The sequence below is a fragment of the Pinus tabuliformis genome, chromosome 5_1, assembly GCF_031772625.1.
Source record: "Pinus tabuliformis cultivar Carrire ecotype Pingquan chromosome 5_1, CPIR1, whole genome shotgun sequence".
Lineage (NCBI taxonomy): Eukaryota > Viridiplantae > Streptophyta > Pinopsida > Pinales > Pinaceae > Pinus > Pinus tabuliformis.
Genome location: NC_142305.1, coordinates 354,846,095 through 354,918,183, shown reverse-complemented (window position 1 = coordinate 354,918,183; position 72,089 = coordinate 354,846,095). Strand labels below are relative to the sequence as shown.

The following is a 72,089-nucleotide window of genomic DNA, read 5'->3' as shown; positions in this document are numbered from 1 at the left end:
TTAGCTTTTTCTCGACTCTTAAAACATGAAAAAGCAAGTTTGTGTCTAAAAGCGTCGTTAATAAAATTTATTTTAAAGCGGAACATAATCACCTGTTATTCCCACGTTGATCTTTCAGTTGAAAAGTATGGAGCCCACCAACCAAGGAAGTAACCTTGGCGGAAGTCCAAATCCCTTCTCCTCTTGGGGAGATGTTGGTGCGCCTCATATGGCTACATTGTCTCTTCCAGGATTGACAATTGGTCTCCCTGTATGGCTCTTTTCAACTAATGTAGTCCAGATCGCCACTAATCCTGAGCAGTCGAATCAACAGTCAGAACAATCTAGAACTACCCACCAGCCTTCCACTTCTTATGATACTTCCTCTGATCCTTCATCTTCGCAAGGTAGAGCCGGCAAAAGTCAGCCTCCCAAGGAGAAGAAGGAAAAGAAGAAGAAAGAAAAGAAGCAGAAGGAGCCTCTGGCGAAGGCGACTGGGGGCAAGAAGAAGAAAGCTGACAAAAACCCACACACAGCACCGACCGGGCCTAAATCGCCATGTGTCATTTGCAAAGGGATCCATTTCCATCGTGATTGTCCTTGTATTCCCCGGATACTAAGGGACTGGTCCCCAAGGTTGCACAATCCGGTAGCATCAACCTCTGGTTGTCAAGTTGATTGCATTCCGTCAACTAGCGGGAGTGAAGGACGAAGAAGGGGACCAAGATCACCCTGTCTATTGTGTGAAGGTCATCATGCCATTCACAAATGTCCATTCTTAGATGAGGCCAAGAGAGTTTTGGAAGATCGCCCGGTGTCACCGGTGCGACTTCCACCTGGATATCAAAAACTCGCGCCTAATCCCTCGATAGTTGAAAATCCGGTTGAACCACTCAAGTGGTCAGCTGAAGTGTCGGTCATTGAGAATGAACCTACTGAATCTAGACTAGACGAAAGTCTAAAGGTCGATACGGCAGTTGGCCCGGTTCTTCCTTCAGAGGTTCCATCGTACAATGACCCCGTCATTGAAGACCCGTCTTCAAATGACACCGTCGCCGAAGAGTCGTCTTCATGCGACACCCTCACTGATGAGAACAAGGATGACACCATCCAGGTTCTTTTCATCAGCACCGACTCCGATGAGCATCAGGGCAATGCGTCCATTCCTTTATCGCAGGAAGGAACGTCATCAGAGTCGTATCCGGCCGTATATTCGGTCCCACCGCCAAGCAACCTGGTTGTATCCTTTGATTGGAATCAACTAGGCAGACCCCGGTTACCAGCCAGTGTACCATTCAGAATCATTGTCCAGATCTATAGAATGATTATGGCAGGTACTATCATTGATGAAGGGGCGTCTGTGAGTATCCTTTCCTCTGTTGCTTGGAAAGCACTGGGTTCCCCGGCGCTTTTACCTGAGTTGAGAAATCTCTCAGGTTTTGATAAAGGAACCAGTCGACCATTAGGGATCCTCCCCGATGTACCTGTTACATTGAAAGGGAAGACCGTCAGGATGAACGTGTTGGTAGTTCAAGGACCCTTGGATTATAACCTACTCCTTGGACGCGACTATATTTATTGCATGGGAGCGATAGTCTCCTCACTCTTTAGAGTAATGTGTTTTCCACATGAAGGAAAGGTGGTCAAGCTCGTAGACCAACTTTCATTTCCGGGATCTCGCATCGCAAATAGTCAAATACCAATCCTAAATGGTCTGTTCACTCAAGATTCACCTCTGCCCCCGGTCCTCCTTCCCGATGAGTGCGAGTGATTCAGAAAGAAAGACTAGGACCCAGGGGGCATGCACCCTGGTCTGCTTCGGGCAGAAGAAACTCCGGGTATAAGACAAAATTTCCGCAGAAGAACATGACTAGTCCGTACCCCGTCCGTAGGAAGTGGGGTTGTTCTAGAATAATGATCTTTTGTTAAAGTTATGTGTTTGGGAATCATTCACCTTTGTCTAAAAAAGTGGGCAATGCCCAAGTAGGAATTCCCTTATTACAACAAGTAGTCACCATCTTTAAATTCAAGCCTCGCCCATCGAAACATATGTTTTGAAGGATAAGCAGGGGCAGTCTACTAAGAAGGAGACCGTATTGTTGTGACAGAGGGTAACCATCTTAGGACAACCCAATGATAGACACCGCCGAAGAAAGAGATTGATTTGCGGCAGCGAATAGAACCACTCTTCGGATAATAAGAAAGAGGCAAGCCTCCCTCAATAATACCAATGTTTTATCTTTGAATAGTGTTCTTCTATTGTCATAAATAGCTGTTTATTAAAAGTGGGCCGACGGGAAGCCTGAGTACTGCGTAAGACCCCTTAAAATAACGAGAAGACAAGTATCGTTAGCATTAGATTAGCAAGATGACAAATAAATGTGAACACCCAAAGAAAAGCAGAAGTAGGGGAGAGGAGGGGCAGCCTCGAAATTCTATCCTATACCTGGGGGCATGCAAACTTTCTGGAGTGCAAGCTAGGGGCGGTTATTTATCTGGTTTTAAGATTAGCCGTGTCCAAACTTGCATGAAAGAAAGCCTGTGGGGCAAAAGTAAAATTTGCTAAAAGTGAGCACAGCTGTGGTAAGGCATAAGCTCTATAAAAATTGGTCCTTACAAGAGGCGTTCTTCATATGACTGGTATATCGAGCAGTTTTAGCATATAGTTCATGCTCGTTAAAAAATAAACGCAAATCCGAGCAGTTTTAGGACTGAATTTATGCTCGTTAAAAAATAGAAAAGTGTGAGCAAAAGTTTCCCTCAGAGTTCAAGCTCACGGAAAAAATGAACCGGTAAATAACCTTTTGAGATCGTAAATTCATCAGCCATAAGAACCTTGATCGTGTTTTCATCCATCACCTCCACTGTTCATTTGGCCGATCATTCACTTCCATTTGTGTGTTTACCTCTTTTGAGAAACAGCTGCGAAGAGTGATTTCACCTAGCCATTCTTGCGACACTGCCGTGATTGGAAAATTCCAACCTGTACCTGGAATCTGTAGCTATCCCTGTTTATCACTCGTTCCTCAAAAGACGAGTCTTCTTTCAGCTCTTTTCACTGACTCGTAAAATATGAAAAGTTTGCCGAGTTTTGGCCTTCCAGCTCGTTAAATGACCGGAACGCTATCCCTCCTCTAAATTTTAATCTTTTTGGACCTGAGGGATTATTGCACAAAAGGATCGAGCGCTTGTCTTGTTCGGCTCGTTAAAAGTACCGAACAGCCATCCCTTCTGTATTGTTTTATACTTTTTCGGACTTAAGGGATTTGCTGATGAAAAAGGAATCATGGAGTTGACTTTCTGTACCTTTTCAGACTCTCTAAAAATGAAAAGGACCGAGTTTTCCTTGTCGTTAGACTCGTTAAAATGATTAAATAGCGACAAACTTGTCTTTAGACGAGAACGAGTTTCCCTATCGCTAGGCTCGTTAAATCATAGCGATGGGCTTGCCCGAAGGGCAGGTTATAGAACAAGCATATGTTATCCTCCTCAAGCTTGACAAAAATAAAGAGGTACTGGTCAGAAATGACTGGGGAAAAATTGGGAGAACATTCAAAGTTTAATGGTAGCAAGTCACTCTTGAACATGACACTTTTCCTCCGTATCACATCGGGTTGGGTTGTTTCATTCACCGGTCTCATCACCATGGTCCTCGCCACACCATCCATGTTTGGGGTAATGCTACCGATCCATCGCATCAGTGTCGTTATATGTTCAAGAGGGGTCATTCTGAAAGTGTCAACCGTGTCCCATCCACTGCCATACATTATCCTTCATCCATTCATGATCGCCACCCTGAATCATATGTCACAGTTTGTTTTCACCTCCACTAAAGTCATTAGCTCCGTTCCGTGTCATTGATGTGAGATTCATTAAGGCCCTCCTTTGACGGATCGCTTCTTGTCGACTTCAACTCATTATCCAAGAAGTTGATCTAGGAACAACCCCCATCAGTACTTTGAAGCTTGCATGCCTCAATGGAAAGTTTCTCACTTCCGGCGACAGGTATACATCAATGACCTTCGACCAGAAGATTTTGCGTGGCGTTCGACGCCAAGTCCTTTATTCACGCCACGTGAATTGTACTGCAGTACCTTGAGGGTCATCGTCATTATTGGTGATTCCTCTCGCGCTTGTTAACGGTTTACATTATTGACCGGTAATCAAGCGATGTCTTTCCATGTTCGACTTCAGCGCAATTCTCACATGGATCGACTTGTACTTAGAGTGAAGATCGAACGAGTTTGAAGACCCCGGATCTAGTTTCATCCATCCGGGCTGCGATATATATTCAGGAAATATAAAAGCATTTGCCATGTACATCATTGCACAGATGATCATCCTACTCAAAGGATGATAATTTCAGCAGAAAATTATCAGTCTATCTTCAGACGATCGTCTGTCATATGTACCAAAATGTATTTATAAAAAGCTGAGCATGGGAATGCCCGCCTCAGCTAGATCATGAGAATAATGATGAATGAAAAATAATGTATTGTATTGTATTGTATTACAGGGCACTCTCCTCAGCACTGGAACGAACTTCGGATCCTCTAGATAAAGCATTTCACCCGATAAACGGCCTCATACTTTAGGGGGCAACTGTTATAGACATTTTTGTGCCTCGCATCATGGAGCATGGAATGTCAATAATTACAGGGATCCTCAGTCCCTAAACATGTTGTTCTTACCCCTAAAAGAACAAGGTCATCAAACAACAGCACTTCCAAACAGTTCTCCACCTGAAAACACTTCAAAACAGGCTTATTTTGGATCATGTCAGCTGCCTAACTGAGCAACTGCGCTGAATGTCAACTGCTCCTCTTTGTACCTGCGCTGGAAGTCAAATCTAATGAAGGCTACCTGCGCTGGGCGAGATTGGCCAAGTGGCACAGTCATTCTGCAAGGTGTCAACTGCCCAGGAAGCTTCCAAACTGACACTTGGTTCATGAGATTCGCCCTGTGATGAGTAAGAGGTACTTGATCACCATGTGTAAGCAAGGATCTCCAAGTGGACTCAAGAACTGAAGATTAACTGAAGAGGGAGAGGACACAAGGCAGCTTCATGTCAGTCTCAAGCTGACTCATCCTTTCTTCTTCTCTCCTATATATAGAGCTCTTCTATGAGGTCTAAGAAGGCTGGAATTTTGTGTAAAGCAAGGAGGTGCTGTTGGATTACAGTTAGAGCTATTGGGTGATTGTTTTACTAGAGGTGAAGAGGAGAGTTCTTGCTGCTGGGGAGGTGCTGCTGGATTGGAGCCATCATTGGTTGTAACCTTCTTAGAACCCTGTTACTTCTATCAATAAAGTTTTGCATGTTCTCCTATATACTTGTATTGCATTGATGTATTGTATTTACATGTATATTTGATTCACTCTAATCCATGCATCAGTTATGAGTACATGTATCTTGTAGTTTCCTCTCTTGTTTTGTGCAGGATCTTGTCTGTAGCTGGACCGGCAAAGAGAGCAAGGAGCTGGGAACAAGAAACAAAGAGAGAGGACAAGGATCAACTAAGCGAAGGACACCAGGTTGGTTAATCTTTTCATCCTTCTCTCTGTACTTTCATAAAGGAAAACATCAAAGCTTTACTTTCAGTTGTTGCTAAAGACTGTCACCTTTAGAGTAGGGATAGGGTCATCCGCATCGGATACTTTTCCCCACAACACCTCTGGAATATCTTTTACCCTTATGTTCAATTTTTGGAACTCCTCAATGTGCTCCATTACTGAACCCTTTTGTTTGAGACTTATCAATTGGCTAAAAAAAGTGTTGCTTTTTGTATCTTCATAATGTGCTATCAATTCTTCCGTAAAAATTTCCCAAGTGATAAATTTTTTACGAGAGCAAAGCCATTGATACCATACAAACTAATTTGGTTCCAAATATATAGTTTCCATACGTACCTTTTGTGTGTTTTGCACATTATTGAGATCGAAGAACTGCTCCATCTGTAATATCCATGTGGCGGGATCCTTGCCATCAAACTTCCTCATATCGATTTTTGGAATATGGTGGGTCTTCGATCCAACATTAGAGTCTATGGAATCATGATTAACATTACCTTTGTTCACATCATGAGTTTCCTTTACAACCTTTTCACTATTAGTAAGTATTTCTTGTAGAAAATTTGTCAAATCTGTCTTCAAATCTGCCATGTCTATCTTCAAATCTATCTTCAAATCTGCCATGTCTCTCTTCAAATCTGTCTTCGAATCATCCATCTTAGCTTCCATGCCTTTTATCTTAGATTCCACGCCATTTATCTCAGATTCCACACCATTTATCTTAGATTCCACGCCATTTATATTAGATTCCACGCCATTTATCTTAGCTTCTGTTAGCTTTTGTGAGCGTGACATTTGTTGCACTTGTTCTTGTAATTTTGATATATCATGTAGCATTTCTTCCTCTTCTTCATGAGTCATGCTAGAGCTTTCTGGTTCCTTACTAGGTGTTTTCATTTTCTTTCCTCGGGGCATTAGTTACCGATAATAATTCTTTACTATGCCCTTTGAATTCCTTCAAACCCAGCTTACACAAAAATTAAAAAAAAACTACACACCTTTTTTCACTTTGTAGAAGCCTGATATTGAATCTGATGTATCTTTGTAATTCCAGATCCTCCAATTCTGAAATTGCGACCTGTAGTAGCCTTCTGTGTCCTCTTTCCAATGCCACAAGTTTGACCCAATTTGGATTCTCCAAGGAAGAGTTATGTGAAATCTCCCACAGTGACTTGACTATAGACTAGTTCAGTAGAGCGAACTTGTACAACGTGCCACGAGTCACTGTTTCGACCTATGGATCTGAAAATTTCATACAAGAAACTATAGTCCGTCCTCTTTCTGTACCTTCTTATGAAATTTAAATCCGATCCCCAGAGAGAAAGTTATGATGATTTTCCCCAGGTCACCTGTTTTGAATGTAATTCAGGAGTCTGCAAAAAGACCAACTTCCTCAGATCATATCTCCACAAATATCGCGCAAAAAGCTCTAAAATTCGGACCCAAGGTTCAGTGCAATTTCTTCTCAAATGCGTATTTTTTGCGACTTCTGAAATGTCACAGAAAAAAGTTATAGCGAAAATGCCACGATGACCTGTTTGGAACAGCAAAACCCTAGAATCCAAAGCTCTGATACCAAATGTTATGAAACCAGCTCAAGAAAAGATAGAAAAGATAGATCAACGCCTTAGAATTCAGCCTCTTCGAGGGGGCAACCTCCTTTGCATTACATAAATGAACAATTCTTGGATGATACAAATGACAAAACCTCCTTTCTATATATAGGAGTCTAAGGAGTCACAATATAATCCAGCCGACCTAACAATAATAATATAAAGCCACAAAAATAACAATAGAGGGATTCTATGGGGCACAGAAATAACAACATGGGGGTAATAGGGGCACAACAATATAAATAAGGGGTATAACTACAATAGTAATGGGGTAATCACTAGTATTATAGGGACCCAACAGATTCTTAGAGCAAGAAGGCAAAGGAAGAATATGAAAGAGCAAGAAGGCATTGACATCAACAACAACATCAGATTTTCTTATAGGTATCGAGTTGAATGTATGATTTATTCACTAGTTTTGGCATGCATGGCACATGCATGTGGTTTCTTGGTTGTGATCTATCATTGGCATGGAGGATTGCCTGGATCGATAGTGGATTGCATAGCCTTGCCATTTCCTGGATAGCCATGGTGATTGTGGGTTTACTTTCATTGCTTTGTTTTTGTTGGTTCTCATGTTTCCTTAGCTTGGGTTGAGTTATTAGTCCTGGAAGCCCTGGTTGAATAAACACTCTGGAAGCCCTGTAATAGTTTGGGTTGACTTACTAGTCCTGGAAACCTTAGTTGAACAAATGCTCTGGAAGCCCTGTAATAGTCTGGGTTGATTTACTAGTCCTGGAAGCCCTGGTTGGAGAAATGCTCTAGAAGCCCTTGGTGGGTTGACTTACTAGTCCTGGAAGCCTTGGTTGGACAAACACTCTGGAATCCCTATATAAGTTGTGGGTTGAGTTACTAGTTTTGGAAGCCTTGGTTGGACAAACGCTTTAGAATCCATGTATAAGTTGTGGGTTGAGTTACTAGTTCTAGAAGCCTTGGTTGGAAAAACACTCTGGAAGCCCTGGATGGCTTGGATGGAGATCAATCTGATGATGGTTTTTGGTGATGTCTGACCGTGAGGTGGAATCACTGTTTGATGGGTTGAGGTGGGTGGCCTCTGGAAGCCTTGGATGAGTTTTGATTGATGTGTTCTATGAGATCCCACATCCATTCTTGGAATATGGAACGGGAGTGATTGGCTGAAGAGAGACTTGGCTCAGCCAATCTATTGTTGGGTGGAACGTGGTAGTCCCATCACTTGTTGATTCATTGCATTTATTAATGAAAAATTTATTCCCTTGATTTTCATGTGCAAATGTACTAATATATATATGGATTTTGATGGCTGATATGTTTATTGTATTTATATACCTATTATGTTTTTTATGAAAATTTACCCCAAACTGTGTTACATCAGGTCCAGAATCTCACATCGCCAATTGCAGTCAACGACAAACTTGCCTGGTAGAATATACGACTGCTTCCCCTTTGTGAACTCCAATTGCAATTGAGATATATTGCATCACAATCTGGATTTCTCCATGTGCAAATTCTTCAACCTTTCCCTTTTGCGATGTGCAATTTCGATTTATTGCATTGCAACCATGACTTGCTTGGGGTTGATTTTCTTTAAGCCACGACCTCTACCTATGGCAATATACGATATGCAGGACCAATGGGGGCCTGCCACTTGGCGCTTCCCCATTCACTAAGAGTGTCTACCACGTCATCTCCTCCTACCACCTATCCAAGTCAAACATAAAATTTTACTTGTTGTAACTTCTTCATATGAACTTGGACTTGACTACCATTCACACCGCTGGAATCGGGATGATGAACACTTCTATCCAATGCTAAGTTTATAGAGGTTTTGCCACTTTGAGTTTTGAGGATTTTTACCATGCTACTGTTACTTTTTAAAGATCCACCTGGATTATCTAGGGATCCATTAGCTTTAACCTCAATAGGTGAATATATTGCACTATGTCATCATAGTCTTAGGAACACAAGTGAAAACAAGATTCAGATTCTTCACTTAAGGAATATGTTGCTAGGTTTGAAAGATGTTGATTTGGATTTCTATCACTTGGGTTTATGAAAAACATAATAGAGTTAGACTTCTTAGAGTTGGGAAAGAAAATAAGAGTGAAAATTTATATCTTGTGTATACAAATGTGTGCTAATAGGCTTAGGTATCATCTCTTAGTGTCTCTCCTTATTATGTTACTTTTATCGATGATGAAACTATAAAGTGTAGGGTTTATTGTATTCAAAATAAATCTAAAGCCTTTGATACTTTTGAGAAATGGAAATTTATGGCTGAGAATGAGACATGAAAGAAGCTAAAGTGTCTTAGATCATATAATGGATTTTTGTAGTACAACTAGGAGTTTGATAGATACTATTCATACCATGGAATTCATAAAGAGAAAAGAGTTATGGGAACACCACAAGAAAATGGCGTGTCAGAAATGATGACCATGACAATCCTGGAGCATACAAGGTGTATGAGATTGCATGGACGATTACCTTTACAATTTATGGCATATGTTATAGGTATTGTAGTTTATATAATAAATAGATGGCCTTCAAGTTCCTTAGATGGTTGTATTCCATAGGAGACATGGACAGGTAAGAAGGTAAACTACTCATTTCTAAAGACTTGTGATTGTGGATCATTTGTCCACATTAATAAAGAAAAAAACCAAAGCTTGAGGAAAAATCAAAGAGAGGAGAAGGTAACGGTTGCTTTCTACGTTTGGAAATAGATCGAGTGTGTGTACGAGAGGAGAGAAGGCCACTAGATGCTTGTTGGGTTGGTTAACCTACCCAATGTGTATAGAGAAAGAAGTGAAGAAAAATTCAAATATTAGTATCTGTGTTTCATTTGATTTCTTGAATTTTTAAATTAGGAACATAATTTGATACGATGATTTATGATGGTTTGGTTTATGGGATAAATTAGGTTGTTGTGACAGAATGAAAAATAAAATCACAAGTTTCACTTCATGGATAAGATGCTAATGAGGTATGATTCCAAGTTTATTGGAATTCATTTAGGACAAGTCTCATGAATATTTGTCTTCCATGAAATAGGAAAGCAAGGAAAACTACCCGAGTTGGGTGAATAGACTTAGATGCAAGGAAAATATTAGCATCTTGAAGATAGAAGAGTTTGTTGTGGAACACCGGTTAAATGTTCTAGGATCAGGGTCGTTGTGGGACACTAGAACCCAAGAGTGTCCACTAATTTCCATGAAGCATGCCATGACTAGTATGAAGGTATTGAGGTAGGAACATGCCTCAGTTATGAGAGTCTTTTGATGCAAGGAAACCTTTTGAGGAATGGATCACCTGATGATCCAAATGGATCCTAGAACACTCTCTAATTCTTCATGAACTCCTTGAAAATTATGCCAAAGATTCAAAGTCTTATAAAGATCAAGCTATCAGAGGGAATCCTTAGACGGTTGCAATGGTTATCAACGTGGATCAACGAGGGCTATCGATCTAGCACGTAGAGTGGCGCACCATGGTAACGCGCACTAACACTAACCAACAAATGCAAGGTCAAATTTAAGCAATGGAGGTAGTTTCCGATATGCGATTAGCGACAAGTCACTAATCTCATATCGCAGGGAAAACCTCGCAGTGAAGAGAAGCCCTAAGCACCCAAACCCAAAATAATTATAAAATGTGGAAAATATTATTTCGGTTCCGTCGAAGCGGGATTCCACAAAATCGGCAGGATATAGGACGAGCTTCGAGTAGTAAGCGATTTCAACCGAGTTCCACCCGATGCCATACAGCGATTGCCACGCGTCCCGACAAAAGAGAGAGAAAACCACTCACATCAGACGGGTAGAAATCATGTTATTCAGCCACTTGATATGGACGACAACCATAGGATCTGGGGCCCCCAGATCAACGGCAGAGATGGGTTCCAATGGATGACCGGATTTGACAAGATTATAAAGCAGGATCACATAGGATTTGAAGTCCCATATGGACAATGCGTTGGCAGAAGGTCATGTTTCGCGAGCATTCTCGGAGTTAACGGAAAAAATGACCATTTCAAATATGTCAAAGAGAACTGAAACTCATCCCTTATGACATAGGTGGTCACCTCCCTGTGAGGCGTTATACAGTAACTGATTATGAAAGATAGAGGGATTCGAATGGATAGAGGGGGGGAACCAGAAAGCCAGGAAGCGGAAACGAACAATCAGGGAGCACACTGGCTTTAAAGCCACAAAATGAGAGAGAGTAAGAGGGGAAGAAGGAGAGGCAGTAAGCCAGAGATAGAGAGAGTCAGAGAGTTTGTGTACTCTAGAGAAGGCTTGAGAGGTTCAAGTGAACTCCTCTGCACACCTATCATGTATTGAGTCTCAGATTGGCCTCATACTATCATAATCAACAAAGGCGGAGAGCCAGTAAGGAGAGCCTGTGTACTCAAAAGAGACTTGGGGGATCCAAGTACAGTCTTACTGATTTGTATCTGTTGTGTGAGACTCAAATTGAGCTCACTATTGTAAAAACTCTGCTATGAAGACATAATAGAGAGGCCACCACTGAAGGCTGGACTAGGAGACGTAGCCTAGGAGTATTGGGTGAACTCCTTATTAAACTTGTTGTGTTTATATGTGTTGCCTATTATGTTTTCTTTTACTACTTCATTGCCTGTGTATTTCACAATCTTATCGATCTGTTGCACAAAATAACACGGGCACATCCATGCACATGAGTCTGTAATACCTTATTAATAGTCTTAGATCAAATATCAGATCAAGTAGTATTAGAGCTTTAGGTTGCTAAGGTTAGACAAACTTGTGCTGGACTATTAGTGAATGATAACTAGATCAAAGCTTAAACTAGGAGGAGGAGAATTGGCTGAATTTAACCCAGAAATTGGTGGTCTATACTGGCAAGAAAATGTCAGAAGAGATTCCCTTGGAATCAGACCCTCAGTTCATGGATAGTTTCTTGACTATGAGAGCCATGGTAGAGGAAATGTATAGAGAAATTAAAAAAGGTCAAAGTGAGGATTCTTCAACTTCCCAGCATAACAAAGGAGCAGAAGAATCTCTCCTCAATGACCATTCTAAAGGCAAAGGGAAAGAAGAAAAGCTTCCCACACGTCCTAATAGCCCTGAAAATAAAAAGAAAACATCTTTGATTAAATTAGATGTTAAATTTGATTTTCCAATATATGATGGAGAGTTGAATGCAGAGAAGCTCGATAATTGGATTAGACAGATTGATGTGTATTGCAGGGTGTAGAGCATTGACTCAGACAGAAGTAAGATTCAGGTGGCCAGCCTATGCCTTGGAGGAACTGCCTTGGTATGGTGGGAAGGCAGGACACAAGCTGACATGAAGGAGCGTGGTAAAATCATTTCTGTCCGAAGTGAGTTTGTTTCTGCAATTAAAAACCAATTTTATCCACTAGCTTATATGCAGCAAGCTATGATGAGTTCGCAAACTCTTCACCAATTGAAAGGGAAAAGCGTACAAAGTCACACCCAAGAATTTAGAAAAAGAGCTTTGATTCTAGGCATTTCTTTAGAATCACCTGAAACTTTGCTGAAGTATATAGGTGGTCTACATAGTTATTTGAGACATACCATTCTCATGTTTAATCCTACTAGCATAGATGAGGTATCTGTTCAAGCTACACATCTAGAGGCTAGGGGCAAGAATGTGAACCTAGAGGTTGGGGGATCATCAAAACGCAATGCAAGAAAGAACAAGGAAAAGAGAAAGCAAAAATGGAAAGAGAGGAAGGAAAATGCTATAGAAAAGACCAAACCTTCATGCACTCACTGTAAGAAAGATGGGCATGATGATGAACACTGCTGGATTTTTCATCCAAAGCTGAAACCCAATAAGTTCGGTGGAAAAAATAAGAAGAATGTTGTAGCTATTCAGAAGGATTAGGGGTTAGACTCAGGGGATGAAACAACAATCACAACCACAGGTATAAAAGGTAAAAATTTTGAAGCATCTACTAGTAATTCTGCACAAACTATTGATAGTGAAGAAAATGAGAGAAGAAGACATGAGATTTTTCATATTAGAGTTATTTCCAAGCATCAAAAGATTGATACTTTATTTGATAGTGGTTCACAAGTAAACTTAATTTCTGAAGCAATTGTAAAGAAACTGGGATTACTAACCACACCTCACAAGAAGCCATATCCATTGGGTTGGTTATGTGATAAAACAAAGCTACATGTGACTAGACAATGTAAACTTAGGTTTTCCATTGGTTCATCATTTGTAGATGAGGTTGAGTTACATGTAATTCCCTTGGACATATGTGGAATTGTTTTGGGAAGTCCTTAATTGTATGATAGAAAAGCAATTTTCTATAGAGCTGAAAATAAGTATCAACTCGTTAAAGATGGAATTGAATATATTGTAAGAGCTCATAAACTCAAGAATAATTATACTCTTATAAACTAAAGGCAGATGAAAAGAATTGTCAATTCATGCAAACAATTTTTACTGATGGTTGTAAAGGAAAAGAAACATGATAAAACCAATGTATTTAAAGGCTGTGATGCTAAACATCAAGCTGATTTAGAAAACGTTGTTTTAGAATGTGATATGCTATTTCAAGAACCTAAAGGTTTGCCACCCAAAAAGGAAATAGTACATGATATTAATTTGCAGCAAGATGTTCCATTGCCTAACATCGGAATGTACAGGTTATCTGCTTTAGGGAATGCAAAAATCAAGAAGCAGGTACAGGAGCTGTTCGAGAAAGGGTTCATAAGACCTAGCACATCACCATGTGGGTCTCCAATTGTCTTGGTGAGAAAGAAAGATGGCTCATGGAGAATGTGCATTGATTACCGAGCACTGAATAAGATAACAATAAAAAACCGTTATTCGCTTCCTCGCATAGATGATCTATTAGATCAGTAGAAAGAAGTTGTTTACTTTTCCAAGTTGGACTTGCTTAGTGGCTACCATCAGGTCAGAGTCGCAGAGCAAGATGCATGGAAGACTACTTTCAAAACAAACCAGGGACTGTATGAGTGGTTAGTTATGCCTTTTGGCTTAACTAATGCTCCTACCACTTTCATGAGAGTAATGAATGATGTACTCAGGACTTTTATTGATGATTTTGTCATTGTATATCTAGATGACATTCTTGTATTTAGTAAAACATGGGAAGAACATTTGAAGCATGTAAAGTAGACTCTAGATGTTTTGAAAAGAGAAAATATTTATGTTAAGCTATCAAAATGTGTTGAATTATTTGGGTCATATTGTAGGGGGTGGTGAATTGAAGATAGATCCCTCTAAGGTTGTAGTCATTGTAAACTGGCCTCAACCCAAATCTACTACAGAAGTTAGAAGCTTCCTAGGAGTAGCACAGTATTGCAGAAAGTTTATTGCTAACTTTTCCTTGATTGCAGCTCCCTTACATGCTTTAACGGGATTGAACAAGGTGTTTCAATGGGGAGGCAAATAGCAGAAAGCCTTCGACACCTTAAAAGAAAAGATTAGTACAGCACCAGTACTAGCATTTCCCGATCTTCAAAGACCATTTGAGATTGAAACTGATGCCAGTGACTATGCCATGGGAGCAGTGTTGATGCAGCATGGTAAACCCATATGTTATCATTATGAGACATTTAATTCTGTAGTAGTTAATTATCCCACATATGATAAAGAATTATATGCATTAGTACAGAGTGTGAAAAAGTGGAAACATTATCTAATGGAGAAGAGACAGTTATACCTACTGATCATCAACCACTTCAATATTTACACTCACAAACTAAGTTGCAACACTCAAGACACTATAAGTTGATGGATTTTCTACAACAATTTCATCTTTTCATCAAATATAAAAAGGGCATACAAAATAAAGTTGCAGATATGTTGTCTAGACCAATCATAAATGCATCTACTATACTTAAGCATAACTCAATAATGCATGAAACCTACATTGAACAATATGCTCAAGATATAGACATTAAAGATGTATATGCAACTTTAAGTCATGGAAAACAAGTAGAGGAATTGGATTATCATGTTAAGGACCAACTCTTGTATCATTTTGGAAAATTATGCATTCCTCAAACCGAAGGAGTAAAGATAATTCGAGAAGCACACACTTCTCTAATATCAGGTCACTTTGGTGTAAGTAAAATAGTGGCACAGCTGCAAAGATTTTGTTATTGGCCAAAAATGCATGAAACAATTTCTAGATATGTAAGAAAAGCAAGCCCAACAATAGAAAACTAGGCTTGTACACTCCACTAACAGTTCCTTCTCATCCTTGGGAAAGTGTTTCCATGGACTTTGTTGGGGGATTGCCTAAATCTAGAAAAGGTCATGACTATTTATATGTTGTTGTGGATAGGTTCAGCAAAATGTGTATTTTAATACCTTGTAACAAACAGATTACAGTCGAAAAAACAACAAAGTTGTTCTTTCAGCATGTATGGGTTCATTTTGGATTACCCACTTCCATTGTATGTAATCGAGATTCTCGATTCGTTGGGAAATTTTGGTCGAGTCTGTGGGAATTGATGGACACCAGACTGAATAAGAGCACAGCCTTTCATCCACAAACAGATGGCCAAATAGAGGTGGTCAACCAAACAGTGATCCAATTGCTCAAAGTCTATTGTAGCAAGCATCCCAAGCTTTGGGATGAACATTTTTTTATGTGCAACATGCTTACAACCGGGCTAAACATTCTTCTACACAGAGATCTCCTTTTGAGACCTGTTTTGGTTTCACACCAAGGTCTCCCTTGGATTTTGTCTTTGGTAAAGACATAGCAGTTGATAGACACAGTGATGTGGACAAAGCAACCAAGTTCATTGAACAAATCCAAGAGATTCACTAGGAAGTACAGGAACAGCTAGAAAAGAGCCAAGCCAAGTACAAGGCAAGGCACGATAAGCATCGGACTGAGCATAGTTTCCAGGTTGGTGATCAAGTTTGGTTGTATATCAGAAAAGATAGAATGCAAGGAGAAGGTAAGAAGCTGAAGCCAATAAGGTATGGACCTTTCAGGATACTTGTGAAAATTGGTGAGAATGCTTTTCACCTTGATTTGCCAGCTTACATGCACATCTATTCAGTAGTTAATGCAGAAAGCTTGAGACTGTTTGAACCTTCATTGATTGAAGATCCCAAAGAGCAGAGCCAGTTGCCTTCTATTGATGATCTGTTGCCTGAATATCTCAATGAATTGCAGGAAGATACAGTTCTAGACAAGAAGGTGAGAACTACGCACAAAGGGGATGTTGAGTACCTTAGAATTGGACTCAAAGGTTCAAAACCAAGCAGTGCAAGATGGATAGAAATTGGGCAAATGAGGAATCTATATCCTCACTTGATTGATGCTTAAAAACCAACCTTTGGTGGTCCAAAAGCTTTTTCAATGGGAAGGCGTGATCCAAATGGATCCTAGAACACTCTCTAAGTCTTCATGAACTCCTTGAAAATTATGACAAAGATTTAAAGTCTTATAAAGATCAAGCTATCAGAGGTAATCCTCAGACAGCTGCAATGGAGATCAACGTGGATCAACAAGGACCATCGATCTAGCGTACAGAGCGGCAGACCATGGTAACGTGCGCTGACACCAACCAATAAATGCAGGGTCAAATTTAAGCAACGGAGGTAGTTTCCGATATGCGATTAGTGACAAGTCATTAATCGCATATCGCAGGGAAAACCTCTCGGTGAAGAGAAGCCCCGAGCACCTAGACCCCAAATAATTACAAAACGCGGAAAATATTGTTTCGGTTCCATCGGAGCGGGATTCCACAAAACCGACAGGATATCGGATGGGCTTCGAGTAGTAAGCAGTTTCATCTGAGTTCCACCTGATGCCATACAACGATTGCCACGTGTCCCGGCGGAAGAGAGAGAAAACTGCTCACATCATACGGGTAGACATCATGCTACTCAGCCACTCGATATGAATGACAACAATAGGATCTGTGGCCCCTAGATCAACGACAGAGACACGTTCCGATGGATGACCAGATTTGACAAGATTATAAAGCAAGATCACATAGGATTTGAAGTCCGATATGGACGATGCATTGGCAGAAGATCGTGTTTCACAGGCATTCTTGGAGTTAATGGGAAAAACGGTTGTTTCAAATATGTCCAAGAGAATTGACACTCATCCCTTATGAAATAGGTGGCCACCTCCCTGTGAGGCATTATACAATAACTGATTACACAGGATAGAGGGATTTGAACGGATAGAGGCAGGGGAACAGGGAAGCAGGGAAGCGGAAATGAATAGTCAGGGAGTAGACTGGCTTCAAAGCCACAAACTAACAGAGAGTAAGAGAAATATTTGTCTCTTCCCATGGAATGAAGAGGAAATAATTTCTATGCACCCAAAAAGAGCCACAACTTCACACACCCAAAAAGGGGAAGCGTTGAAAATAAGAAGGCACGAAAAGACAACTATTTAAGATATGGGTGATGGGAAAGGCAAGGAAATTTATTTTCTTTTATGAATTATAGGAGAAATTCATTTGGATAGAAAGAGTTCATGTTATAGAATTAAATCTAATCAAACCAATATGTATGGCTTGATCATTGTTAAATAATTTATAAAGAAATGCCTTGACTTGTGGCTGATGAAACTGTTGTGAGTGGCTTACCCAAGGTCTGAAGAATATTCCCATATTTTAAAGGGGTTCTACTTTTGATATTGAGAAAGAAACCTCTATGCCAAAAGGAATCTCAGAATCGAGGCTGACTAACATAATAATCTCTATTATGTATAAGCTGGGAGCTATTGAGAAAGACTACAAAAAGTAAACCTTTCTTGCTTGTATTAATTTTTTATTACCTGATGTGTGAAGGTGGTTTAGCTTTTGGAGATATTCATCTATGGTATTTTTTTAACCCTAAGTACTCATTCTCGTGCTTTGGAATCCACCTCAAAAGTGAGAGTTTCAATTAAGATTAGCTGCAACTTATCTAAGGTTATATTGAGAGTTAGACTCCCAATCTCAGTGTCCACATTCATCATTATAAGATAAGTATTTCTTATGTCTGGTATTCCAATTGAATGCATAGAATGGTTATCTCTTATAAGAGTGATAATGTTGCTTACTATGAAATTTTTTGATGTTAAATTCTATACAACTAATGGAGAATGGCTAAATCTTGTATGTATGATATGTTAAAGCTTGGTCATTTTTTCGTGTATTGAATCTTACATATTGGGTATGGGGATATTAAATTGCTTATATTACCATTAACAAATGAGTTTTGTTAATAAAAGGTAGATGCTTCATTTCTTGAATATTTTCTAACGAATGGTTTATTAATGTGTTAAATCTAAGTCTCCAATTTGTCTAAATGATATAAGTATGAAGGAGATAGGAAAATGTCTATTAAGTAGTTTAAATGTATGCATTAAAAATGACTTAAATGCTAGGCCAAGGTTTATTTATAAGCTCAGGAATATATTCCATATGATCAAAAGGTAAGGGCATCCAACCCACGCATATGAACATACATTCATATAAAATATATATGTATTGCAGATCAGGGGTCCTCCATTTTAACCTACATTATCGATGAGTTGAAGGTTAAGCGTAAGAGACTGGTATTATCTATGGTTAAATCAGGTCGGATTGGTCTAGTTGAAATTATATCACTATACATGAGCTTGTAGAGGACAAGGTAAAGTCATATACATGCAAGTTGGAATGTAACCAAGTTACCAACTTAACGAAATCCATACCAAGTTATCTTTTTTTAGAGGTTGCAAAAGATCACGATTTTCAAGCTGATTTTGAAAAGTGTTGATATAACATCAACCTTTTCTTTTACTGTATTTTTGACACTTCAATTTTCTTGTTAATTATGTATATACATTTTTCCTAAGTGTTAGTGATTTTCATGTCGATTTCAAAAAGTGTTGATTCAACATCAACCCCCTGTTTGTGTGGGGGGGGGGGGGTGTGGGTCCGGGGGCAGGGGGCCGGGGGGGGGGGTTGGCGGCGAGGTCTTAATTTTTACACTTTCTATTTTCTTTTGTATGTAATACAGATATTTATTTTTTTAAATGTTAGCGATTTTCCTGTGGATTTGGAAAAGAATTGATGTAGCATCAACCCTTCTTTTTTTTCAGGGGCATATTTTTTATACTTTATATTTTCATGTCCTATGTGTGCATTTTTTTTTTTTAAATGTTGGTTATTTAGCCATTTTTCATGTCGTCTTATTCATGTTCTTCTTTTTTAAATGTTTTTCAAGATTTTGTTTTTGTTTTTTTTTTGCAATATTTTTTTATAATGAAAATTTTAATATTTTTGAAAACTAAAAAAAACAATAAAATTAATGTTTTAAAGTTTATATTTTTTGTATATTGATATATGGATAGTTAATACTTCAATACACAAAAAATAAATATCACTAAGAAAATAATAATTTTAAACACTTGACAAAGAACACACACTTTGCATATAGATATAACAAAAAATTATGCACTTTGAGACCTTTTTGCTAAAAATGACATATTTAGTAAGGGATTATTTTTGGAAAATATTAACAAAAAAATGTTTAAAAATAAGAAATGTTGTGTTTTTTTATTAATTTTATGTTGAAAGATAAAACGATTTGAATTTTTTTTTTCCAAAAATAATAATTCACATAAAACGTTCACTTATATATGAATGCATTTAACATAAAAAAAAATAATGTTTCAAAAACAATATATATATATATATATATATATATATATATATAACACAAATTGGAATAAAAATAAAATAAAAGTATTTAAAAGAATAATCGAAAAATAAATAAATAAAGCAATATACACTAATTAAAATCAAAATTTATTAAAAAAGAAAAAAAAAAACTAAGATTGAAAAAATAAAATTATAAAACAAACCATTTAAAAGAAACTAGAAACATTAAAACATTACTAAAAAATTAGAAATAAATTTAAAATGAATAAAAAAAATTATAATTACAAATTAAAATAGCTAAAAATATACAATTTTAAAAAAAGAAAGTTAACAAACAAATTAATTATATAAATATTTTAAAAAATAATTTAAAAATATATATTAAAAAAATAATTTAAAAATACAATGAGAAAAAAAACCTAAAAATAAATATAAATAACTTAAAAGAAAATCTTAGAAAAAATAAATAAATAAATAAATAATTGGTGAAGGGGCCACCTCGCTCGACACCAATGAGCAAGCGAAAGAGAAAATGTGATCTTGCAGAGTTTATATATATATATATATATATATATATATATATCTTCTAACTCTAGAAAAAACCACCACCTCCGACTCAAGTAGGGTTAGCACAAGGATGCCTAGCCTTGGACTGAATATTGAGGGTTAAAGGAGCATATCATCTTGGAGAATAAAAATAATATTAAAAAAATTAGGTTACATCCAAATTTAAGGAAAAGTTGTGCGATGATAAGGAGCTAGAGGGGAAAAGGAGGCTAAGGTATTATAAGGAGGTGATCAACCCCACTATCACTAACCAAAATTATCTTTTTGTCTTGACCAATTTTAAGAGGAGAATGAATATTTAAAATATAAGAACTAACTCCATTGAGCTTCCAAGTGAAAATGGGCATTGGTCTATTCCCAAAACACCTTGGGAATTTATTTTTTTATCAGTTGTGTGATACTAAGAGGATAAAAATGAGAAACGTTTTCTCTTGGATTTCCCATCTCCTACTCACATCTACTCTCATATCCAAACCATCTGTCATACTACCAACCATCTTGGCTTGTTCGGTGAGGAAAACTATAGTGATCTAGGAACATTTCGTTCCCTTCTATTTGAACATAGAAATAAAATATAAAAATGTCTCAATTAATCTATTTTCTTCATGTCCAATAGACCTTATTGGTATTAATGGACATTAATCATCATCATCGTGAGCATCATCATCAATATAATTTTATTTTTTTAAGCTTCTTAAATTTATTTATTTATTTTTAATGTTATTTTTTAAATATATTTTATTTATTTTCTCTTAATTTATTTTGTAACATATTTATATTTTAATTTGTAATTAAAAAAAAAAAAACAAATTTTTAAGATTATGTTTAATATCTTTTTAATCTATTTTGTATTTTTATTTGAAATTTTTAATTTTTTAATTTTTTTTTTCATTTAATTTTTGTATTTTTGGGCTTAGATTTCTAATTTTTTTGTTTAATTATACTTTTTGGCTACTTTTTTCTTTTTTTTTTCTTCCTCTCTTATGGGGGATATATATATATATATATATATATATATATATATTTAAGTTTGAACCAATTTTTTTTGAATTTTTTTTTACTGTTTTAATCTATTATGGTTAATTTTTAAGTTTTCATTGCAATGGATCAAGGTCACCACCACCGCTTTTCAATTGGATAGATTATTTTTATATTTTAATTGCAATGTATCAAAATGTCTTAGGCTAATATTTTAAAAGAGGTATACTTTCAGCATTAAAAAAAGAAATTACTCTAAGTATAATGACTCTTTGATTTAGGTCTTCAATTTTAAGGATTTTTTAGTCACAAAATTTGGTTTTAATTTTATAGCTGAAGTTTTTTGAATTTTTATGGTTTTTTTGGATCATGATAATTTTATCCCATGGTTGAAAAATGTTAAATTTTCAAATCAAAACCATGACATTACACCATGGTTGAAAATTATTGTAATTTTTAAGTATTTTACCATTGTAATAATTCATATCCAATGTTATCATTGGAAACTACTAGGAGCCGTCATAATTGTTAATGTCGTTTCTAAAAAAATATTGGAATATTATTTTTTCATGTTGTTTTTAGCAAAAATAGGGGTTTTATGAACTAGAGTTTTTATTTTGAGGATACCATTTTTGTTAATATGGTAACTTTGTTAATATGGTAACTTTGTTAGGTTAATAATTCCAATTTCTCGAGCATGAGCGAAATTCCAAGTCTGAGGACGTTAGAATAAAGTCAAATTCAAGGCAAGTCCATTAGACGTCAGTCATGTCTCGACTTTCATTGCAAGGTCATGATTGTCGAGGATGGAAGACTCGGGGTATGGATCCGAGAATGTTCGTAGGGAAGACTCCCGTACTGACTATTCGTTACAACGGAATCACGCCAAATTCGACAATGGGATCTATCAGTTTAGGGTGACGTGAGTTAACTAGAACCAGAATTCGAATCAAGTTCGCGCTTGAATAAGAAGTGTAGCGAACTTAGTCGAGTCAGACTGCTAGTCAATGGTCCAGCAAGACATGGCCCCTCTAGTCGACGCGCAAGTGAGTCAAGGTCGGGTGAGTAAGCCAATTGGACTCACTAGTCGACAATTGGATAAGTTGTGGTCAAGTGAATGAGTCGAAAGGACCCGCTAATCAACAGTGGTTGTGTGAGCCAGTCATTCCAACCCGCTAGTCAGGGTTGAATATGATCAATACTATTGAGTGAGATGGAGATGTTAGGTGGTCAGGTGAGTCGACCATTCAGATTAAATGTTATGTTTTCTGTTTTCCGATGAGAATGCAAACTTTCGACTATATACGGTGGAACGCACCCAATTCATGACTATGTATCCATAGTGGCAGAATGGCCATGCAAGTGTCATGCGAGATGTTGCATAGCGTTCACCGTTAATCTGGAAAGATTTTATCGGCCAAACTTTATATGGCCATATCTCTTGATCGTAAGTTGGATCGGGGTGAATTTTAGATCGCTGGAAAGGTCTCTGCGAAATGACCACGGTGGCAATGTATACCTTGACTTTTGAGAACGGTCGGAAAATTTAAAACCCCATTTCCATAACTGCACTTTGTAAGTTAGGTTATGATAGTAATACCTTCCTTCTATCTTGATATGAGCTAGAGATGGTAGGGGTATGTTATGGTAGTATACTTACCCTTCACATGCTTGGTATAAATTACCTATTATATCTTTGTTTCCCATCTTTCTAGTGCATGTCCATTGTTTTTCTAAGTGGCCTTTTCCTCCTCCTTTCCATTTCAACCCTTTCATTTTCAACACTATCTCCCTTTATGGAATCTCACAATGTTTTTGTCCTTAACATCGTTGAACTTGCTCATTTATCCCTCTATTTTGGTTCTTCTATGCTCCTACACTTTTTGGAGTGCTTCTCTTCAACCTATTGGCCTTTACTAACCTTTCCCTTCTCTCCGCTCTAATCCACTTGCCCTCCTCCCTCCCTATGATCAACCATTATGCCTCATCATCGATGTTTCTATCTGATAATGGTGGAAATAACATAGTATAACCTCCCCACACCATAGCCCAAGCCAATTTAGAGGCCTCTTCCCATCTATACTCTGAATGCAACTTGTAGTCTACTCGGGATGAAACATATTTGGCATAGAAAGAAACATTTAATCTATAGGTGTGTAGAAACATTTAATCAAAAGAGACTCAATACATGCAAATGGTTGATTTATATTAATAGGTGAAAACATCAATGAACAAAGTCATGGTTAGGTACAATGGAACTCATTGATATTAAAGTGTGGTTTTTGTCTAAAAAATTCTACAATTTAGACTTCTATAGTAATAAGTAAATAAAAAACACCACCTCCCATTCAAATAGAATGTCATATACAATAATCATGATACACTCTATAACATTTTTGTATTTTAAGAAGGATTGCTCAATTCTCTAACTTACTAAATAATTGAGGATAATATTCTCTAGATTACCACTAGTTAAGAACTCTATTATCTAAATCAATATCACCAAACACTTGGAAATAATTTTCCTAATCTCAAACTGATTATTATGTTATTGTTATAATTTTCTTAATAATTAACCAATAATTATAAATATACATTACTTATATTCAATAATATCAATTCTACCTAAAGTTAGCAACCCCCTCACGCCAAAAATAGAGAAACTTCAAACCTCACAAATTCTAAAACGTCCATTTATATATCGAAAAGATCGTGCCTAATTTTCATCCCGTCCTCTGTGTTGGCTATCTTCAAGGGAGAAAATATAACCAGACAAATACACGACCTTGCTGGTGTGGGCCATATACTGTCATCAAATTTAAAAGTAATTAGTAATTCAAACCCGTCGACAGTATACCGCCCACCTATGCGTAGCCCACAGGTCCAGCCCAAACCAGACATCCACAAACACGCGTCAGCACTTTATGGACATCAAACTACGTACAGTAGTATGGTCTGAGGTATTCAACGTACGTAGAGTACTACGGTCTGTGGGCACTTAATTTCATTTTTATATGCAATTGGGTTCCTAATCCTTCACTCCAATCGTTATCACATGTTTAGTGGATCTATCCTACTTTATCACACATATGTGAACGCAGCGTCGTCGTCATATGGCTTTCTATTCAGAGGTAAATTGTATTAGTAGACAGCGTGTTTTTGACTCTAATGTGTTCGTGTCTTGACTCTAATTTATTTAAAATGACAAAAAAAAATATGATTATTTTGGAGATAAATTTCAATTTTGATTCGTTAATATTAAAATTTTTCTAAAATATTTCATATAAGTTAAATCTCTATTATTCACTAAATAGTTAAATTAAAATTCTCAAATACTTTTTAAAAAATAGACATCCCTATTAATATAGTTAATATATAATTTAATAAAATTTATATGTGAACAAAACATTAAAGAAATGAAATATTCAACATATATAAAGGGGAATGAATGAAAAAAAAATGATAAATGTAGTGTTTAGTCTATATAATATTGAGGCAATCTTAATGTCATGTACCTTAACTAATTTTTTTTTTCTCTCGAATTATTCCATAATCACAATCTTATTAATTCTTAAGGGGTTTTCCTAACATAGATATTTATAGTAAATTTATGTAAGGAATAGTTTCGTACATTTGTATTTTACTGCTCATACAACTTTGATCACCATAACTCTTATGCACTCTACTTGTAATTTCCTTTTCCCAACCTATTTCTATGTACACTCTTCCATGACTATACTTAACAAGCTTTATATGGTGAATGTGTTTTCCCAAACCCTCATAACTGAATATACTAAGAATATGCTAACAATAGGTTCAAGGGTATACGTTTTCCCCTTTATATTGGAACATTTGATTTGTTACATTTTATTGTTGTACTCCCTTAATTATAATTTAAAACTATATGATTTATAAAAGGTTTCCCCTCTCTACCCTTACCATATGTGCATTGAATGGATGTTCAGTCTGCCAGATACTTTTGGTAAATAAAACGTACATGGCCCATGTGAACTAACCCTCCACGCGTACCTAACTTCTTTGACTGATGGCGCGTTGGTTGAATTGACATCAAGGGTGGTGATCGTCTGGTGTAGATCAACGGTTCACAATACACTTTCCAACCGTAAGTGTAAGAAACCCTTGATCCTTACCTCATTTCCATCGTTGTCTGTTGCAGTTGTGTGGGTTGCAAAGGGACTATTTGAGATTTCATTCTTTGCATTCAGGGTCGGGCTTCCCAAAGCCAAAGGTTTAAGGGAACTATACCAAGTTTCATAGCGATTCTTTGTTCGAGAGACGTGGTGGCGCAAGGTTTATATGCTCGCCCTTCATAACTTAGTTCTCTATGCCTACGAGGTTTGAAGGTATTATGGTTCCTCCCTAACTACGGTAATGGTTACCACTATGGTTTTCTTTTTGTGAATACAGTGATTTCTATATATTCATTCCTGTAAGATTCTTAGACATCTTTTGTTTCTCCTCTCTACAATATTTCTTCTGGGGTCGAACTTGGAAAATGCAAGTGCCTCACTTGCCAGGGCCTTTGCCCTTGTACGTTGTGAGATAGTTTAACTTGTTGTTGACCCCTCTACGTTTTTTCTTCATATCATTTTCATTTATGAATTGACACTCATCAAGCCAAGGATGCTTACAGGTACCCTTTCCAGTGAATGGTGGTCTTCAATCCCTTCAAAGGTATTCTCTAACTTGCTGAGTTCCTCTATAGTTCAATTTCTTTTTTTTCTATCATAAGTTATTGTTGACTTAATAGTGGGGAATGTCATATGGTGTAATGACACGTAACTTCCGACCTCTAGGGATCCCTATAGCATTTTCTAAAGGCATTCTCCTCTTATCATAGAGCTAATATTATGTTGTGCTCCTCTACCAGGTCAGTCCCGGATTCTGTAGCTCCTCTAATGGCTTCTGTCCTGGTTGAAATTCCTACCCATTTTGTTATGGCTGCCCTCTCACAGTGCCATTTGTTACAGTCTAAATAGTTTTATTTGTTATGGTCCTGGGGTTTTCTCTTAACGGGATATTCTACTTCCTGTAGAAGTATTTATATTTGTAATTTGTTTCGACATTTATCTATTCCCTCTATTTGGTAAGGATAACCCTCACCCGGTTGGGTTTATGAGGTGGGTACAACCCTACTGTACCTCGACGATGATATTACCTGAGTTATATGATTATTGTTATACATATTCTACTGTTGATTTATTCAAGTGTATTGTAGCTTGAAGACGATACTGCTACCTACACTATATGAACATATTTTTATATATGATTAGCTTTAAAAGCAGTTATATTGGTTAATAGAACTTGTTTTTCTTTACTTCATATTCCGATGCATGAATTTTGTTCTAACATATGAACATTTGCTATAAATTGCTACTCTGTTTCCTTTCCCTTGCTACAGTAAATATTTCTAGAGCTATTAGGGGTTATGGTTATGAATGTCCTGTATCGTTATAAATGTTAGGTATTTTTCTCTTTTCTCTTGGGTTTCTTGTGATTGAAATAGGGGAATGCATCAAAGTGCTCAACTCCAGAATGCCCTATTTTAATATTTTAATTGCTATGCTCGTGTCCTAATTTTAACTTGCAACATCTACCTTTATGATTTTTGTCTCCCTTACCTTCATGTTATGTACTTAGAATACTTTCTTTGGATGTGCGTGTATTGTGACCTCTTTATAAAAGCATTTCCCTATGGATTTACTTGATTTTTCTAGCTTTCTTAATTTATTTTATACCGGTGAATCTTTGTAGTCAATTTCAATTATACTTTTACTCAGCTTATTTATGCTCAATATCTTGTTACATACAGATTCATAAATTCTTCTTCCGAGTTGAGTCCTCATTGATATAAATGTATCTAGAGTCCCTCTAGTTTATACTGTTATATTAGTATGTATACAAGTCATAGTATGGTCACTAATTTCATAGGGTGATCTAGGTGGATATTGGTGGCTAGTTGCCAATTCCACGTAGAGCCCCACCATTGTTTCTTTCTGTTTTTTAGTTTCCTTAATTGTAGCACAGTGTACTATTTTTAGTATTTTTTCGGGTCCTAAACCTCCGAAGCCATTTTGAGGCCCTAAACGATGTTTTTTGGCAATCTTGTACTAGCGATTTTGTAACTAAAACCATTTTTTCCGTCATAGTCCTTAGAGGAATCTTTCCAAAGGGGTATCATGTGCCTCAAACAAAGATAATATGACCAAGTCGTGACCCCGAGAAGTTGGCTATCCAACTAACCCCAACGGGGCCAATAAACTCTTGGTGTTACATCTCCTCAGGTTAGGGTTTTGGTTGTTTAGGGTTTGCTCTTATCGTTCAATAATAAAAAGGCCCTTGAGCCTCATTGTAACGGAGTTCAGAGGCAGGTAGCCGCCAAATCTCTTCTCAAAGATAAGCTACCATCGCTAGAGCTAGTCTTATTTCCATTCTATTTGTAAGAATATTTCAGTATTTGATATTAATGAAATGAAGTGTTATTTCTACTGCATCTTTGTATTTATGGTTATATCTGTAATTTTTTGTGTTCTTATTTAAATCCGGATCATAGGGCATCCCTATTCTCCATACTTAGTTCTGGAAGGACACTTACAGTCTCCTATCGTCATAGTTATTTCTGCTCCACTTTCGCAAGGAGTAACGAGGATCGATGTAGGATACGGTGGCCTACAACCCTCTGTTGACTTGAGCAGAACTCAAGTTCATAAAATATTCCTTGTTTCAGTCTCATTGCTATATATTAATCTTTTATTGTTTTCCTACCCTTTCATGGTTTTCATACTAAACATGTCTTAAATAAATTGTGTCTTCCATTGAGTAGTCTTAGTAAGCATAAGTTAATAACAATGATTTTCATTGCATGAATTGTTCAATAAGCATGCTGATTTTAACTGCATATTCATTAGAAATAAAATGCATGTTTTAACCCAGTGAGTATACTATGTGTCAGTTCATAATATCGAAGTCCAAATGCAATATTTGTTTATGTACAGTAATATGTTCCATAATACCTACAAGGAATTTACTTAATCATGATTTCTTAGAATTTCATATTCCTTCTGCTCAGTAAATCTACAGATTTAACCATAATAACAAACACACCATCATTATTTCTACTTAGTAAACATCCAACTTTCGATATGCATGACTATTAAACTCCACTGTAGAACAGACACAGAATATAATCTTGTAACATAATTTATAACATAATCAAAGCAGGTGAATGGGTACGATGTTACGAGAACTTTACTTTCTGTAACCGTTCTGTGACTGAATCACACTGGTAATAACAATTTTCCTCCCAATCATGAATAGTTTCTGTCGGTTCCCCCCGAGCTTAGATCGAACCTTTCCCCCAAAATCAACAACCACTATTGGTGTGGTATAGGTTTTATTTATATTTTTCTTTCCTAGCAGAATTTCTAAAACGACGTCCCATTTTTTGGGAATCTGCTTATCCTCATAGCGTAGGATTGTTTTTATGAGAAAATGATTATTTTTTTCCTATTTTTTCATCCTTTGAAGACCGCTCTTATCTACTACGATGCTTTTCCACCCCTTCCAATGTTGTTTCCCCACCGCACTGGGTGATTTTCCTAGATTCCTTTCTCTACTTATCCAAAAAATCACCTAGTTCTACTCCAAGAGGATTTTTCTTCGAAGTGACTTCGGAAAGTTCAGTGTTTTTTTCTGCTTTTCCTAATCTTGTCCCTTCTCCAAGACAAAGGATCAGGGTAATTATCTTAATATTCTTTTTATCTTCCCAACTAATTCATTTCAACAATCTTTATTATTATTTCCACATAAATAATTACATTATCATAAACATGACTTGGCCAACCTGCAATTATTACTAGTATTTTCACTACTAATTATACTTTCTTAGCCATTATGACTTTACAAAACACAAGAAAAAGGGGGATATTACAGTTAATTAAAAATTCTTTAGTAAAAATATAAAGTAAAAGTTGAAAATTTGTATAAGATATTTTTTTTGTTTGCTAGGTTGTATGAGTTGGTTTGAGAAACCACCGAAGGGCATCTAAGCTCGATCGCACTCATCCTAGGTCACATCAATCCTTAAAATGATTAAATTTTTGCCCACAAAAGCAAATGAGTTTCACATCACAAAATATCTTATTATTATGCCTCATCACCATCTATTCCACCTAGGAAAAATTATAAAAAATAATTATATTTATGTATGTAAAGGATAAAAAAAATTAACCAAATTACTAAGTAAAAAATCCATAAAACAAAGCAAAAGATAAATATATAAATAAAAAAAAACTAATGCAATACTAAAATAATAAAATAATTTATAAAACTAAATAAATAAATTAGATATTTTGCTTCTAAATATATAATGTATTATAAAAAATATGCGTTATAATGTGATTTTATGAAATGTTATTACATTATTAACGGATTTTGAACCAGTTTTTCTCTTATCAAAAGATACGTGGGGCATTTCAAATAGCTTTACTCAGAGCAATACATAATCGACCTTTTAACATACGAACTTCCTTTATTAAAACTTCTTTAAGTAGATTGTTATTTTTTATAATAATTGAAAAAATAATATATATATATAAATATTCGAACATATAAAATCATTGTTACCAAATGTTTACAATACACTTCGTAACGAAGAAATTCATTATGCATAGAGAATAGATACATTTAGTGCAAAGCATTATATATATATATATATATATATATATATTTTTTTTTTGAAAGATTATAAATATCATTAATTTCTTTTATTAAGGTTGGCAGACCTTCTTTTCTTATTTATAAAGCACAAGTTTACACCACATATGTGAGATAAGTGGTCTCAATTTGCGTAGTGGGAAACCAAGCCTGTTGGCCACTTATCATCATTATAAGCCATCCATAAATAATATAGTATCAGTCGTTCTACCCAAGCTATATACGTATCAGTATGATGATAACAATCTATAAGTCTATCTTTCATAAGCATGCAATTGTAAAATAAATGCTACCCGCAAGAAACAAAAAAACATCCAAGGAACTAACTAATCTTGTTGTCCATCTGAGGCAAACTCAACCGGAGTCGGGTCTTTGGCTGAGTTGCTAGGCATATTAGCTTGCTCAATGATGCAAGGGATGTGCCTTTGGATATGGTCAAGGAGGATGTCCTGCTTGCACAACTGAAATTGGATTGTCTGCAAGTATTTTTTGTAATTGGGCATATCCTGTAGGGTCATAGCCATCCCCACTGAAATTTGATCCATTGCCTTCCCCAAAAGGCTCTTCATGAGCCAGTACAGATAGAGCGTCTGTTTAAACTGGGTGAGTCTATCCTTGGTATTCCCATGATCCGGTAACACTGCCCGCCAATTCTCCATCTCCTCTTCAGATTCATCCTCCTGTTTTATATCTTCCTCCCATTCATCCAAAAGCTTATGGATGCCTGCATTCGTTCCATCCCTGTAGGCTTCCGCTGCTTCACTAATGAGGCATTCTACGGGCTTCCTCCCAACGTGTAGGTTCTGAACTGCTTGGGTCTGTGGTTCGAGTCGATTCCCTCCCCCTTCTGTTGCATCCTCTTCCATGTGCAGGTCGGGCTATCTCTTCTCTATTCCCGACCTGTTCTCAAGAAAAATGAGTTAGCTCTCTGGACATGGTCTCATGCCTCTCCATCTTGTTACGAATGCCCCTCCCCTCGTGCTGCCCATCACAATTGTCTCTGCCCAAGTACCCCTCTACCCCAAGATGCAGTGCCACTCCTCTGCCTAGTGTAGTTGCGCCACTCTTCTGCCACTCACTTAGCTTTCTCTCCTACCTTGCATTTTCCTCACCACCCCCATGTTTGTGCCAATGATCACACCTATGCATAGGAGTGGTTTCAAGATGCCAAACCGAGTTTATGCTCACGGCTCTCATAGCCAACTCATCGAGTCGGATTACCATCACTCCCAATTGCAATGCCTTCCCTTGCCCCTCTTCCCATTGATGTTGCATCACTCCTCTACCCAGAAGTGTTGCCTCACTTCTCTCCCCTCCCGCGGCTATCGCTCATGCTTAGCCTTAGTCTCACCACCCGCATTAGGATACCAACTATCTCACTCACTCACATGAGGGGTCTCTAGTTCCCAGCCCCGGGTTTCTATCATGGCTTTCACCTCCGGCCCAAGCACGATCACCATCACCCCCAACATACGCTGGTCTCCCTAGCCATCCCCCCAATTTCCCTCCCCTATCATCTCCCGCACCCCCCAGCCATAAATCAACATAGTTTCCATAGTAAGGGGCTTGAAAGGCCAAGATACATACCCGAAAGTACGCTGCTCAAGCCGTTGTTGATAGCTTCGTAGACTTGTGCCCTCACTCCTCCATTGATCCGCAGTCTCAACAATATTCCTCTCTCTATCCCGAATTCTTTCATATTCCCATTCAACCTTGCTCTATCACATCACCCATCTTGCCTTAGTCACCTCACCTTTTCTCCATCCTGGCCATGCCTGCCACTTCTCTCATCTCCTCTGTTAGGTAGCATGCGGGAGGCCACCACACCCATCTCCATGAGCGTGCGGGGGGCAGTTGGTGGTACCCTGTCTTTAAACATCGTAACTACCATATATGTCCCTTGTCCTCTTCTACCTTGAGCACGCACCCGATCAGGGGTATTGTTGTTTGGATTCTCAATCTCCTGGCTGTGTTGGGAATCTTGCCGAAGGATGTCCTCCAGGGCTTTAAGTCTATCATCACTAGGCTGTATTGGCCATAATTTTTCCATTAGACCATGTTACTGATCGCAGCCCCAGTTGGCCAAGAAATATGCTGCTTTATTCCCTTCCCTTCTTACATGTCTAATCATTAGGTAATTGAACTTGTGTATGAGCTCCCCTATCTCCTGGATAAGTTGATTTGTCCTACAACTTTGGCTCAGTTTGTCCCATGACGTGCCATTGTTTAGTTTCCTCATGGTGTTTATGACCAAGCTGGAGGCTCCTTCCACCACCACATTTTTGTATCTCATTCTTACAGCTATTCAATGTGCCTGTCTAGTTGTTGTGAATTCTGCCTCATTGTTACTTGTGATTCCACACGAGTCTGCATATATGAGCCACATGTTTTCTTGGTTATCTCTGAATATGCCACCTAGTCCTACTACACCCGGGTTCCCTTTTGATGCCCCATTAAAGTTCATCTTGATGAATCCTTCTCCTGGTAAAGTGAAGTGCATCGGGGAATCGATATTCATCCTTCCCTCTTTCCAAACATTAGGGGCTACCATTTCCTTGGTTAAGTTTAGACGACGAAGTACTCTTGCTTCATGAGGAGGAACTTGCCAGTCTTTTGGACTCCATTGTTCTGCTAGAATCATTTCCTTGATGTTTCTTACTAATCCTTCCCACACCTGATCTTGTGTTGAGGTTTTGTTTTTGAAAATTCTGCGATTATGTTCTTTCTAGAAGGCCCAAATGTTGAATCCCAAGGCCAGTCCCCACAATCGATTCAGGACAGGGCTTGAGAATATGTTTTTGTGCATTATCAGGATCATTGCCATAATGCTTTCACAATTCTTATTCATCCTTCCGAAGACTCCTTGTATTTGGCCCCACTTCTGGTTCACAAATGGGCACAAGTTCATCATGTGATCTATGTCCTCTCTGTCATGCCGACAAATCTAGCAAAAGGATGGACCTTACATTCCTTTCTTTTGTAGCTGGTCCCAAGTAAGGATTCTCCCTTTATAAACTACCTAGAGGAAATGTGCTACCTTAGGCCACCATCCTCCCTTCCAGATTTCTTTCCAGAGCAGTGCTTGGCCATCTTGTTCTTGTTATGATCTTAACTCGTAGGCATCTTTGATGGTGAAGGTTCCTTTTGTTGAGTGTCCCCATCTTAGGATATTAGGGCCCGTCCTCATCATTATTTTGCTTGTTCTCATTTCCTTGTCGAACTCTGTCCATTTCTTTATCTCTATACCCTGAGCCCATTCTTCTATCTTTTTCCATTTTCTCCAATTTCCTGTCCCTTGCCCTTCGGTCCAAAATTCTCCTACATATTGAATATTTCTATCATTAATGAATCGATAAATATCTCTAAGGTCTTGCTTGTCTATTAGTCTTTCTTTTTGTTACCATGAATCCTGCAAGAATTTAGCTATTCTGCCATTTCCAATTTCCCAGAAAGCATGTTGGGTAATGAGATCCCAGTTTTGTCTTGCTAAGTTCCATATGGCTGAGCCTTTGGGTGGATCCTTGTATCATAGGATTTCTTCCATTCTCTCTGGCATATTATACTTTCTTGTCCAAATTTGTTTCCATAGATCCCCTCCTCCCCCTAGCCATCTCCACCAAATTTTTGCTCCCATTACTTGATTTAAGGTATAGGGGTCTCTTAGGCCGAGCCCTCCTTCCATCTTTTTCTTTGTCAATCCTTGACAAGACATAAGAGCCCATTTTTTCTTCTGTTGTGCCCCTCCCCATAGAATTTTTTTGAAGATATCCACCATTTTGGTGCAGGCCCCCTTAGGGGCAGCCATACCTGACAGCTGGTAGATAGGAATTGACTGTAGTACTGCTTTTAGGAGGACTGTTATGCGTGCTAGATTTAGGGATCGAAATCCTAGTTTCCCAACCTTCCTTGAATATTTTGGATGGTTTGTTGCCATATTTCCAATTTTAGGGGGTTTTCCTATAGGGGCATTCCCAGGTACTTCGTGGGGAGGTTACCTGTATTGAATCCCATAATCCTGGCCAAGTAGGATTTTACGTTCCCTTGGGTATTGAAGAAGAAGGTACACGATTTTTAGTTGTTGATTTGGCTTATGTATGCCTGCATAAAGGTGTTCAAGATTTCTTTCATTCTTCTGGCTTCTCTAAGAGAAGCTTGGCAGAAGAGCATGATATCATCCATGAATTGCTAGTGTATTATTGCAAGGTCATTCCCCCAGCTCCTTAAGCCTTTGGTTCTGGACTCCTGAGCTTCCTTCTTGATGTATCTGCCCAATCCCTCTGCATCAACAATAAACAGGAAGGAGACAAGGGATCAACTTGTCTCAGACCCCGAGTGGGGTTGAATGTTCAGGTAGGAGTCCCGTTTAGAATAATAGAAAATACAGGGGTAGATATCATGGTTCTTATCATGTTAATCCATCTAGGGTTAAAACCATAAGCCCTCAGGATACTCCTTAGGTACTCCCATCTCAAACGATCATAAGCCTTTGAGAGATCCAACTTCACCAACATGCCTGCGACCTTCTTGACCTTGAGGGAATGGACCACTTCTTGGGAGGTGACCAGTCCATCTAGGATTTGCCTCCCTTCAACAAAGCCTGTTTGTTCTGGGGAGATAATATTAGGGAGAAGAGGCTTTAGCCTTTTGATGATAAGAGTGGCTATAATTTTGTAGATGACATTGCATAAGGCAATGGTTCTGAAACCTTGCGGGTCTTCTGAATTTGAATTTTTAGGAATTAGAGTAATAAAAGTGGAGTTAAGTCCACGACATACCTTTTGATTTTGTCTTGATTCCTCTACAACCTCCAGGATTTCTTTTCCCATGAACGGCCAAGTTCCTTGGAAAAATTCAACTGTGAACCCATCTGGGCCTCGAGCCTTATTCTTTTTCATTCCTTTAACAATTTCTTCCACTTCCTCTAGTGTTGTTGCTCTCATCAAGGCTAGATTCTGCTCTTGAGTGACCTTCTGGGGAATGTGTTGGGAGATTCTCTACGTTTCTTTTGTTCTATCTTCTTGAGGTTCTGTTAGGAAGTCTCTGAAGTGGTTTATGGGGATTCCCTCCAACTCCTCATGTTGCGTACTACGATTCCCTCATCATCTTTGAGTGAGAATATTCTGTTGCTCTGGCGATCTTGTATCATGGCCATGTGGAAGAACCAGGTGTTCCACTCCCCTTCTCTTAACCAATTCACCCTTGACTTCTATTTCCACAGAATATCTTCTTGCTTACTCCTTTCCTCCAGCTGGCTGATGATTTGTCCCTCTTTTGCTGTTGTCTCATTTGATCTCATTCATGTATTATTTTTTGTTGCGCTTCCATCATCTTTTGATTTAATTGTTATTGATCCTTCATAATGTGTTCGAAGTCTTCTTTGTTCCATTTCATTATTTCTTTTTTGATTACTTTGAGTTTTAGTTAGAATGTATGCATACAATTCCTCCCCTGTTGCTCACTCTGAGTCCACCATAGCTTTATTTTTTTTATGAAGCTCGGATCTCTGAGCCAAAAAGCTTCAAACTTGACGATTTTTCGGGCTGGCTTTCAGATCCACTTCCAGCCGGATCGGCGAATGGTCTGAGCCCATTCCAGGAAGAATCGTTGCTTCAAGGAATATATCTCTCCTCATCACCTGTTCTGAGATTACGAATCTATCTAATCTGGATGTAATTTGGTTATTCCCTCCTCTTCCATTTTTCCATGTGTGCACCCCGTTTATAATTTGGATATCGACTAGTCTTTGCTCGGCTATAGTATCCCAAAAAGTTCCAGATCCGTGTCTGTTCTCCTCATCCCACCCCTCTTTTCATTATAAATATCATTATTGTTTAAACATAATGCAATTAATTAAATAGTTTTTTCCATGCGCCCTAAAGAGTCGAGTATGGAAGCATACATGCAATAAAATTCATTTTAGATAAATTGCACATGATAGGGTATTCATCAAATCTTCTGTGATATATTAATCTGATAGATATATAAGAGATTAAATAAATTTATTTTCTTAATTAGTTTATTAAAAAATTGTTCTCAACGTTTATAATTTTCATACATTATTTTCAAATATTTATATAGTTATATATTCACAAACTATCATAGTGAAATTTAAAAAATTATTTATTTTCCTTTTAAACAAAATAATATATGATTAAAAAAATCATTTGAAAAAATAAATGAAGTACAAAAAAACTCGTTTTAATATTTTTACTATTTCTTATTCCAACCGTAAAATTACAATTTTGGTTTAAAAAACAATGAAAGCATAATAAACCAATAATTATTTTTTATATTAAAATTAAAATAATTAATAGAAGGATTTTTATTTTAATAATAAAAAAATCAATTCTTAAAATAATTAAAAATTATAAATCATTAACCTAATTTAAAATATTTTTAAATTATATTTATTTTGAAAATAATAATAAATTAAAATATTTTTTTAATCCAAGTGGATATCGAGGGAGTACAGGAGGTTGAGGGCGAGCCCGCCAACTCACATCTATGCAAAACATTTATGAGAGGGAAGCGTAGCTGGTCCCCTGCATGGATAAGTATGTGAGATTTCAATGATCATTTAACGTGATAACCCGACATTTTACTTTAGTGGTAATTTGTTAGGCACCTATACTACTAGTGTAATCCCTTATTGTTATTAGTATAACCCACTTATTATATTGATGTACCCATGTAGTGCCCATATTGTTACTATTGTGCCCCATAGAAGCCCACTATTGTTATTATTGTGCCTTTATATTATTATTGTTAGGTCGGCTGAATTATATTGTGACTCCGTAGACTCCTATATATAGAAATGAGGTTTTGTCATTTGAATCATCAAAGAATTGTTCATTTATGTAATGTAAAGGAGGTTGCCCCCTTGAAGAGGCTGAATTCTAAGGCGTTTATCTATCTTTTTTATCTTTTCTTGAGCTGGTTTCATAACATTTGGTATCAGAGCTTTGGATTCTAGGGTTTCGTTGCTCCAAACAGGTCATCGTGGCATTTTCGCTATAACTTTTTTTCTGTGACGTTTCAGAAGTCGAAAAAAAAACCCATTTGAGAAGAAATCGCGCTGAACCTTGGGTCTGAATTTCAGAGCTTTTCGCGCGATATTTGCGGAGATATTAGTTTAGGAAGTTGGTCTTTTTGCAGACTCCTGAATTACATTTAAAACAGGTGACCTGGGGAAAATCATCATAACTTTCTCTCTGGGGATCGGATTGAAATTTCGTAAGAAGGTACAGAAAGAGGACGGACTGTAGTTTTTTTGTATATCTTTTTAGATCCAAAGGTCGAAATAGTGACACGTGGCACTTCATACAAGTTCGCTCTTCTGGAAAGGTCTATAATCAGGTCATCTTGGGAGATTGTACATAACTTTTTCTTAGAGAATCCAATTTGGATCAAACTAGTGGCATTGAAAAGAGGACATAGAGGGCTACTATAGCTCACAATTTCAGAACTTAAAGATCCAAAAGTACAGAATTACAGTCGTTTCAAGGTCGAGCTCCTAAAATCAAGAAAAAACAAGATGAGGAAGTTTGATGGCAAGGATCCGGTAAATTGGATACTTCAGATGGAGCAATATTTTGATATATATGTTGTACAACTGTTACAAAAGGTATGTATTGCATCTTCATATTTAGAACCAGATCAATTTTTATGGTACGAAGGGCTTTGTTCTCGTAAACAACTTGTTACGTGGTCAATTTTCACGGAGGAAATGATAGCACATTATGAGGATACAAAGAGCAACACCTTCTTTAGAGAAACACCACAACAATTGGAAAGAGTAAAAGGGCTTTGTGACATAGTGGAAAGCAAAATTATGGAAACCAGGAAGCGTACCCCTCACAACTATAAAGATGGAAGTGTTGTTTCTCCTAGCCTTCCACAACCTACAAGGGTTACACCACAACAATTGGAAGAAAAAAGAGAAAAAGGGCTTTGTTACAATTGTGATAGCAAATGCACTAAAGGTCATAAGTGTGCTGAGAAAAAATTATTTTACATAGAATATGAAGAGGAGGAAGGAAAGGATCAAGACACATCAAAAGAAGAAGATATACGCCAAGACCCCACCCCAGAGAAAGAAGAAATGAATCAGACCATATCTTGTAAAGCATTGGCAAGAATTACCACTCCTCAAACTCTCAAGATAGAAGGACATATCAAGAAGAAAAAGGTGCAAGAAGTGAAAGATCATATCGAGAAAGAAGAAATGAATCCAACCATATCTTTTAATTCGTTGTTCCAAATTACCACTCCTCAAACTATCAAGATAGAAGGACATATCAAGAAGAAAAATGTTCAAGAAGTGAAAGATCACATCGAGCATCAAGAAATGAATCCTACCATATCTTGTAAAGGATTGGAAGAAATTACCACTCCTCAAACTCTAGAGATAGAAGGACATATGAAGAAGAAAAAGGTTCAAGTAGTGAAAGATCACATCGAGCATCAACAACACGTTCTCCAACTTTTAAAGGATAACGTCACTTCGGTGCAAAATCAAACGAAACAACAGGTAGATCAACATCGTAGTGAAAAATGTTTTGATGTAGGTGATTAGGTATTTTTACTGCTACATCTCAAGCAAGCTATTTATGAGAAGGAAATGTTGGCAATACTACATGCACTTAAAAAATGGCAACCTTACCGAATGGGAAGACTCTTCAAGGATGAGGATGTGGAAGCATTGTTTTGTGCTATTTATATTATCCAACCATATTGGATAAACGAAGCAAGGGAAGAATGGAAGAAGGACGAAGAAGTATGGCCACTTATTCAAAAGTTGCAAAAGATCCCAATTCAAACAATATTGCCAGAAATTGAAGAGGAAGGAAAAATCATATTAGAACCTAGAGCAGTCATAGAAACAAGAACCCGACAGCTATGAAATCGATCAATTTTAGAGTATCTCATCAAGTGGAAGAAATTACCCACTGAAGATTCCACATGGGAGGACAAGAATTTTATACAGAAGCATCAAGAACTACTCAAGCATTGAGGACAACGCTTTTTGAAGGAGAGGGGCATGTTAGGCCCCTATACTACTAGTGTAACCCCTTATTGTTATTAGTATAACCCACTTATTATATTGATGTACCCATGTAGTGCCTATATTGTTACTATTGTGCCCCATAGAAGCCCACTATTGTTATTATTGTGTCTTTATATTATTATTGTTAGGTCGGCTGAATTATATTGTGACTCCTTAGACTCCTATATATAGAAATGAGGTTTTGTCATTTGAATCATCAAAGAATTGTTCATTTATGTAATGTAAAGGAGGTTGCTCCCTCGAAGAGGCTGAATTCTAAGGCATTTATCTATCTGTTCTATCTTTTCTTGAGCTGGTTTCATAACATTTGGTATCAGAGCTTTGGATTCTAGGGTTTCGCTGCTCCAAACAGGTCATCGTGGCATTTTCGCTATAACTTTTTTTTGTGATGTTTTAGAAGTCGCAAAAAAAAACCCATTTGAGAAGAAATCGTGCTGAACCTTGGGTCTGAATTTCAGAGCTTTTCGCACGATATTTGCGGAGATATGATCTTAGGAAGTTGGTTTTTTTGTAGACTCCTGAATTACATTTAAAACAGGTGACCTGGGGAAAATCATCATAACTTTCTCTCTGAGGATCGGATTGAAATTTCGTAAGAAGGTACAGAAAGAGGATGGACTGTAGTTTTTTTTTATATCTTTTTAGATCCAAAGGTTGAAATAGTGACACGTGGCACTTCATACAAGTTCGCTCTTCTGGAAAGGTCTATAATCAGGTCATCTTGGGAGATTGTGCATAACTTTTTCTTAGAGAATCCAATTTGGATCAGACTAGTGGCATTGGAAAGAGGACACAGAGGGCTACTATAGCTCACAATTTCAGAACTTAAAGATCCAAAAGTACAGAATTACAGTTGTTTCAAGGTCGAGCTCCTAAAATCAAGAAAAAGCAAGATGAGGAAGTTTGATGGCAAGGATCCGGTAAATTGGATACTTCAGATGGAGCAATATTTTGATATACATGTTGTACAACTGTTACAAAAGGTATGTATTGCATCTTCATATTTAGAACCAGATCAATTTTTATGGTACGAAGGGTTTTGTTTTCTTAAACAACTTGTTACGTGGTCAATTTTCACGGAGGAAATGATAGCACATTATGAGGATACAAAGAGCAACACCTTCTTTAGAGAAACACCACAACAATTGGAAAGAGTAAAAGGGCTTTGTGACATAGTGGAAAGCAAAATTATGGAAACCAGGAAGCGTACCCCTCACAACTCTAAAGATGGAAGTGTTGTTTCTCCTAGCCTTCCACAACCTACAAGGGTTACACCACAACAATTGGAAGAAAAAAGAGAAAAAGGGCTTTGTTACAATTGTGATAGCAAATGCACTGAAGGTCATAAGTGTGCTGAGAAGAAATTATTTTACATAGAATATGAAGAGGAGGAAGAAAAGGATAAAGACACATCAAAAGAAGAAGATATACGCCAAGACCCCACCCCAGAGAAAGAAGAAATAAATCAGACCATATCTTGTAAAGCATTGGCAATAATTACCACTCCTCAAACTCTCAAGATAGAAGGACATATCAAGAAGAAAAAGGTGCAAGAAGTGAAAGATCACATCGAGAAAGAAGAAATGAATCCAACCATATCTTTTAATTCGTTGTTCAAAATTACCACTCCTCAAACTATCAAGATAGAAGGACATATCAAGAAGAAAAATGTTCAAGAAGTGAAAGATCACATCGAGCATCAAGAAATGAATCCTACCATATCTTGTAAAGGATTGGAAGAAATTACCACTCCTCAAACTCTAGAGATAGAAGGACATATGAAGAAGAAAAAGTTCAAGCAGTGAAAGATCACATCGAGCATCAACAACAAGTTCTCCAACTTTTAAAGGATAACGTCATTTCGGTGCAAAATCAAACGAAACAACAGGTAGATCAACATCGTAGTGAAAAATGTTTTGATGTAGGTGATTAGGTATTTTTACTGCTACATCTCAAGCAAGCTATTTATGAGAAGGAAATGTTGGCAATACTACATGCACTTAAAAAATGGCAACCTTACCGAATGGGAAGACTCTTCAAGGATGAGGATGTGGAAGCATTGTTTTGTGCTATTTATATTATCCAACCAGATTGGATAAACGAAGCAAGGGAAGAATGGAAGAAGGACGAAGAAGTATGGCCACTTATTCAAAAGTTGCAAAAGATCCCAATTCAAACAATATTGCCAGAAATTGAAGAGGAAGGAAAAATCATATTAGAACCTAGAGCAGTCATAGAAACAAGAACCCGACAGCTACGAAATCAATCAATTTTAGAGTATCTCATCAAGTGGAAGAACTTACCCACTCAAGATTCCACATGGGAGGACAAGAATTTTATACAGAAGCATCAAGAACTACTTAAGCGTTGAGGACAACAATTTTTGAAGGAGAGGGGCATGTTAGGTCTCTATACTACTAGTGTAACCCCTTATTGTTATTAATATAACCCACTTATTATATTGATCTACCCATGTAGTGCCCATATTGTTACTATTGTGCCCCATAGAAGCCTACTATTGTTATTATTGTGCCTTTATATTATTATTGTTAGGTCGGCTGGATTATATTGTGACTCCTTAAACTCCTATATATAGAAAGGAGGTTTTGTCATTTGAATCATCAAAGAATTGTTCATTTATGTAATGTAAAGGAGGTTGCCTCCTCGAAGAGGCTGAATTCTAAGGCGTTTATCTATCTTTTCTATCTTTTCTTGAGCTGGTTTCATAACATAATTCAAGTCCTGTCCAACATTTATGGTGGAAAAAACAAATGCCCTAGTTGCAAATGCGATTCGTTGAAGTTATCACTTGCAACAAGGGGCCATCTAATGACTACTTAGTTGCCCTCTTAGAAAATTATTTCCTGAGTTTCTCTGCTACAAGCCTGGTGATGCATGGCATTAACCGAGCAGTGGTTTATGTATGCTTAGTGATAGTTTAGATGCTTAGCTATAAAAAGTTTAGTGCTTGCAGAAATAACAGAGAGAAGGAAAAAACTTCAACATTGGCTATCTTTACGGTGTTTCTCTCTAAGTTTGGAGGGGCATGCATTTGATGGAAATTTTGAAGTTCCTTACCTTTTCTATTTTCTCCTTATTTTGTAATCTAAATGTCTTCGGTTTAGTCGAGAGCATTACAATTGATGGGTTTTGGTTACATGGTTCGTTCAAGTTGTTAGAATTTCGAAGAATTATCCAGTGGGTAGTGTGTGTTTGGCTCTCATGTTTCTCTTCTCCTTTGCTCGTTGTTGGAATCTTCACTTTAGGCGGTTGCTTTTTCATTTCTGTTTCCACATGGTTTTCTCTTGTAACTTATTAGCCATCTCTAGTGTAAAGTGTTTAGAACCTCGGTATCACCATCCTTGGTGCAACAGGGCTCCTGGTCAATGCGTGCAGAGGCCAAGGCTCCCAAAGTCATAATTGTGTCCAGCAAGAGGCCAAGGCTCCCAAAGTCATAATTGTGTCCAGCAATAGTCTCACTTTGTGGGAGATTCAACGAACTTACATAAATTTTAAAAATATGATTTACGTATCATGATATTTTGATCATTTAAGATAATCCCAATATAATTTATTAAATACTTTAAAAATATGATTGGTGTATTATGATAATTTGATCATTTAAGATAATCCCAATCTAATATATTAAATTAAAATAGATATATTAAATATATAAAAAAAATAAAAATTTATAAACATAATTTTTACTATAACTTTTTACATATAAAATAATTAAAATAATATAATATACTAAATACAAAAATAATATAATATACTAATTACAATTGAAAAATAAAAGAATTAAACCTGGGATTAAAATGTGAATTTATAAATAATTGAAAGATGATTTTTTATTATTTAAATTTAATAAATTAAAATGTGTTACAATAAAATTGAAATATAAAAGATTCTTTAATATACCATAAAGACCCTTTTAATATATAATAAAGATGTTTAAGAAATTTTTTTATTTTTCTTTACTTTCGAGCATTTTAATATTATAGAGATGATTCTTTAATATATAATAAAGACCCTTTTAATATATAATAAAAATGTTTAAGTTTTTTTTTTTTTTTTTTTACTTTCAAGCATTTTAATATGATAGAGATGATAAATTGTTTTAAGCAATAATTTTTTAAAAATATTTAAAGCTCTATTTTATTATGAAATTAATAAATATTTTATTATTATTTTTGCAATAATAATTTAACAAATAATTTTCTTTAATTTTTTAATCATTCTTATTAAATATAATATTCCTTTTTCCTTGAACATAATTTAAATAATATATTTAATATTGTGCAAATTCACATTTTTCTTAATTCCCAATAATTTTAAAAATATTAAGTCACAGAAAAAAGTGCATCCCCATCACTATCACCATGCTTCATCGGTACAATAAACTTTTCACTATCTATATATAGTTTCTTCACTATCCCTGTGAATTTTCAATAACCCCATTCACACAGGGTTATAAAAAGCAATTTTAAATGTATTTGGAAAAAACACTGCGTCGTCATCACTCTGACCGTGCTTCATCTGTAGAATAAACTGTTCTCTATTTATTATAGTTTTTTCAATGTGGCTATTCACACAGGGTTATATAAAACAAGTATAAATATTTTTATATCAAAATTCTTTTTACATGTTTATGAAGACGATCACGATATAAAATATCATTCAAACTATAAAGATTAAGATTAAAAGCCCCCAATAGACAGATACCTACCAGAAAAACATAAGTGCTACGTAAAATGTTCCAATCCCCCTATTAACATGTACATGCGAGAGGGAATACGCAGACAGCCAGAAGTAAATCCCACAATTAACATGTCCCTGCGAGAGGGGATACGTAGACAGCTAGTACATTATTAGAAACCCTTAATCTAAACTTCGCCGAACAGTGATTCAATTACCACTTCTGTAATTTTCTCCGACCAATTATTCAATTGGACAAACGAAACGTCAACATTGAGTAGACCTTCGAGATAAAGTAACTCTAGGTCGACCAGCCGTCTTTAACCTTTTTCAAGAAAGGAATCTCCAGATATGAACTCAGCTGACACGGAATGACCATGGCCACACAATATTGATATCAGTGACAAATATCTCATCCCTTATATCCAAACCTTCTCGTTTGCTTCCCTGATTTCCTAGACCAAGAGTCCAGAGGTTACAATTTTACATACGACAAGTCTGCAATTCAAAAGCGCGTGGATGCAGAATGATCGGGGATTCTCTATATAGTCTCGGCCAATTCACACGATTGAGAATGGAGGGTTTTTCATATGGAAAATCTAGGTATAAAGCTCTGTGATAAACCTGCACAGAATTGTTAGAAATTCTTACCAAATTTCGGACGTAGCCGATAAATATGGTGCAGGAGGTTTCTGAAGGAATACGTTCTAAAGCAGAACGCTGCAATCCAAAAAGACCCACAGCTAAAGCGGTACGGGTAGTCCAAATCTCAAACCCTACCATAGTCAAAACGAGCGCATCTGAATTTCGTGCTGTTGTTCAGTCCCTCACTGGACGAAAGCGGACTTCTGCGTCCGGTAATCAACATGAAGAAATGAATTTGTATTCGAATAATCAGTACAGCTCTCAAGTCAAGGTACCGAAGATTAAAAATGGATTGCAGAACTTGAATGGCAGGAAGACCTCGGTATCTGCAGTCATTCATGATAACGCCGCCGGCAGCAACTCCTGCAACGACAAAGATCATGGGGATTTTAGGATAATGGAGGACTTGGAGGTTCAGCCCATCCAAAACCCTCATTATTTGCCCTCGCAATATCAGGTGTTTGATATACTGGAAAACATTGGAGACATGCCGGATTTTGTGCTTGACAAATTCTGGCCAACAATTATATGCCGCGAGTCCCAGAGTTTAATGTAGTCGCTAGGCATGGGTTTTCAGTTAAAATAGTTTCATTGTTGCGTCTGACATTCGTGTATCCAAGGATTGTCAACTCTGTAACTAATAAAATTAAGTGGTATTCTCAGCAAAGACGTGGAAGATTTCCTGTCCTCGTTTCTGACCCATGAACCTGGGTTCTTCTTTTGGAATCTATACTCGTTTTAATGCTATATACGTTTGTATCTAGACATATGTCATTGGCAATTTATGTATAAATATATGTTGAGAAACTGCTCTCGGCCTGTTCTGATAACAGGTAGGATAGGCAACAAAATGGATGAATTCGGCATGCGTCCGTCTCCTGAGAATATAGCGCTTACACAGTGATGATCGAATCTCGTAGTGTAGGACAGCTTTTACTATTTCGATTTAGCCGTAGTCTAACGAGCCCGAGGAATTGCCATTTAAGTTATGGAAATTTTAATTATATTTAGAGAAAATTTGGCAAGGAGTTTTTGTAAATCTAAGTTAGAGTTGTTAAATCTTTTGTAAATCCAAGTTATAGTTGTTAAATTTCAAAATTTTCGGTGTCTTAAACATTTTTCATGGTGCTGAATCCATTTCCACCATAGCATAAAAACACTATCCAAACACTGTCTCTACAAGATTTTTTTAAATTTTTTTACCCAAATTCCAACCACTTTTAGAAATATGAACCTTCCTCCACCTCGATAGACAAATCACTTGATTATTGAAAGCTTTGCATCGCTTCTGCAATGCTGATCTACAGTTCTATTTATTATAAAGTTTTTATCTTTTTGTAACTCTGGGAAAGAACACTCCAGTAAACTATCTGTTAAAATGAAATTTTCCAGTGTTACCATTGAAGTAAGTGTTTTTATGTGTATTATTATGCTTTATCAGTATTAAAAATTTATGATTTACTACATATTTATAAAATTGTTATATTTTAAATATAATAAATTTAATTTAATTTATTAGAATATAATAAAAATGTTTTTAGTTTTAAATTATATAATTTTACATTTTATATAAAATTTAGTATTAGGCATTTACAATTGTAATAATTTATTTTTTGAATTAAAAAAATTGTAATAATTTATTTTTTGAATTGAGGCGATTTGTAAGACTCGGGATCTGATCAGAATCTCAACAACGATCTCCCAAGAGATCTGCACGATCTCGGCATCTACTATGTACAGAGACCCAAATATTACTCGACCCACACGATCCCTAATCCATGCGATAGATGGCCTTCAAAAACACGCTCGACAAGACCACCAATTCGATCACTTCGGGTCTTCGGCCGCCTCACCAGGCAAAAACCTCAGGCCCCTTCCACCGCGGTATCGGTCGCGCTGACTAAAAACTTTCCACGACGCCCTCGGTCGTCGCGCTAAAGAGAAAGTCTTTATGATCAGCGCGGTTTTGACCCTTAAAACCAGAGCTCATCAACACCTTTCACACTGCAGAGCCAGCGCCGATCAGCACTAGTTTGACCACCAAAACCTGCAGAGCCAACGCCGATCAGCACTAGTTTGACCACCAAAACCTGCGCTGATCACGGTTCCTCATCCAGCCAGGAAAGCTCTCAGCCAAGAATATTCCACTGCTCCTTCTCAGTCTCACTAGCCACTAAGGCACTGTAGCTTTCATACTATGTTAAATTAGCAATTGTCCCAAAAGGTATAAAGAGAGGCCGATAGGATTATTAAATTGGATTGTTGAATTTTTCTAGAAGAGTTAATTGGTTTGTGGAAAATTTTGTTTTCTTGCACTGGATCATTGTGCGATTACTTTTCTTTAGATGTTTTGTTTATATCTATATTACAAGGAACACATTGAATATCCTATTTCATTTTAGAGTAAGTTAATTACCCAAAATCAAGAGGTTAAGTTAATTACTCAAAATCAAGAAACCTCTATAGATGGCCAAGCATATACGAAGAATACATCTCATTCATATGCAATACCAAATCCATCTTTTCTTTTCTCTGAGTAAAATTTCAAAAGCATGAACACATGCCATTTCATATGCACAATAAACCCAACTTTTGAAATTTCAATGCTTGGATGCATCCCATTCATATGCTATAGTAAACCCATATTTTCCTTAAATTTCAATCCATAAACACATCCATTCATGAGCCATAACAGAACCACAAAAAACAAAACCCCCTGACCCGTTAATACATTATCTACTCAGAGAGAGGTAAGACGAAAGGACAACACTGTCTACGGATCCTCCATGTCTTCGAAGGAGATGAGGAGCGTATCGTGACCCATTAATGCATTGTCTTCTCAGGAGTGCGAGGTAAGACTAAAGAAAATCACTAGCTATGGATGTTTCATGTCTCCATAAGGCCTTGATAAATCTTCGTTTATTTTGTAAATACAATAATTTGATTACATTTTAATACTGTAAATACTAAAAATGAGCCCATAAAGAGCAGATAATCAAGAAAGAAACGCTTCAATCACAGACTGGAAATTAGGAATGGTGATTATTTTATAACGACCGAATCCACCTTCTAATAAAATCTTCTTCCATTCTTTCTCTGTTCTTTCCTTCCCACCAGAGCAGTGCGCCACCATTACGAGATCAAATACTAGAACTAAATTAGGATCCAGAACTGGCTTCTCTTTCTGGCCACCATTATTATTATCACCGCCTCTGTGATTAGAGTCCAGTGCCACTATGTCAACAATAATGAGCTTCCCCATCTCTGGGATCGCCTTCCTGCAGCTCTTCAGTATCTTGATATAGTCCTCGTCGCCCCAGTGATGCATGATCCATTGATGACATCGCACAAACAAATTGTATAGTCAAAACGTGCTCTTAGCTCATTCTAATTGAGTTTCATGACACCTCAGAAAGTTCAAGACTTACCTTCATGAATATGGTCAAAACGTGCTCTTAGCTCATTCTAATTGAGTTTCATGACACCTCAGAAAGTTCAAGACTTACCTTCATGAATATGGCGTCCGTAGAGGGCACGGTTTCAAACATGTCTCCACCCATGTGCTCCACACCTATTTATATACATGTATATATTTTTAACATTTTTTTACCATTAAGAATATTGAATTATATACATGTATGTTTGACTCAGGATGGATTTAAACTTTGAGTTTCATAATTTATATAATGCTTCATACAAAACAATTATCAATTAAATTTTCTCATAAATATTAAATAAATATATTTTATTCAAATTATAATTTTATATATTATAACATTATTCTTTTTAATAAATAACTTTTAATAAAATTTATAATAAAAAATATTTTTTATTACCTTATATGTAAAAATATCACTCTGCTCCCCCATCTAGTAAATAACTATAACAATTATCTGTACATTTAATCCATTATCATTAATTAATCAACCATATTTAATCCACATATTATTATTTTATTCATATAAACGTTAATTATATTTGGGCATTACATTTTCTTAATTATCAACTTGATTGTTTGACTTTCTTTCCCACCTTTTTGAAGAAATAAAATTCTTCACAACGCTTCATAACCCTTCACGCATAAACGGTGGTTTTCTTAAACAAATCAACCAATAAAAAAATATTAAAGTTGAAGATGCACATCGGTTGACCAGAGAAATAGAGCTCATTAATTTTTGGGCCACGTTTTTGAATTGGCTTTTCCTGGAAAAGCCAGATCTCGATTTTTTTGTTTGACGAATCCTGGAATTGGGATGTATGACAGCAGATCCTGATTTTTTTTTGGGATGGCAGATCTTGATTCCTATCTCTGCTATTGTTCAAGATATTATAACTCATTTTAGGAAGTCATTTCCCACGCAATTAATTTGGCCCAACAATACAGGATCTGTTTAGAAGGCTCGATCAGAATAAATCTTACAGTTGCCAATTGCCTTAATGCTCCGTGAATGGCAGATATCTCTGTTATGGGAGTCGAGATATCTCTGTTATGGAAGTCGTCTACCGAGGCGGAGGAATGGTCTGGATGGCCAAAAGTGGTCAGAATTTGGGCAAAAAAAATTTCAAAACATCTTGTAGAGGCAGTGTTTGAATAGTGTTTTTGACAGAGGAAATGGATTCAACGCCATCAAAAACGTCTAGGACTCCTCAAATTTTGAAGTTTAACAACTATAACTTGGATTTACAAAAATCCTTGCCAGAATTTCTCTAAATATAACTCTAATTTCCATAACTTTCTGGGCAACTCCTTCACTTCGTTAGACTACTCTCTGTTACTGTTCAAGACATTATAACTCATTTGAGGAAGCCATTTCCCACGCAATCAATTTGCTGGCCGTGACAGAGGATGTGCCGTTGTTGAAGACGTAGAGATGGGCGTCTTCGCCAATTGCTAGGGTGGGGTAAGCCCTAGCCGTTATGCACGCCTTTCCCCCTTCTGCAAAGCTCTCCACGATGGAATGATCAACCTGTTATTTCATTTCATCGCCATTGTAACGTTATCTGGACCTCCATTTTCCACAACCACAAAAAATTGCCAACAAATTAACCAATATTATGCAGCTTACCAGGATTCGCAGTGAAAGGGTCTGCCCCTTGAAGGACCCCACATGATTCACGAAGGTACCATATGTTGTCTTATCAAGGTCGCTCGCTAAAGACGATCTGCAAGCATTAACACAATCTGACAGATTAATGTGCTTTTCTTTTTCTTTTTCTTGGAATGTTCAGCAGATTAATAAGTTACAGTGTTCATGAATTTATACTTGCTCTGGTCACTACACATTAATATCTTCAATTCGTTTCGATAGCGAACGATCTGAAAAAACACAGCAATGCGTTCATTCAATTCCTTGGAAGCCAAAACAAGCAACCCAAATGGCCCAACAACAGTCCTGGCAGCTGAGCCAATCCGGCTGCACAGATTTTGAGCTGTCAAATTCACTCCCATCTCTTCTTCGAACTCTGTGATTTCCAGCCTTGGGAGATCGAAGGAGACCTCCACGTCAGCCTAATAACAAAGACAAATTCACCGAATAAGTTAATAAAACGAAACCACAGCCACAGAAAAAGGAAATAATTTCTTAAAATCTGTTTAGTCATGAAAGTGATCTTTGGTTCAACTAAGGTCATAGACGGCCTGTCCGATTTCCCTCCTATAAGAATCTTAAAAACCAGCAAAAGAACTACTAACTCGATACCTAAAATCAATATTGGGACAATTAATTAGCTTAAACATTAAAAAAAACCATTGAGATGTTCTGAGCAAACAATTGTTAGGTAAAATGTACTGAATTAAAAGAAATTTATTGGTGTAGTAAGTACCTGCGCTACGTTTATGCCTACAATTTCAACAACGGATCCACTGCTGAGGTCAATGTTTTTTCTAAAAGTTTTGTTTCAACGAAGGGATTCTACTTCGGAAACTGGCCACTGCAAAAGTTGTGTTCTAGTGATGTTGTCTAGCCAGATGGTTCTTGGAATGGCCTTAACAAAACACAAACACATGCATCAAGAAGTAGAAGAAATAAAAAATGTAAACAACATATAAGACTAATAGGTGTGATCAGACTGACTTTACCTGAAGACCGGACCAGCCCTTGGTAATATCATCGGAGACGTTGTCTGATTCATTCACCCATCCCCATAGAATTCACCGCTGCTTATATTGATCAAAAAAGGACTTGGAGGCATAGAATTTTCCATAGTCATATCTCAACCCATTTTTATCGTCGCTGCTGGTGTTGTCGGGCACGTATCGATCCTGACCAGAAAAGTAAGTTCCCACTGTATAATAATCGATCATGTTATCGCCCAGACTCGCCTTCAAAACATGTTTGAGAGAGGGCCTAATTACGGAAGTGTTTAGCCATTTCATCCCAGAAAGAGGAACAGGGTAAAGATCAGGACACTCCCACATTCCTGTCAAGTTCGACGAATGTAAAGAATGCTCAGCCTTCACCCAATTGACAAAATCCTCGCTTTCATATAACAGAGCCACCCACTGCGATTACTCTTATTTCCAACTACAATCCTCCATTTGTCGTCCGTGTCCAGCCATCCAGTGGTGGGATCCCTAAAGAAAGTCCCATTAATTCCATCGCTTGGAATCAGAATAGGATTCTGAGGTATCTTCACCCATTCCCTCAAAAGAGGATCGTAGATATTCTTAGGAATGGCCACATTTTGCACCTGTTGGGATGAATTGGCCCATCCAGTATAAAGAATTACAGGCTTGTCTCCAGGCAGTAACGTCGCCGAACTAGACCAGCAGCACTTTATATCATACCATTCACTCGGAACAATGGCAGGATCCAGTGAATGCCAGTTAATGAGATCCTCAGAAACAACATGCCCCCAAACAATATTTCCCCACACCGCTCCTTGAGGATTATACTGGTCGAAGAGATGGTAAAACCCTTTGTAGAACATGGGCGCTGCAAAACGAACCCAGTTCGATTTCATCACAAAGAGTTTTAAATCTGAGAACTATTGAATGAATGAATTGAAGAGGAAGGAAAAGGTCACCATTTGGGTTTGTTGGAGGTTTGCGACATAGTCATGCAGGAAAACACAAACATAACAAAACAGGGTTAGTAGATCGGCAGTAATGTCAAATACAGGGTTGTTATGAAAAATCTAGAATAATATGGACTGTACACACCATTCATCCAATTCTTTTGAGGCTGAAAATGGTAGGTCGTGCGATACCAGATTTGAACATTTGTTCCGGTTGTGTTGACAGTATGTTCTAGATGAGAAACCCACATAACAATGCAGATCCCTAAACAGAGCCCTGCCAGAGCTATGAGATAGAGCCTCGAACCCATGACCCCATTTTGTGACCAGAACCGAATACACCAAATGCTATCGTTCACATGCTCTTTTATTTTATAGCACTGGCCATTAGATTTGCAATCGAGTGAAGGATGAACGTTACTAATCCGTGCTTGCCAAAAGTCAGGGAAGAAGAGCAACAACAATTGGCAGGGAAAGAGCAGTAAAAATATCTTCAAGAGTGACATAAAAGAATGGGAAAAAGCAGTAAGGCAACTCAACCGATATTTTGAAAAAACAGTCACACTTCAAATCAACCGTCGAAAGTGTCTCACTTGATTCAACGGAGCAGGATAAAAGTGTTGACGATTGTTGATGCATAGGAAGGCCTATCGGCCTAAATATGGGGAGTTGATCTTAAATTAACAACTCACAGGTGAGCAAGTTGTATTTGGAAACTTGCCTAAAACAAATAACACTCTCTTCAATTAATCATAAAATCAAAAATCTATATGCTACACCAATTTAGGGAGATTACAACTGAGTCTTAAAAAATAATAAGAACTCATCTTAATCTAAAAATACTAGTACAACAAGTAAAAATACTAGTATAAGAAATAAACAAACTGTCTCTAATAATACAATATGCTTCATTAATTTGAACATTGTCAAAATATATGGCTTATGTAATCTATCCGATTAAAATATACCAATCCCACATATTTTAACATGATTTTGGTAATTTCCCACAAAATCAAAATCATCGTACATTCATTAGCAAATAAAAGTAGATAGATTTTTAGGAATAATATGAGATCATGCTTCTCTATGTCAAAATAGTTCAACAGAGACTAAAAAATTAAAGGATTTCACCAATAAAATGCTATGCCTCCGCTCGGTGTATCATATTCCCAAACTGTTGCCATAGTAGAACGATAGGTCAGGTCGGTCACTTATGAGTAGTCCCACTATGTTGGACCTAACCAAAGTCGGGTCCATCGACCAGCATGAGAAGATCGGTGAGCCTAGAAAGGTCAGGTAAGATGGTAGGATGAAGGTCGTCCATCTACACAATCCAATCACCGTCAAGGCCATCAAACCCTGCCTTGCGCACCCGACTCGCCCCATGGTGTTCAACCTTTTCTCTCGAGAAGGGTTTGGTCATAGAGCTCTCTATGTCTTGCAACCTAGAAGGGGACGACTTAACCTCTGGAATTCTAAATTAACATAAATGATTTTTTCTTCTAGTACGCTTTCTTCACATCAACGGAGAGTTTTACTAAAAACAATACTTTCTTCATGATAACACAAATGTTGGAAATAATAATCCCAAGCACCGCAATAAACAACCTGATAGCAGCCATACCTATCATACATATTTTTGCAGGTTGCGTCTCTGCTTGAAGATAGAATGATTGAAGTCAGACGCGAACCATTCAGAAACGAAAAGGCATTTAAAGAAGTTATGTACTTTGGTAAACAGATATGGGCAAGCATTCATTCAACGACCTTTGCCCACACTCCAGAAACACGTGCACGATTCTGAACACAGTCATATTAATTATTTTTCTCTGTTATGAATTAAATGTAAAAATTGTATGTTGAGTTAAATATGAATGTAAAATTCATTTTGACTGTGTAGTGAGGTTAGAGAGTAAGAGGTAAAAAAAAGAGTGCAAGTCAGTGTGGAGAAAATGGTGAAGCAATTTTTGGTGGGCACGTGAAAACAATAGTTACTCTGTTTTACTGTGTGTTATTCTGTGTAAGTTTAAAAAACTGTAAAACTTTTATTTTACTGGGTGAATGAGCCGCAGTCTCATGTAAATGTATTTTCATGTTTAAAAAATGAATACTAAGTTTTAGCGTGTTGCTCCAAACCTATCTTTATTTTCATGTTTAAAAAATGAATACTAAGTTTTAGCGTGTTGCTCCAAACCTATCTTGTTATTTTTGCTGTGAGTATTCATTAAGTCTCTGGAATAGCTTCGTTGTGAGCAAAATTCAAGTGCATGAAATCAGTGTCGTGTTGCGCGAAGATAGGTGCGCGAGCAGCTCTGCGATGTGCTAACCTAGCTTCACGAAAGTCAAAATACCTCAATCTTTGGAATAGTTCCACGGTGAGCAAAATTCAAGTGTGCGAAATCAACTTCGTGTTGCGTGAAATCAGCTCCACGGTGTGCGAACCTAGCTTTGCGAAAGTAGAAATACCTCTGCCCCTCCACGAAAATTAAAGTTCCCAAATATCTTTAACATGGTATCAGAGCGAGTTAAACTCTGTCAGTGTAAAAACAAGTGTTTTTACTAATAGTGAAAATTGTTTTTGAGCGCGCATTGTTTTTTAGCATATTTACCAGCAGGTAGACAATTTTTTTTTTACGCTCAGAAATGGCAACATGAAGCACAAGTTTGACTAATCCTCAAATACCTTAGTTTAATAGAAAAAATTATGAGTATTGGGCTATTACAATGAAGTTTGTGTTTTCTTCTCAAGACATTTGGGATTTGGTGGAGAATGGTTTTCAAGAACTAGTAGATGCAGCAGCATACAATGCCTTATTTCAACAAGAAAGAGATGTGTTAAGGGACAACAACATACAATGCCTTAGCTCAACAAGAAAGAGATGTGTTAAGGGACAACAGGAAGAAGGATTCAAAAGCCATGTTTTATATTTTCTAGGCAGTTCATGAAAGTATTTTCCCAAGGGTTGCAGCAGCAACGAAGTCTAAGCAAGCATGGGACACCCTCCAGAAAAAATACCAAGGCATGGAAAAAGTCAAAACAACAAAGCTGCAAATGTTGAGGAGAGATTTTGAAACACTTTGTATGAAAGAGTCTGAGAATATAGACTCATTTTTTACACATGTAAGTGGGCTGGTTACTCAAATTAGGTCTCATGGTGAGACACTTGAGGAAAGAATAATAGTTGAGAACATGTTGAGAAGTTTTCCAGTGAGGTTTGAGGTCATTGTTTTGGCCATAGAAGAGACAAAGGATCTCTCATAGTTCTCAGTGGATGAGCTTAATGTATCACTGATTTCTCATGAACATAGACTGAATAGAGCAGCAAGATCCTCATTGGAGCATGCCTTCAAGACACAAGTATCATTTGGTCAAGGTCGTGGCAGAGAAAGATCATATGCTAGAGGAAGAGGAAGAAGCCCACACAGAGGTCGAAGAAGTAGCCCTTCAAGCTCAAATGGAAGAGGCAACAATCAAAATCCAAGTCAAGGCCCTAGCCAAAATCAAGCACAAACTCAGAGGTATGATAAATCTTAAGTTCAATGTCATTATTATAAGAAATATGGTCATTATGAAAATGAATGTAGAAAGAAGCAATATGACATTAGTAACAAACCAAGTGTAAAGTTCACAAGAGAAAATAATAACCATGATAGCATGTTTTTAGCTTGTAATGTAGCACAAGAAAAACAGAGTGATATATGGTATCTAGATTCAGGGTGTAGCAACCACATGTCAGGAAACATAGACATGTTTTCTGATCTAGATGAAAGTGTGAAATCTGAAGTGACATTAGGCATTGATAGCAAAGTCTTTGTCATGGGAAAAGCTAAAGTTAATATCCTAACAAAGAAGGGGGAGAATAAATACATCTTTGATGTCTACTTTGTCCCCGGTCTTAAGCATAATCTCATGAGCGTTGGATAGCTCATGCAGAAAGGCTACAATGTCTTCTTCAAAAATAATGTGTGCACAATTTTGGATAGGCCTCCAAGAAGACAGTTGATTGCAAAGGTTTAGATGGCATAAAATAGAATGTTTCCCCTAAAAATAATATCAGATTTGCAGAAAGAAGGTGCACAAGCACAACTATCTATGAACTCATAAGAAGATAGAAGAAAATAGGCATCTGTCACACAAGTAAACCTTCAAGCAGAGGTAAAAGGTGAAAACTGGTTATGGCATTTGAGATTTGGACATCTCAGCTTTGGAGGTCTGAACCTACTGCATAGGAAAGGCATGGTGAAGGGTTTACCACTCATAGAAAAACTAGACAGCATATGTGAAGGATGTATCTTGGGCAAGCAACATAGAGAGACATTTCCAGCAGGACAGTCAATGAGGGCAAAGGCACCTTTGGAGATTGTCCACTCAGATTTATGTGGACCAATGCAGATACCATCAATTGGTCGCAGTCACTATGTATTGACTTTCATAGATGACTACACAATGAAGACATGGGTCTTTCTCCTAAAACAGAAAAGTGAAGTGTTTGATCACTTTCGCCAATACAAGGATCTTGTTGAAAAGCAAAGCGAACATTTCATCAAAGTCCTTAGGACAGACAAAGGTGGAGAATACATCTCAAATGATTTCCTTCGATTTTGCAAGGAACATGGAATTCAGAAGAAGTTTACAACAAGATATACACCACAGCAAAATGGTGTGGTAGAAAAGAAGAATAGGACCATTATGGAAATGGAAAGGAGTATGTTGAAGGCAAAGAATTTTCCAAATGACTATTGAGATGAAGCTGTTGCTTGTGCAACATATATCTTGAATAGGTGTCCAACCAAAAGCATCTAGAACATTGTTCTTGAAGAGACATGGAGTGGAAGAAAACAAAATGTCACTCACATGAGAGTTTTTGGATGTGTGGCTTATGCACATGTCCCGGATGAGTTAAGAAAGAAGTTGGACAATAAGGGGGAAAAATGCATATTTGTTGGATACAGTGATGAATCCAAAGCATAGAAACTCTACAATTCATTAACCAAGAAAGTCATAATCAATAGAGATGTGTAGTTCATAGAAGAGGAAGCATGGGATGGAAGTTTAGAAAAGACAGTCAATGTCAAAGCATGCATACCAAATGAGGACAGAGAGGAATTAACAGCAGCAACTAATTCCTCAACTCTGACTCCCTCTACTCCTATTCAAGCGCATCAAAGCAGACAACAAACAACTCCATCAACAAATAATAGGAAAACTTCGTGCAGCCAAGCAAGTGCTTCTCCAAGCACACCACAAAGCACGACACCAAATGACATATCAAACCCATCTTCAGCAAGCACAAGAAGGCCAAAATTCAGAAATTTAAATGAAATTTATGAGCAAGATGAAGTTGACAGTGGCGCAGGTCTGAATTCCTTATTTGCATTATTTTGTCATGTAGATGACCCAACCCACTTTGAAGATGCAGTGAAAGAAGAACAATGGGTTGCGACAATGGAGGAAGAAATAGAAGAAATAGAAAGGAATAATACATGGGAGTTAGTGAGCCTTCCAAAAGGAAAACATGTCATTGGAGTGAAGTGGGTCTATAAGACCAAAAGCAACATTGAGGGAAAGATTGAAAGGCACAAAATAAGGCTAGTTGTCAAAGGATACAAGCAGCAACATGGAAGAGATTACGCAGAGATGTTCGCGCCAGTCGCGCGGATGGAGACAGTGCGTGCAGTTGTGGCGATTTCTGCGCAGCATAAATGGACAGTGTATCAGATGGACGTAAAGTCAACGTTCTTGAATGGAGTGCTGAAAGAGGAAGTGCATGTCGTGCAACCGCCTAGTTATGAGAATGAAGGCCAAGAAAACAAAGTATATCGGTTGAAGAAATCTCTTTATGGGTTGAAGCAAGCACTGCGCGCATGGTACAATAGGATAGATGCTTACTTGTTAGACAATCGTTTCGACAAATGTGACGGTGAGCCTACTCTCTACATCAAAGAGAACGAAGGTAAGATTCTCATTGTCATCTTATATGTAGATGATTTGATCTTTACAGGTAGTGATGATTTATTCATCGCTGATTTTAAACAAGTCATGAAGAGTGAGTTTGAAATGACTGACTTGGGATTGCTAAGATATTTTCTAGGCATAGAAGTGAAGCAAACAAAATGTGGCATTTTTATCTCTCAAGCAAAGTATGTGGCAAAAATTTTGGAGAGGTTTAAAATGTAGAACACCAAGTCTGCACCAACTCCAACTGTCATAGGGTTGAAGTTGAGCAAAGAAGATTGCAGCAGCAATGTCAATCCGACATTATATAAAAGCATGATAGGAAACTTGATGTATTTGACCGCTACTAGGCCGGATATAATGTACGCAGTAAGTTTGGTGTCAAGGTTCATGGAGACACCCAACAAGACACATTGGCAAGCAATGAAAATGATTCCGAGATATGTGAATGGGACAAAACAATATGACATTTTGTACATAGCAACAAGTGATTTATGGCTGGTTGGTTACACTGATAGTGATTGGGCAGGCAATGTCGATGACAGAAAGAGCACGTCATGATATGTTTTTCATTTGGGTTTTGGAGCCATTTCATGGGCCTCTAAGAAGCAGCCAATAGTGTTACTGTCAACAGCAGAAGTTGAATATGTTGCAGCAAAAGCAGCAGCGTGTCAAGCAGTTTGGATGAGAAGGATGTTGAGGGATCTTCATCATGACCAAGAGGGCGCAACAACTATTTTCTGTGACAACACCTCAGCAATTGCATTGTCAAAGAATTTTGTCTTCCACAAAAGGACCAAGCATGTTGATGCTAAATATCATTTTATTAGAGAGTTGATTATCAATGATGAAATTGTGTTGCAGCACTGCAGGTCACAGGAACAATTTGCTGACATCTTCACAAAGCCATTGGCATGTGAAAGTTTTGTTTATCTTAGAAACTGTTTGGGAATTGCCAATGGCGGCAGTTGTGATTAAGGGAGAGTTTTGGAAATAATAATCCCAACCACTGCAATAAACAACTTGATAGCAGCCATACCTGTGAGACGTATTTTTGCAGGTTGCGTCTCTGCTTGAAGATAGAAGGACTGAAGCCAGACGCGAACCATTCAGAAACTCAACAAAGGCATTTAAAGAAGTTATGTACTTTGGTAAACAGATATGGGAAAGCATTCATTCAGCAACCTTTTCCCACACTCCAGAAACACCTGCGCGATTTTGAACACACTCAACAACAACATCATATTAATTATTTTGCTCTGTCATGAATTAAATGTAAAAATTGTATGTTGAGTTAAATATGAATGTAAAATTCATTTTGACTGTGTAGAGAGGTTAGAGAGTAAGAGGTAAGAAAAAGAGCGCAAGTCTCTATGGAGAAAATGGTGGAGCAATTTTTGGTGGGCGTGTGAAAACAACAATTATTCTGTTTTACTGTGTGTTCACGTAAGTTTAAATCACTGTAAAACTTTTTTATTTTACTAGGTGAATGAACCGCAGTCTCATGTAAATGTATTTTCATGTTTAAGAAATGAATACCAAATTCTAGTGTGTTGCCCCAAACCTATCTTGTTATTTTTGCTGTGAGTATTCGTTATGTATCTGGCATAATTCTGCGGTGAGCGAAGATAGGTGCGCGAAATCAGCTACGCGGTGCACTAAACTAGCTTCGCCAAAGTCAAAACACCTCCGCCCCTTAGCCAAAATTAAATTTCCTAAATATTTTTAACAAGAAAGAGGGATAGCGAAAAACTTAAACAGATTGAAAGAAATGATTTCCTTTGCGTCGTAGTCTGGGCTGACTCTCTTTTTGTCCATTTTTTCTGCGTGCTGTTTGTTATGCCTCTGGGATGCATCCTTATGATGGCTTCTAGCATTCAAGACTCATATTTTTGAACGCGCTATTATGCATTGGGATTCACCTTCTATGACTCCTCTGATATTTTTGACATAGCTCGGTCTATGCTGAGTATCAGTGTCCAGTCTTTCTTTTTGATGCTCTTTATCATAAATTGACAGAAATGTGCAGTAGGTCAGCCTTCTCACTTCGCAGAATGATGTAAGTAAATTCCTCCTTTTCATAATGAATTCAGGTTGTGTTTTTCGTTTGAACAATTGTATGAAGTAATACCTAGCAAAGGAGCGCCGATTAAACGAGAACGCCGATATTACAATGGCAATATGGTTGATACCGTTGAAGATAGTACACTGTATAAAAACAAATGGGTAAAAACGAGATCAATAGGACAAATGATACAGGAAGTACTATGAAGAAACCACTGAATCATAATCATAGGAAAAGAAGGATAGCATTGATGTTAAAGAAAATTTAATATGAACAAATTAATATTTTTGAGTGAAAATCATTTTTTTTTTTTTTTGAAAATCAACTTTAAATTTTTTTTTTTTTTTTTTTCTATGAACTTGAATTATTTAAATTAACAGATAATATTATACATCATACTGAGCTGGGCTGTAAAATAGATCTCTGGGCTCAATGACGATAGAAAAATCCAGTCACAATTTCTTCGCATTAGCCGAAATATCGATATGAAGTCAATTCGACTCCAAAATATCGTGGCACTCTTGGTGGTTGAAGGTATGACCTCAACTCAGGTAAAATGCACCGGTAACTCTTAGACTGAGTAACCTATATCCTCATACGTTGAATTTGCAAAATATTAACTTACATTGAATTTCTAATCATTAATTACCTATCATGGCATACGATTTCTAATATCCGTAACCTGCAATCTCATAATAGAATGTAAAAGTGAAGTTCCATGAATCACGGGCAATGCAAAAAATTACTCACTAGCTTATATCGATCATTTTAACAATATTGTTATAACTTTATTTCAAAAAGGTTTTAACATCCCAATATTCTCTTGCAAGATTTTCGTTCAAGGCATCTCTTGCAACACGAATGGCCGGATAAAACGTATTTGTAAGGTTATGAAGGAAGATAACGAACAAGGCTGCTTTGTTGTTGTTCTTCCGAGAAAACCACCAAGGAACAGCATTATCCGGGAAGGACATCTTTTTGTAAATAAGCTTAATAACGATAGCGACACTGTAGTTTTAAAGTAGATGAAGGAGAGATGGTTGTTATCCTGGGAAACAATGATTACATAAAGAAATTGGGGGATTTCCTCAGCAACAGTGGTGGCTATAAGAAGTTTAGTAGGAGTCCTCTTAATAATGTTTTGAAGAATATTTCCCGGGCAAGGTGGAAATTGAGCACAAGAAATTGATTATTAGTTTTCTCTCCACCCTTTACTAATTCACATGATTAAGAATATTAAACCAGACACAAATGAAATTTCATAATTTTTCATGCGGTCTAGAAGGATTAATATTGAAAGAATAGAGAAGTATTAAAAAATATATATATCACAAATGGCTTCAAGGTTGTATATGCCATCAAAAATGGCTTTCAACTGCAAGTGGTGTGATTTTATAGGAAAAGCCCTACAATCTACGTGTTCAGTCTATGGAGTCATTACAATCTATGGTGTCAATATAGGAGAAAAGACATTTCCCTTGTATAAAGAAAGATTTCAACGAGTGTAAACCTGAAGTAAGGATAGTCATTCTACATTAGGCAATGTTCATTGGAAATAACAATGATTCTACTTATACGGCCTAGAATGCATAATTAAACTTAAAAAATTAAAGCAAATGTGAAAGGCTTTCTATATGTAGTAGGGTATATACGCCTAGGGTGGAATTGAGGCACATAACATTCATTATACAATGAGCAAGACTTTTTCAATAGAGTACGGCTTCCACTTCCATGATGGAATTGCAGTAGAGAACATTCGTGTTAAACTGAGGAACGATTTTTCAATAGAGTGGACCTTACGCTTCAGGAGGGGAGCTTAAGTATCGAAATATCATTCTACAACAGGAAAGGTCTGAAGTAGGGCTTCTACTTCAAATGGAAAGATTATGTAGGAAAATGTCATCGTATCTTACATGGAGTATAGCTTTTACTGAGTAGGGAAAACTCATTTTTCCTTATGCAAAGTATGGAGTGGGGCATGAAAAGTGTTTTTTTTGTTTTTTTATATGTTAGAGCATGAATCACTAGGAAAAGATTTTTTTATTTTTATTTTTAATATATTAGAGCATGAATCAAATAATCGATATTCATAATCGATTGAACACTACTATAAACATTAAAGACAGATATCTTTAGGCTCTAAAAAGGTCTAAAATCTTTGTTTGCAATGAGGTTAAACCTAAAATTAAACCTCTGGCTGACTAGCGGAGATGTACCTGATGCTAAAGAACATAAAGATGAGCCTTAAAAATTATGGTTTAGGTTGACTGGAACCGCACTAGAAGCTCCTAGAGGATATGCGTAATTTAGAGAAGGTAATCATTGGTCAGACCATTAAGAAGAATAGAATTAGCAGGGGAACCATGCGCTAGCTGGTAATACCAAAGAGAGTGACGTGCCTATTCAATCTTAAGAAAATATAAATGACAATTAGTGTAAAAAAGTGTACGTGTATGATTTTGGGGGTGTTGCATGGCTGAACTTATCTCAGAATTTTCTTGAAGACAATATGAAAATCTTACCAGATATCAAGCCATAGAGGATAATGGGAAAGGTTGTGTTGGTGAAGAAAAAGGTGTCCCCTGCACAATATTAATACACAAGATGGTGTGATAACCAGGAATATTTGAAAAGAGGTGTTTGTGTCTGACCTTTGTATAGAACACTAGATGGTTAAACCATATGAAAAGCCTTTTGAATCATGTGTGAATAAAGTATGTCTAAAATAATCATTCGACATGTACTATTCTGATGTGTCAATTAGAAAGATATGTTGAGGCTATCAAGAATGCCATAAACTCTATATATCTATCTCACTTAAAAAAATACAACTAAATGGTTATAGCATAGATCATAGCGTGAGGTGTAGCAAGAGACTCTATGACATGCTTGGTACAATGAAATGGGTATTTTTTTAAACACCAATTAATTACGATTATTAATAATTATATAAATATTAACCACTACATTATTTATATATATTATATGAATATTATAAACTCCTAATAATATTAGTAATATTAATTAATAATAAGAATAACTCATAGATTATCATTATATTATTAAAAAAATATAATAATATAATTTTTTATATTATTATAATATAAAAATAATAATAATTATATTGTATTATTAATATAATAATAAAATATATTTATTATTATACAATAATAATAATAATAATATCTTATTATAATATTATAATAATATTATATTATCATTATATTATTATAATAATATATAAATATAATTATTATTCTAATAATAATATAATTATTAATATTATTATAATAATAATAGTGATGATGATGGTGGTGGTGGTGGTTAACGTCCACTGAGACCAAATTGGTCTATCGGACCTATAATTTTCTTAGTTCTCAATTGTCTTGCTTCTCTTCTTTCTTGGCGAGATTGGTGCTGTAGTTTTTTTTTTTCCTCTATGGTCTTCCAACTTCCTTTAGCATCTCCTTCATCTCTTCTGGTTCATAGGACATTGGTGTTTTAGCTTCGCGATCTGTTGTGTTCGTCCTTTTGAAGATAGTCGGAGAAGAAGTTTGGTTTGGGAGATCTGCTTTGTTGTTAAATGAATATTTATTTTGTGCGATATTCGAATCCTCATAACTGTTGATGCTTGAGGGGTTGTCAAGTTCAATTTTTTGCTGTTGGGCGGGGCTTCCCCCTGCTTGTCTTGAGAGTTGTTTCTTTCTTGCCTGATTTTTTGTGATTCAGAGTTTTCTCAAGAGTATTCTTCTTTGGTGACAGTGTAATGTTCTTTTTGTGCTCCTTCCCACCATGTAGATCTGTGATGATTCTTTCTAGTAGAAGTTTTCAGGGAGGCTTTCGGGCAATTTTTGGCTAGATGGCCTGTCTCAAAGCAGGATCGACATCTGAAGAGGACACTTTCATAATCGAGTTTCTAGTTCCACACATAGTCTTTACTTCTTAGGTTTATTTTAGCTGGGAATCCGGCGTTGAAGTCCATTTCCACACAGATGCATGCATAGGTGGTTCTGGCATATTCCTTTGTCTCTAGGCACCTGCAGTAAAATTCTCCAATTGCATTTCCAATGGCTTTTAGTGAGGAGAAATTCCAGTGATGCAAGGGTAGGTTTGGAAATCTCACCCAAACTGGTGTCGAGGTTATGACTATTGTTGAGGGATTAAATGATGGGTTCCATGGCTTCATGAATAGGCCTGAGTTTTCCCAAAACCAAGGGTCAAAATTTAGAATACATTGTCTGCTTTCATGGTTTTCAAAATCTACTATAAAGAAACCCCTATCACAGGGGTAGATATTAATTTCATCAGAAATGACAGCCTTCCATACCTCCGAGATCCAACTGTGAAGAGCTGTCAGCAGCAGCCAAAAACCATTGAACCGGCAAATTAAGGCACTTTCAGAAAACTTCAAAGCCTCATCGAGTGAGGCATGGACCACCTGGATAGTGGGAGCTAGGGCTTCACTGATGATATGGGCAGTAGCTTGCCCCTGAGAGGCGGATGGAACTGAGCCAGCAGCTATCTTCGCGAAGCTGGGAGCCATTTGAGAATGTACAGAAGAGGATTTGTCGTTAGCGAAAACAAACCATAGAGTTGGGAAAAGATCTACGAAATCGAAACACATCTCATTCACCAACGAAGTACGCAAGCCCAGAGAACGATCTTGCTAAAATTCATCCCACAGTCGGAACACGAACCCCTAAATAAAAATCCCTTCAACTCCTGTCTCTCGCTAAGGCATAGGCTGTAAATAAAATCAAAGTTCACCTGCGTGGAGGATTCCAACGCATTCACTAATAACTATATAATAGTTTAGATTATCTTCCGGATCCATCACATAAGGATTATTTTCCATCGACGTTTCGAACCAGCAACGATGGTTCATCTTCATTTTCTCACATCCTGTTGTTGCTGGTTCGAAACATCGATGGAAAAGAATCCTTATGCGATGGATCCGGAAGATAATCTAAACAATGATGAAACTCGCAGAAACCTCAAAGACAACTATATAATAACTACTATATTAATAATAATAACTATTATATTAATAATAGTATATCAATGTATAATAATTATTATATTAATAATAATAATAATCACAATTATATTGAATTATTATAATAATAATAATATTACCTCATAATAACAACCATGATCCAATAATAATTAGAATTGTGATAAGTGAATTATTATGTGTAATTTTTTAAGGACGAGCTATTTATGATAATTAATAACTATATAAATAATAACAATGATATTCTTATATATTTATATATTTATGATTATTATATTAATATTATTATAATAATATAAACTCATAATAATATTAGTAATAATAATTAATAATAATAATAATAATTATTATTATTATTCTTCTTAGCCTTTAGTAATTCAACCATGTTTATTTTAGTATTTTTAATATTTCTTTTATCGTTTGTATACATTGGGTTTATAATATTAGTCCCTTTTGTTTATTATTACCAAAGGGATTAATACTAAAATCCCAAGGGATTATGAACCAACAGGAATAATATTAAACAAAAGGGACTAATATTATAAACCCAAGGAACTAATAAACCCAACCTTTTAATATTATAAACCCAAGGAATTAGTGAACCCAACGGATAAATATTAAAAACTTAAGGGATCAAGAAGCACAAGGAAATTGATATTACAAACCCAAGAGATTAATAAATATGACCATGATTGATATTATATACCCAAGTTAATAATAAACCCCAAGGGATTATGAACCGAAGGGACTAATATTTAACCCAAGGGACTAATATTATAAACACAACATTGGTAAACCCTAATATAAATATTAGAAGGATTAAAATAAACATGGTTTATTTTCATGGTGAGACAATCCTTGTCACAATGTGACATTCAACCATGGTTGGCCATGCTTGGTTATGATTGACAATAGTTGACCATGATCGATATTATAAACGTAAGGGAATAATAAACCCAAGAGATTGATGTTAAAGACCTAAAGGAATAATAAAACTAAGGGATTAATACTAAAACCCCAAGGGTTTATGAACCCAAGGGAATAATATTAAACCTGTGGGACTAATATTATAAATCCAACATTGTTAAACCAAAATATAAACGCTACAAACACTAAAATAAACATGGTTTATTCTGATGGTGAGACAATCGTTGTCACAATGCGACATTCAAACATGGTTGACCATGGTTTGCTATGATTGACAATGGTTGACCATGATTGATATTCAAACACAAAATGAATAATAAAACGAAGGGATTAATACTAAAACCCCAAGGGATTATGAACCGAAAGGAATAATATTAAACCCATGGGACTAATATTATAAACCCAAATATAAATACTATAAACACTAAAAAAAACATAGTTTATTTTGATGGCGAGACAATCCTTGTCACAATGCGACATTCAAACAAGGTTGACCATGTTTGGCTACGATTTATATTATAAATCTAAGGGAATAAGAAACCAAAAGGTTTGATATTATAAACCCAAGGGATTAATACTAAAACCCTAAGGGATTATGAACCCAACGGACTAATATTATAAACCCAACATTCATAAACCCAAATATAAATATTACAAACACTAAAATAAACATGGTTTATTTTCATGGTGAGACAATCTTTGTCAAAATGTGACATTCAACCATGGGACTAATATTATAAACCCAAAATAGGTAAACCCAAATATAAATACTACAAACACTAAAATAAACATGGTTTATTTTGATGGTGAGACAATTCTTGTCACAATGCGACATTCAACCATGGTTGACCATGTTTGGCTATGATTGACAATGGTTTACCATGATTGATATTATAAACCAAAGGGAATAATAAACCCAAGGGATTGATATTATAAACCAAAATGAATAATAAACCCAAGGTATTAATACTAAAACCCAAGGGAATAATATTAAACCTAAGGGACTAATATTATAAACCCAACATTCGTAAAACCAAATATAAATATTACAAAGTCTAAAATAAACATGATTTATTTTCATGGTGAGACAATCCTTGTCACAATGTGACATTCAACCATGGTTGACCATGATTGATATTATAAACCTAAGGGAATAATAAACCCAAGGGATTGATATTAAAACCCAAATGAATAATAAACCCAAGGGATTAATACTAAAACCCCAAGGGATTATGAACCCAAGGGAATAATATTAAACCCAAGGGACTAATATTATAGACACAACATTCCTAAACCCAAATGTAAATATTACAAAGAACAAAAAAAACATTATTTATTTTCATCGTGAAACAATATTTGTCAAAATGGGACATTCAACCATGGCACTAATATGGTAAACCCAAATATAAATATTACAAACAGTAAAATAAACATGGTTTATTTTCATGGTGAGACAATATTTGTCAAAATGTGACATTCAACCATGGGACTAATATTATAAACCCAACATTGGTAAACCCAAATATGAATATTGCAAACACTAAAATAAACATGACTTATTTTGATGGTGAGACAATCCTTATCACAATATGACATTCAACCATGGTTGACCATGATTGATATTATAAATCTAAGGGAATAATAAACCCAAGGGATTGATATTATTAACAAAAATGAATAATGAACCCAATGAATTAATACTAAAACCCAAGGGAATAATATTAAACCCAAGGTAATAATATTAAACCCAAGGGACTAATATTATAAACCCAACTTTCGTAAACCCAAATATAAATATTACAAAGGCTAAAATAAACATGATTTACTTTCATGGTGAGACAATCCTTGTCACAATGTGACATTTAGCCATGGTTGACCATGGTTGGCTATGATTGAAAATGGTTGACCATGATTGATATTATGAACCTAAGGGAATAATAAACCCAAGGGATTGATATTATAAACCCAAAGGAGTAATAGAACTAAGGGATTAATACTAAAACCTCAAGGAATTATGAATAGAAGGGAATAATATTAAACCCATGAGACTAATATTATAAACCCAACATTGATAAACCCAAATATAAATACTACAAACACTTAAATAAACATGGTTTATTTTGATGGTGAGAGAATCCTTGTCACAATGCAACATTCAAACATGGTTGACCATGGTTGGATATGATTGACAATGGTTGACCATGATTGATATTATAAACCTAAGGGAATAATCAATCCAAGTTATTTACATTATAAATCCAAATGAATAATAAACCCAAGGGACTAATATTATAAACGCAAAATTTGTAAACCCAAATATAAATATTACAAAGACTAAAATAAACATGATTTATTCATGGTAAGACAATACTTGTGACAATGTGACATTCAACCATCGTTGACCATGTTTGATATTATAAACATGAGGGAATAATAAACCCAAGGGATTGATACTAAAACCGCAAGGGATATTGAACCAAATGGAATAATATTAAACCCTAGGGACTAATATTATACACCCAACATGCGTAAACCCAAATATAAATATTAGAAAAACTAAAATAAACATGATTTATTTTCATGGCGGGACAATCCTTGTCACAATGTGACATTCAAGCATGGTTGACCATGGTTGGCTATGATTGACAATGGTTTACCATGATCGATATTATAAACCTAAGGGAATAGTAAACCCGAGGGATTTATATGAGAAAGCCAAAGGAATAATAAAACAAAGGGATTAATATTAAAACCCCAAGGGATTATGAACCCAAGGGAATAATATTAAACCCAAGGGACTAATATTATAAACCCAACATATATAAACCCTAAGAAAAATATTATAAACATTAAAATAAACATGATTGACCATCATTGATTTTTATATTGAGACAATCCTTATCACAATTCCATGTTGGACCATGGTCGACATCATAATAAACCATGTTTGACTCAAGAATAATAAATCGAAGTGATTGATATTATAAACCCAAGGGATTAATACTAAAACCCCAAGGGATTATGAACCAAAGGGAATACTATTAAACAAAAGGGACTCATAATATAAACCCAAGGGATTGATATAATAAACCCAAAGGAATAATAAACCCAAGGGATTATTATTTATTTTCATGGTGAGACAATCCTTGTCACAATGTGACATTCAAGCATGGTTGACCATGGTTTGCTATGATTGACAATGATTTACCATGATCGATATTATAAACCCAAGGTAATAATAAACCCAAGGGATTAACACTAAAACCCCAAGGGATTATGAACTGAAGGGAATAATATTAAACCCATCAGACAATATTATAAACCCAACATTGATAAAACCAAATATAAATACTATAAACACTAAAATAAGCATGGTTTATTTTGATGGTGAGAGAATCCTTGTCACAATGCAACATTCAAACATGGTTGACCATGGTTGGCTATGATTGACAATGGTTGACCATGATTGATATTATAAACCTAAGGGAATAATAAACCCAAGTTATTTACATTATAAACCCAAATGAATAATAAACCCAAGGGATTAATACTAAAACCCCAAGGGATTATGAACCCAAGGGAATAATATTAAGCCCAAGGGACTAATATTATAAACCCAACATTTGTAAACCGAAATATAAATATTACAAAGACTAAAATAAACATGATTTATTCATGGTGAGACAATCCTTGTGACAATGTGACATTCAACCATGGTTGACCATGATTGATATTATAAACCCGAGAGAATAATAAAGCCAAGGGATTGGTATTATAAACCAAAATGAATAATAAACCTAAGGGATTAATACTAAAACCCCAAGCGATTATGAACCCAAGGGAATAATATTAAACCCAAAGGACTAATATTATAAACCCAACATGCGTAAACCCAAATATAAATATTACACACACTAAGATAAACATGATTTAATTTCATGGTGAGACAATCCTTGTCACAATGTGACATTCAAGCATGGTTGATCATGGTTGGCTATGATTGACAATGCTTTATCATGATCGATATTATAACCCTAAGGGAATAATAAACCCAAGGGATTAATATGAGAAACCCAAAGGAATAATAAAACGAAGGGATTAATACTAAAACCCCAAGGGAATAATACTAAAACCCCAAGGGGTTATGAACCTAAGGGAGTAATATTAAGCCCAAGGGACTAATATTATAAACCCAACATTTGTAAACCCAAATACAAATATTACAAAGACTAAAATAAACATGATTTATTCATGGTGAGATAATCCTTGTGACAATGTGACATTCAACCATGGTTGACCATGATCGATATTATAAACCTGAAGGAATAATAAACCCAAGGGATTGGTATTATAAACCCAAATGAATAATAAATCCAAGGGATTAATACTAAAACCCCAAGAGATTATGAACCCAAGGAAATAATATTAAAACCAAGGGACTAATATTATAAAACCAACATGCATAAACCCAAATATAAATATTGCAAACACTAAAATAAACATGATTTATTTTCATGATGAGACAATCCTTGTCACAATGTGACATTCAAGAATGGTTAACCATGGTTGGCTATGATTGACAATGGTTTACCATGATCGATATTATAAATGCAAGGGAATAATAAACGCAAGGGATTGATATTGAAAATCTAAAGGAATAATAAAACTAAGGGACTAATACTAAAACCCCAAGGGATTATGAACCCAAGGGAATAATATTACACCCATGGGACTAATATTATAAACCCAATGTATATAAACCCTAAGACAAATATTATAAACATTAAAATAAACTTGATAGACCATCATTGATTTTTATATTGAGACAATCCTTATCACAATTCCATGTTGGACCATGGTTGACATCATAGTAAACCATGTTTGACTCGGGAATAATAAACCCAAGCGATTGATATTATAAATCCAAGGGATTAATATTAAAACCCCAAGGGATTATGAAACAAAGGGAATACTATTAAACGAAAGGGACTAATAATATAAACCCAAGGGAATAATAAACCAAAGTGATTGATATAATAAAAAAAAGGAATAATAAACCCAAGTGATTATTATTTATTTTCATGGTGAGACAATCCTTGTTACAATGTGACATTCAAGCATGGTTGACCATGGTTGGCTATGATTGACAATGGTTTACCATGATCGATATTATAAACCTAAGGGAATAATAAACTCAAGGGATTAATATGAGAAACCCAAAGGAATAATAAAACGAACAGATTAATACTAAAACCCCAAGGGATTATGAACCCAAGGGAATAATATTAAATCCAAGGGACTAATATTATAAAGCCAACATATATAAACTCTAGGAAAAATATTATAAACATTAAAATAAACATGATTGACCATCATTGATTTTCATATTGAGACAATCCTTATCACAATTCCACGTTGGACCATAGTCGACATTATAATAAACCATGTTTGACTCGGGAATAATAAACCCAAGTGATTGATATTATAAACCCAAGGGATTAATACTAAAACTCCAAGGGATTATGAACCTAAGGGGATACTATTAAACAAAGGGGACTAATAATATAAACCCAAGGGAATAATAAACCGAATGGATTGATATAATAAACCCAAGGGATCAACACTAAAACCTCAAGGGATTATGAACCCAAGGAATTATTAATATTAAAAATTTGAAGAATGAAGAAACCCATGAATTTTGTATTATAAACCTAGGGAATTAATAAATCCAACAGAAAAATATTAGAAACCAAAGGGATAAAAAATAGCAAGGGATAAATATTAAGATCAGAAGGGATTAATAGGAATTAATTTTTTAAACCCAATGGATTGATCAACCCACGTGACTATGAATATTATAAACCTAAGGGATTAATAAACCCTATGTATTGTTAATCTTATGGAAGCAACACGTTAATAAATTGAAGGGATAAACATTGTAAACGTAAGGGATTAATATTAAACCTTAGGACTATTATTTAAACCTTAATATTGGGGATTAATAAACCAAAGGGAATAAATGATAAACCGAAGGAATTATTAATATTACAAACTTAAAGAACAAATAAACCTAATCATTTAATATTATAAACCCAAGGAAATGGTAAACCGAACCTAAACCCTAAATCCATGGCATCAATATTATAAACATAAATAATGATATAACACAAAACAATAATAAAAAACATAAACCAAAACCAATATAAGAACCACATTACAAACCGTAAAGCATTAAAACATGATAAATCATCATTACATTAATAATAACACATTTATATCATTACATTATAAACAATAAATAAAGTTTAAGCCATAAATACATTGATATCAATAAATGAATGTATTAATAGTATAAATCTCAAGAATATTGATATAAACACCTAGAACATGAAATCCAAACAATAATATTATAAATGTAAACAATATTTTCATTTATGAAGGAAGTGAACAAAGTGAAGGGATCCACATGAAAGACCACAACAATCACAAATTCAAGAGAAATATATAAAATAGTAACACTGCCATTGGAGCAAAGCAACATAAATGAAAAAGACAAATCTAAATTGCACACATTGGATTTAAAGAAGAACAACATAATAAGACATTTTAAGACTAGAG

At 36.2% G+C, this 72,089-nt stretch overlaps 1 protein-coding gene, 1 long non-coding RNA gene and 2 pseudogenes across 2 annotated transcripts; 2 read left to right on the top strand and 2 right to left on the bottom strand.

Moving 5' to 3' along the window:
- Positions 1–25,531: 25,531 nt before the first annotated feature.
- Positions 25,532–26,684, top strand: LOC149164923 (uncharacterized). The gene is made up of 3 exons (XR_016260292.1): positions 25,532–25,710; positions 26,001–26,041; positions 26,238–26,684. It is a non-coding gene; the product is annotated as an uncharacterized LOC149164923 (long non-coding RNA).
- A 17,317-nt stretch (positions 26,685–44,001) lies between these two features.
- LOC149164922 (uncharacterized) lies at positions 44,002–45,443 on the top strand. Its single transcript, XM_089431032.1, has one exon. It carries the CDS (start codon positions 44,524–44,526, stop codon positions 45,046–45,048), a length of 525 nt encoding a protein of 174 aa, XP_089287158.1. The 5' UTR covers positions 44,002–44,523; the 3' UTR covers positions 45,049–45,443.
- A 2,044-nt stretch (positions 45,444–47,487) lies between these two features.
- On the bottom strand, positions 47,488–47,820 carry LOC149164921 (xanthohumol 4-O-methyltransferase pseudogene; annotated as a pseudogene).
- Positions 47,821–49,279: 1,459 nt separating this feature from the next.
- On the bottom strand, positions 49,280–51,694 carry LOC149164920 (beta-fructofuranosidase, insoluble isoenzyme 1-like; annotated as a pseudogene).
- Between the last annotated feature and the right edge of the window lie 20,395 nt (positions 51,695–72,089).

Excerpts from the sequence above, each read along its gene's own strand:
- LOC149164922 (XM_089431032.1), top strand. The coding sequence starts at position 44,524 with ATGGTGCAGGAGGTTTCTGAAGGAATACGTTCTAAAGCAGAACGCTGC.